This window comes from Rutidosis leptorrhynchoides, chromosome 4 (assembly GCF_046630445.1).
Source record: "Rutidosis leptorrhynchoides isolate AG116_Rl617_1_P2 chromosome 4, CSIRO_AGI_Rlap_v1, whole genome shotgun sequence".
Lineage (NCBI taxonomy): Eukaryota > Viridiplantae > Streptophyta > Magnoliopsida > Asterales > Asteraceae > Rutidosis > Rutidosis leptorrhynchoides.
The window spans coordinates 571,730,740-571,798,774 of NC_092336.1; the positions used below are offsets into that span (position 1 = coordinate 571,730,740).

General features: G+C 31.9%; 3 protein-coding genes across 3 annotated transcripts; 2 read left to right on the forward strand and 1 right to left on the reverse strand.

Annotated features, from left to right (window-relative positions):
* The first annotated feature begins 23,237 nt into the window (after nucleotides 1–23,237).
* Nucleotides 23,238–24,913, forward strand: LOC139845413 (allene oxide synthase 3-like). The gene has a single exon (XM_071835674.1). The coding sequence runs from the start codon at nucleotides 23,340–23,342 to the stop codon at nucleotides 24,786–24,788; it is 1,449 nt and encodes a 482-aa protein (XP_071691775.1). The 5' UTR covers nucleotides 23,238–23,339; the 3' UTR covers nucleotides 24,789–24,913.
* A 16,575-nt stretch (nucleotides 24,914–41,488) lies between these two features.
* Nucleotides 41,489–42,277, forward strand: LOC139845415 (uncharacterized). Its single transcript, XM_071835676.1, has one exon. It carries the CDS (start codon nucleotides 41,489–41,491, stop codon nucleotides 42,242–42,244), a length of 756 nt encoding a protein of 251 aa, XP_071691777.1. The 3' UTR covers nucleotides 42,245–42,277.
* LOC139845414 (plastid division protein PDV2-like) lies at nucleotides 42,265–43,736 on the reverse strand. Its single transcript, XM_071835675.1, has 2 exons — nucleotides 43,490–43,736; nucleotides 42,265–43,135 (listed from the first exon to the last, which is right to left on the reverse strand). Exons 1-2 carry the CDS (start codon nucleotides 43,721–43,723, stop codon nucleotides 42,503–42,505), a joined length of 867 nt encoding a protein of 288 aa, XP_071691776.1. The 5' UTR covers nucleotides 43,724–43,736; the 3' UTR covers nucleotides 42,265–42,502.
* Nucleotides 43,737–68,035: the final 24,299 nt, after the last annotated feature.

The following is a 68,035-nucleotide window of genomic DNA, read 5'->3' on the forward strand; positions in this document are numbered from 1 at the left end:
ATAGTAAATGATAGTTCAATCAGATTCGAAGAATGTACAGTGTAACTTATTAATGTGAATTCTAAATATTTCTCGGGTACTACCCACCCGTTAAAATATTTCCATCATTAACAGTTTGTACAAAAAAAAATTTTAATTACAATCTTTATGAAAATATACTTGCATATATATTTTCATCGGATGTAATTATGGATTTAATGAGTCAAAAACTCATTTGATTTATTATTAATACTAGATTACATAATCTCTAAAACTTTAGAAATTACATAATCACTATGTCGAACGAGGAAAAAAATGAGGTAGAATGATACGTAAAGCGAAGATAATCGATGTAGATTGATATATAGAACGAAGATCATACTCGAAGTTCCGATGAGGTTTTTGAGGTATGTGATGTTGATATTCGAGATACAGTTTGTGATGTTAAGATTTACGGTGTGGTTGTGGTTTGGGGATGATAAGAGTACTGTCGACGTTGATGATGGTGATACAGATTATGCTGCTGCTGCTGGTGTTTGTAACCTTCGCACCGTATTTTCTAAAGCCACTACCCGAGCGCGAAGCTCGTTGACTTCTTCTATTATACCGGGATGATTGACGGTTGGAACGAGCGAATGAACAAGATTTGAAATATGGGATAGTATGTAATCATGATGAGATACTCTAGAAATGAGCGAGAAAATGGTGTTTCGTATAGGTTCGCCGGTAAGTGCTTCAGGTTCATCGTTAAGAGGACAATTTGGTGGATGAAATGGATCACCTTCTTCTTGCCTCCAGAAATTTAGTATATTACGAACCCATCCCCAATTCATCCAGAATAGATGATGGGAAATTGGTTGATCCATTCCGGTGATGCTGTTCTCGAAGCTTGATTGGAAATCCATATCGGCGTAGCTATCGAAGTCGGAGGAATTCGAACTGGATGAAGAATCCATCTTGTATAGTAGGGGAAATGAATTTTTGGTTTGAAATAGATTATAGGAGTTGAGTTTGGTATTCTTAATACATAATTTACATATGTATTTATAATACTTAAAATCCCGTGAATTGCGGAGAATCTTTGAAATTCGTCAGGCAATGTCTATAGTAATAGATACGCTAGGATACCAATTTTGTCTATACACTATCGATGCACTAAATGCAGTAAGACGTGTCTAAACTTAAGAATGATAAGCAGGTAATTCCCTAAGGATGATAAGTAGATGATTTCCGACTAGAAATGATAAGCAAAACTTTTGACATGCAGACACGGTCAAAGTCCAGATTTACTAATGTATCCTAACAACTTACTAGTTAGACACACTAATGCAGACCTGGTTCGCTAAGACCAACGCTCTGATACCAACTGAAAGAACCCGAACTAATCCATCCGGACGAAGTCCGTATTGATTACAAACGAATTACAATAGTTGATAACATCGCGAGGTACTTGACCTCTATATGATACATTTTTCAAACGTTGCATTTATTCTTAAAAGGGCATTCTATCATTACATCAAAAATTGATATGTTCGTCTAACATTTCATAATATCCAAATGACCTAATCTGTCATTTACTTAATAATAGTCTTTAATGATCTTCAATGACTCGAATGCAACGTTCTTGTATCATGGCTTACATGGTCCCAACTAGTATCCTTAATATGAGCTAAAGCACAGCGGAAGACTTAATTCGTACCTGAGAATAACATGCTTTAAAACGTCAACATAAAGTTGGTGAGATATATAGGTTTGATGCTAGCAGCGTTATAACAATGGACCACAAGATTTAAAGTTTATACATAATACACTCCTCGTGTATGAAAAGACGTTGAGCACTTGGTAACCATACTTAACTAAAAGTCACAGCAGCATACTCTTAAATAAACCCTACACCGTACCAAGTGTAGTAACGAAACGAAGTACTGTGCAACCGTTAAATGCTGGTCGTCCAGCCCGGTTGGGGATGTCAGCCCGATAGATCTATCAACAGGATTCGCGTTTACGCTCCTCACGTAATTAGCAGTTACCAAGTATAAAGAGATATGCCATGGTACAACTCAACGTAGAATTTATTTTTGATCACTTGCGTCTATAACGTAAATCATTTATAAAAACAGCGCATGTATTCTCAGCCCAAAAATATTTAAAGTTTAAAAGGGACTATATACTCACCTAATGTATTTTGTAGTAAAAATACATATAACACCATTGGTAACTTATAAGATTGGCCTTCGATTCACGAACGTATTAATATTGAGATTCAATATTGCAGGATAGATATATAAACACCCCGAAGGCGATAAATACTAGTTTAGCTCACAAGCAAAACCCCCGATCCATACCCATAACTTCCATAGCTATGACCCATAATTTCCTCGTTACTATCTCACTCACAAAACCAGTTTTGGAAACACTTGGGCAGAACCCCGTCATACCATTTTGTGTATAAGTAGTATTAATAATACTCATAATCTAAAATTGATATTAATAATAATAATAATAATAATACTAAGATTATCAATCTTAATATTAATATTAATAATTTTTAGTAATAAAATTAATAATAAAAAAAATAAATATGATAAATAATACGTAGTAGATAGTTATAATTATTTAGGTGTGAGTGTGTGCAGGTGTTTGATGAAAGGATATAATTATTACGGAGTATTAAGATTGACACCAAAGAAAAATATGATCCCCACAATCTGCAAACACCCGAGTTTTTAAAGAGAGTATGGTGGGCTCCAGTGTGGCGCGTGTCGCGGAGTATTAGGGCACCAGAGGCCGCGAGTCGCGGGCCCACGATAACAGCTGTCTCCCATTCAGTTTTTGGTATGCCGACACATATAATTAATATTTTATATTAATTAAAACAATTTAATTCTTATTTATTTAATATATTTAATTTTTATAATTAACTAAATAATATATTATATTTATGTTAAGGGTAAAAATATACTTTTTACAAAAATTACTTTTACGTTGTCACGTGACTAATGTTCCGGTTCCGGTTTTTCAAATAAAGTTTCATACGCGAAGAAAATTAACCTTTTAAGTTTAGTGACTTGTACCTTTGACAAAATAATGGATTTTAAATTATAAAAACAATCCCATTAAAAATGTAACTTAATCTTTTGAGCATTGTGGTCATTTCCTTGTATAAATAAAAGTCTCATTACTTTTAAAAATGTATTTAAATTCAAGACGTTATATTTTTAGTTAAATCTGATATTTAATCATTTTATAAAATACCAAAAATATATCTAATGAACACGTTTTGTTTAAATATTCATTTTTATTCAAATCACGGACCGTTATCATTAGTAGTTTGTCAAAAGGTTTCTAGAAATATTTCGACTTTTAAGATAACGTTAAAACCTTTGTTTTAATTAAAACGATTCGTTAATAATTTGACAGATACAGTTTCAGATACTTATTAAGTTATCTTTTACTCTCGCTGATAAACATAATAATCTTATATCCAAACCTAAATATTACATATCTAATACTTTGTTAATGTTATCAATTAATAAGTATATATCGTATACGCACATAAATATTCGTGAATCGTCAGACTTGGTCAAAGGATAACTAATCATCCAAATATGGATTTCATACTTTCTAGACTTAACATTAGGGTTTTTGCTTATCATGTCGGAAACATATAGAGTTTAGGGTTTAAATTTGGTCGGAAATTTCCGGGTCGTTACAGTCAAAAGGGCAATGTGATGGATGGAAGGGATCACCTTCTTCTTGTCTACAATGATTGAGGAGGCTACGAATCCATCCCCAATTCATCCAGAATAGATGATGGCTGATTGGTTGATCCATTCCAGTCACACTGCTTTCGGAGCTCGAGTGAAACTCCATATCGGAATTCGAGGGACTTGAACTAGTGGCGAGTTCCATTTCGTACTATTGAATAAAGGATTTTTCGATATGAAATGATTTCCGGTTATCGGATGGTATTCTAATTACATAGAATATCTATATATATAGAACAAAAGATTTCGTAGATTACGGAGGAATTTACGGAATATGTCAGGCAAAGTTTACAGTAACATATACGCTAAGATATAAATTAGTAGATACACTAAGATATGAATTTTGTCTATACATTATTCATGCAATCAATGCAGTAAAATGTGTCTAGACTAAGAATGATAAGCATGTAATTTTTCGACAAGAAATGATAAGCAAAACTTTTTGACATGCAACTAAGGTCGAAGTCCAGACTCACTAATGCATCTTAATAACTATCCGTTAGATACACTAATGCAAGACCTGGTTCGCTAAGACCACCGCTCTGATACCACATGAGACGACCCGTCCTATTCCATAAGGATGAATACAATAACATATGATTACATTGCGAGGTATTTGACCTCTATATGATACATTTTACAAACATTGCATTCGTTTTAAAAGACAAACTTTCGTTACATCGAAAGTTGACAGGCATGCATACCATTTCATAAAATCCAACTATAAATGACCTAATCCGTCATTTGATTAATCATAATCTTTATTGAACTCAACGACTTGAATGCAATGTCTTTTGAAATATGTCATGAATGACTCCAATTATTATCTTTAAAATGAGCAATTGCACGGCGAAAGATTTCTTTCAATCCTGAGAATAAACATGCTTTCAAGTGTCAACCAAAAGGTTGGTGAGTTCATTAGTTTATCGTAATCAATCATTTCCATAATTTTAATAGACCACAAGATTTCATATTTCAATTTCTCATAAACATCATGCATGCATATAGCCATCTGCATAAAAATTATTCATATGGATTGAACACCTGGTAACCGACATTAACCATAATGCATAGAATATCCCCACAGACATCGATGTCTGTATAATAATAATCTCGAAGTACTAAATCCATCCATAAACATGAATGGGGGTTGTTAGGCCCAATAGATCTATCTTTAGGATTCGCGTCAATTAGGGGCCATTTCCCTAATTCTTAGGTTACCAGACTTGAAGGGCGATATTCGATTTCGATAATCCAGCCATAGAACATAATTTCGATTACTTGTGTCTATTTCATAAAACATTTCTAAAAGCGCATGTATTCTCAGTCCCAAAAATATATATTGCAAAAGCATTTAAAAAGGGAGCAAATGAAACTCACAATATTGTATTTCGTAGTAAAAATACATATGACGGCATTGAATAAGTGCAAGTTTGGCCTCGGATTCACGAACCTATATTAATTAAATATATTTATATGTTGGTCAAATCTGTCTAACAATTTAGGTCAGATCATAGTGTATCACAATCTTAATGCTCGAGACTGATATGCAAAAGTCAGCAAAAGTCAACTTGACCCAAAATGACTTCTAAAATCTATATATGATTATTATATAACTTATATATAGTCGTTTTATATATTTAAATATATTTAACAGATTTTATTAGAGTAAATAATATAAATCATTTATTAATAAATAAAAATTTATATTAAAATTTATATATAATAATAAAAATATACTTTTATATATCTTAAGTAATAAAATTTATAAAGATCACTTAATATAATAAAAATATAGTGGTATGTATTATTAAGGTAATTATATTACATGTGGTAAAATATCTTTGTATCACATATTCATTTGATAAAATAATATTGATAATAATAATAATAATAAGTAGAAGTTGTATTATTTTGTAATAAATATAATAATTATTATTATTCTACTAATAATAATAACAATATTTATATTTACTAATGATGATATTAGTTATGATAAAATGATAATTCTAATCATGATAATTTTAATAATAACTATATTTTTTAATATTAACAATAATAATAAAAAAATAACTCTATTCAAAATGATAATTTTTAATAATTATAATACAAAAATGATACTAAAAAATGATATCTTATAATAACAATGATAGTTCTATTAAAAATGCTAATTTTAATAGAATGATAGTTTTAATATTAATGATACTTTTAATAATAATAATAATAATGATAAAAATAATAAAAATGAAATTTTATTTAAATCAGTATCTTACAATATTTTAATTTCATCATTTATTATAATTTATTAATGATAAAAATTTATATTAATATATAGTAAAATAAATTTTTATATAGTAAGTATTATAATTTGTATAATGTTCACATAATATCTTTTTAATGATAAAAATGTAGTGATATGTATCATAAATATCTATTTATATCAAGTATTTATTTGATTAAAAAATGTAGGGATGACTTTCTCTTCATGTGGGTAGAGAATTTTTCTCGACTCGTGGATAGAGAAACGACTTCTCCTCTATTCTAGGATAGAGGAAGGATTGTCTACATCTCACCTCCCCCATACCTCGCATATGCGGGATTGGGTATTGTTGTTGTTGTTGTTGTATTGATAATAATAATAATGAACCAAAAGTTGTATTATTTTATAATAATAATAATATTAATTATTTTAATAATAATAATAATAATAATAATAACAATATTGATATTTATTCATGATAATAATAATTTTGATATCAAATAATAATCTTTTGTAGTAATACTAATGTCATAATAATATTACTAATAATGATAAAAAAAAATAATGAAAATGATATTTTTATCTAAATCATAATCTTAACAATATTTTAACTGAATCATGATACTTATACTCATTATTTCCTAATCGACTTGTTTAATAGCTTTTAGTCTTCTTTAATATCGTATTCATAATAATGATAATAATAGTAATCATAATAATTAGATGATACTAATATTAGTTTTAGCTAGATTTGAGACTACCGCACTTCGCTGCGGTGAAGCTACCTTTTAACGAAATTTTAAAAATTACACTAATATTAACTATTTAAATACTATAAATTTTAAAAAATAAATTGAATAATAAAATCCATGTTAGTGTGGACCCAATTTCTCATGATCACTCCTTTTATCATTTACTTTTATCATATCACTTTCACCACATTAAGTTTGAGTTTATTTCCATATTTTATTCCATAGACTCAACATAATACTGTGTAACTTTTTGCTATAGTAACTCATTTCAAAAACTCCACAAACTCTCCCTTTTTTTGTTTTGTGTGCAACTGTTTTTCTTTTTTAAATCCTCCGACGACTTTGTTTTTCTTCATCCATAATTCCTTTCCTGGTTCTACTGTGCCGGTTTGTGATCTCCATCGCCGATCTCCTTCCTCCGGCCATCGGTAGCTCTCCGATGGTCCGGATGACCTCCGTCTCGCTAGATTTTTCTTTTATCATTTTGTTTTCGTCTTGTTCCGGTGATTTTTTCTTCGTACTTTTCGTTACCTCTTTTTCTTCCTCCCTTTCGGCGTTTTTTTGAAGTATCCGGTCATCTTCTCAGGCGAAGCCCTCACCAGTGGCCACCTGTAACTTTCAGACGCCTTCTCTGTGACGGAATATGGCTGGAAGAAGCTGGATAATTGCCGAAAAAACAGAAGTCCGACGGTAGAATTTGGTGGCGCGTGTAGTTCCGGTAAAAAAATTTGGTGGGTTTTGAGGTTTGTGGAAACAGAACAGAAATGGATATGGTGGGTTTTGAGGTTAGTGTATCAGATTTTTGTTTGAAGATCTTGTGAAGTAGGTTAGATTGAAGATCTTCTCTTATGTTTATAAAACTTGTTATTTTTTGTTGGAATTGTTTCTTTGAAATGCATTTATATGTTGTACTAAGTGGTGTAAAGATAGTACCAACAGGTGGATGTAAAGGAGCAGGGGAAAAAAGATGATACAGTACCGGGTCGGGTCAATTTAGTAGGTCGATTAAAATAGTAGTTACTATTCACGAATGTTATTAACCAATCAAAGGCTGACGCCATATACGATGGTATTTTTTTTTTTTTTACAAAGTGGTGTTAAAAAAAAAAAATTGCTACAGTAGCTATAGGATTGCTACAGTAGCTACAGTGATTTAAGGGTAGGTGGCGAGATGTTATTGGCTACCGTTGTCCATATTTAGTATATAGTATAATGATAAAGATACTAATAAGTATTATAATATTAATAATAATAATAATAATAATAATAATAATAATAATAATAATAATAATAATAATAATAATAATAATAATAATAATATTAATAATAACCTTAATGATAATAACGATAGTAATAACAATAACAATAATAATATAATACTTATATTAATAACGATAATGATATTAATAATAATAATAATAATAATAATAATAATAATAATAATTAAATAATAATAATAACGACGATAATAACGATGATAGTAATAATAATAATAATCATTTTAATAATAATGATAGTAAAATTAATAATAATTCAGTTGACCATATCTTTTAATCCGTTCATCGAAACCATAAGCTTTTTAAATGAAAAGTTATTAATTTTTCGACAGCTTTCCAACGACATGCATATCATATACCTTATCTTAGTAGCATATGTATTAAATTCATGATTTATCATAAACTATTTAACGACGAAACTAAGCATACAAACATGCATAATCATATATACTCGAACACTAGTCAGAGATACACTATTAATATATAAAAGATAAGATATAAATTGAAACGACCCGTCCATATTACTATAAACGCAGTACGTTATTCATTGGTCCCATAGCGAGGTATTTGACCTCTATATGATACGTTTTAGAAAAATATTGCATTCATTTCATAAAAAGCACACCATTATTATTCATAATGCATGTTTTAAACAAGTGGGCGATTATTTAAGAAATAATCCCCATGATACATCGGTTTCTAAATACTACACACGTGACATAACAATCGAATATAATACATGACAAAGGTTTTATTGAATGCAACACTTCATTTAAACAAAAGCATGAGACTCCATGCACAGCTTGCTCAGATAATGCAACAGCGGAAGACTTTCTTAAGGACCTGAGAATAAACATGCTTAAACAGTCAACACAAAAGTTGGTGAGATATATAGGTTTAGCATCGATATAAATATAGACCACAAGATTTTCATAGTTATAAATATATGTACACTCGCAAGTGTATAAAAGTATTCTATAAGTTGTTGAGCGCTTCGGTAACCATACTTAACCATTAATGTGGCATATTCCCTTTATTATGAAATCTCCCTACACTGTACCAAGTGTAGTAAAAATGAAGTACTATGCAACCGTTTACAATACTAGAGCGACTAGCCCGGTTGGGGTTGTCAAACCTGATAGATCTATCAATAGGATTCGCGCTTACATGCTCTTACAACATGTAAATATTAGTTACCACGCTATTAGGGAAAAATATGCAAAGTGGTACAACTCAACGTAGAATATATTTTAAGTACTTGTGTCTATGGCGTAAAACATAAAATGCATGTATTCTCATCCCAAAATATTTGTAGAGTTTAAAAACAGGACTATATACTCACGGTAGTAAAAGTATATTAATAATAAGTTTTTAACTTATTAAAAATATGGCCGTCGTCCTTGGATTCACGAACCTATAATAATAATAACGATTCAGATAATAATACATGTGAACAAAATTAATATAGCAAGTTCATATCATATATTCAATCACATGTGATTGTTTAAGTTTATATTTTCAATCACATGTGATTATTTAAGTTTATATTTTCAATCACATGTGATTATTTAAGTTGTCAAGTTTAGTAGTCCAAAATAGTCTGAAAAGTCCAACAGTCCAACAGTCCAATAATCGGTATATATATATAATCTTAGAATTACCTCACGGCGTATTGTGTACGTATTGTATTGTATCAATCCAGAGACATATTGTATATGTATTGTCTTAGAATTAACTAAGACGTATTGCGTACGTATTGTCTTAGGATTTATCAAAACGTATTGTGCACGTATTGTCATGGAACGTACCAAGATTATTATATATATACAATCTCGAAATTAATCAAGATTATAATATTTTGTTATACTAATGATAACATGTCCAAATATATATAGAATATAGGAAAAGTTAACAAGGATATGGTTAATATAGTTTTTATAATATAAATTTCGTCCATACCACGTTAATTTTAGCAGATTTTGTTTTGCTCGCCAAATATTCATTACAATTCCGTTTAAAGTGAATCAAATTGATATGGATTCCTTAAGAAGTAAATTTTACAAAACCAATTTGAAAAGTTCATCCCAAGTAGTAATTTTTAGAGTTTTACCCTCTTTTTGTGTCAGTGGACAGATTTGGAAAAATCCCGGCATCCACCCAATATATGATTTTTTTATAAAATACTTCCAATTTGTCTAAAATCATGAAAAAAATACTGGAAGTCTTATTTACATATATTAATATATTTTAAAAGTCTTAGCCTCGAACTCAAAGTTTAAGATAGGTTTTTAATTCTCAACCCAAAACAGCCCGCTTTTTACTGAATGGAGATTAAAGGATATATGTTAAGTTTCAAGGTGTTCTTCATATGTACAAGTTATAAGTTCTTATATTAACTTAATATAACATCATAATACATATAAATAAGTGTTATTAGAGTTAAGTTAGAAAGATTAGATTAGTTTTTCAAACAAGTTTAGAATCAACTAAACTATGTTCTAGTTTATAAACTCTTATATAGATAGTTATAAACATATGAATTGAACAAGAGTTGAAGTAGAGTTTTTACCTCAAGTTTAGAATGTAAAGTTGCTAGAAAGAAGTAGTAGAACAAAACTTGAGAGAGTTCTTGCAAGTGTGTGTGAAAATTGGAAGTAAAATTTGGAAAATGAATGTGTAAAAATGAGTTAGAAATGGTGCTTATTTATAGGCTTGAAAATTTGGCTTTTAGTGAAAATATCTAAGATAAGTTAAAATGTATTAAGTCATGGATGACATATTAAATTGATTAGGTCATGGATGACATATTACACAAATAATTACAAATTTCTATTGGTATATACCAATAGGAAATACTTCTAGAAGCTGTGTATAATACGGGTAAAAATATCGTATGAATGCGAGTAGAATTCTTGAGAAAATTGAACAGAAATACAAGTATAGCTATCCTTTATATGTATTGGTATATTATAAAGTGTATTCAATACTTGTAAGGATGTATTTACACTCGTAATACATTATATGTAAATACATTTTAACATAAGTTAATTACGTCGTTTAAATAGTAACATATATATTGTTCAAAAACTCTTTAAATTAGTAGTATGAAAATATATATACAATACTTTGTTAATATACTTAATGAGATATTTAATTATCATATTTTCAAGTTATATATATATAAATCCATATATATACACAATAATTAAACAATTAAACAATTAAATCAAGTTATGACGTTCGTGAATCGTCGGAATAAAAGGGTGAACAAAAGCTTGTGTAAAACTCTTTTCGGAGGTTCAAGATTTATTAAAAATTCATTTCTTATCAAGTCGGAATTATATAAAGATTAAGTTTAAATTTGGTCGGAAATTTTCGGGTCATCACAGTACCTACCCGTTAAAGAAATTTCGTCCCGAAATTTGATCGAGGTCGTCATGGCTAACAATAAGAATGTTATTATGATGAATATAAGTTGATTCATAGGGTTTTATCATGATTGAGAAATATGGATAAAATAATTCGATTACTCGAAACGTATGAGTGAAGCTATCGTAAAAGAGTGAAATGAGAAAATACGGATTCGTCTTATCTTTTGACGTCATCACGGTTGATCTCCGGATTAAAGAAAATCTTTGTAATCTATATAGGATTTGATTCTTCGGTGATTAAGGAAATTATGATCCTCTTCGATTTAATGCGATGATTCATCTCGATTTTTCTGTCGGATATTTCACTATAAATCCATCTCCTTCGTTTCCTTTTAATTCACACCTTCTATTCTTTCTCCCTCAATTCTTACTTTAAAATTATTCGTCAATATGCTTCATCCAGTGCTGATTCTCGATATACTCCTCACTTTCATATCTGTCGTTCTTCTTTTTCATCTACCTCCGGAAGAATCTATTTACTTCTACTATACTCTTGGTTTTATAGTGTTTTTAGTTCTCCCGTGTCTTTATATTGCTATATGCATAGATATATACAGTTTATAGTTTCTGGGTTGTTGTTTGGTTTTATATCTTCCCTTATATTTCGATGTCCCTGCTTCTGTCTTCTATAATCATTGTCATCCCCAATTAATGCTCTCTTTTATTTGATGCGATTTATACCTCAATTTCTATTTCGGAGTTTTGTCCTTTCGTTTCTTCTTCTTGCGATTAAGCACCGCTTGTAATGGTCCAGAATTCGCATATATGAATTTCGGAATGAACATTGTTAATGTTCTAAGAAGAAAATTGTAATGGCACGGTCTTGACTTGTCAAATTACTAGAATACCTCGGAAAAGACCGAATCATCAAGAAATATTTTCTTGATATTTTAGAGGTTAAAGAGAATACAAGAGTCGTGTAACATAGCACATGATGACGTTATGATCTGTGAATCATCACGTTCCATTTAGAAACTCAGCATGACTTACTGTAATATAATCACGTTGATCAAGTGTCATTATATTATACTAGTTCATGCTTCAGTTCCCAACACTACTTCAAAAATATTCCCATTTTAAATTCGAAAGTTTCAGAATTTAGAAACTAAAATAGTTTCTTTTATGATGTAATACAGACAGCGCGAAGAGGTAAATGATTTCAGATAAGAATAATTATGGAAATATCTTCAGAAATATGGAGGATATTTATAATGAAAGATACGATGATATCTTAGAATTTCTAATATCAAAGGATGATGAAGAATATTGTCCGTAAGGGTTTAGAGTCAGGAGCATGGTATTCGATAATGACTTCAGCAGACACGGAATTATTTGGATTCTTTGAAGGTAGATTTCGTCCTTGTGATTTATCCACAGCCTTCTTCATGGTTTTCTCAATCCGTATTTTTCAGTACCAAATCTTCTCTTTTTCTGAGCATTGCCAACACACTACTCTTTATCATCAAACTTTTTACTGTTAAGGTAGTTTATAGTTTTTGCTGCTTCATCAGCATTTCAAGAACAAGTTTACAGTTTAGGGTATTTTTCAGAAACGTCACATTCAAAGTATATAAGTCCAGAAGATAGACACATATAATTGTTGGCGTAGACATGCTGCGAGATTTCAATATACTGATTGCTAATTCCCGATGATTCTTATGGCAATTCTCGTTACAAGATGCAGATGAGTAAATGATGGGGTTTTGATAAATATAAAGATTTTTCGGAAAGTCAAAGATCAATGATGTTGTTAATAAGTTTACTGCTAATGTGGCGAGATATGAAAGGTTCCCCGGTAATAATGATGAAGGGGTAATCATTATAATAAGGCTTATTCAAATGAACAATTGAAGTTGGTTTGCTGGAGTTGTGACAAAACCATCTATTTTTAGAAGGGGTTGAAAAGTTATTTTAGCTAGTAAATGCCAAAAGGTCTGACATGGATACGTGTTAAATTATGACTTCGGTTTCAAGAGTTTTTCAGGTACGTAACTGTGGATAACATGTGGTTGGATCATCATCTCGATTGTTCATTATTTGAAGTGTCTTCAGGTATTTCGAAGGGTTTGAACACAGATTATAATCGTTAATATACGTACAATGTTCTAACACAGTTTTGAAGTCAAAGTATAGCTTTGAAAGATGTAAGAATCTAAGAGTGATGATACAGGTTATATCTTGAATTGAATTCGGCGATTTCAAAATCAGAATATGTAATTAGATTTTTGAATGAGTATGGTTATTTTGATTTCTATAAAAGAATGTATATTGTTGTGAAAGTAGGGAGTATAATGGATGATTTGCTGAATCAGATTCGAAGAATGTAACATATTAATTGTGAATTTATATATCTCTCGGGTATTACCTACCCGTTAAAAAAATGTCACAATTTTGTACAAAAGAATTTTATTACAGTCTTTATGGAAATATATGTGTATATTTCTTCAGATGTAATATAGATTTAATGAGTTAATATTAAATTAAACTCATTTGATTTATGGTTAAGGCTAGGATAGATAATTTCTAAACTTTAGAAATTACATAATCATCGTAGAATATTTTCCCAATGAAGTTATGAATCAATACTTCATCGTTGTGGTATTCCTTAATATCTACAGGGCGTATGACGTCGATGCTCATGGGACAGATTGTGAAGTTGAGGTTTGCGATGCGGTTGTTGTTGGTGGTGGTAATGGTACTGTTAATGTTGTTGATGGTGGTACTGGTTATGTTGCTGGTGCTGCTGCTGGTGTTTGTAACCTTTGCACCATATTCTCCAAAGCCACTACCCGAGCGCGAAGCTCGTTGACTTCTTCTATTACACCGAGGTGATTGTCGGTTCGGACTAGCGGATAAATAAGATCTAGAATTTGGTGTAGTATATAATCGTGATGAGATACTCTGGAAATGAGAGAGAAAATGGTGTTTCGGACAGTTTCGCCGGTAAGTGCTTCAGGTTCTTCGCCAAGAGGGCAATGTGGTGGATGGTAAGGATCGCCTTCTTCTTGTCTCCAATGATTAAGGAGGCTACGAACCCATCCCCAATTCATTCAGAATAGATGATGGCTGATTGGTTGATCCATTCCAGTCACACTGCTTTCGGAGCTTGAGTGGGATTCCATTTCGGAATCCGAGGAACTTGAACTGATGACGAATTCCATTTCGTACGATTTGATAAAGGATTTTTCGATACGAAATGATTTTCCGGCTATCGGGTGGTATTCTAACTACATAGAATATCTATATATATAGATCAAAAGATTTCATAGATTACGGAGGAATTTACGGAATATGTCAGGCAAAGTTTACGGTAATAGATACGATAAGATATGATTTAGCAGATACGCTAAGATATGAATTTTGTCTATACACTATTCATGCAATCAATGCAGCAAGACGTGTCTAGACTAAGAATGATAAGCATGTAATTTCCTAAGGATGATAAGTAGGTAATTTTAGACACAAACGATAAGCAAAACTTTTGACATGCAGACACGGTCGAAGTCCAGACTCACTAATGTATCCTAATGACTTATCAGTTAGACACACTAATGCAGACTTGGTTGGCTAAGACCACCGCTCTGATTCCAACTGAAACAACCCGTCCATATTACTATAAATACAGTACGTTATTCATTGGTCCCATAGCGAGGTATTTGACCTCTATATGATACGTTTTAGAAAAATATTGCATTCATTTCATAAAAAGCACACCATTATTATACATAATGCATGTTTTAAACAAGTGGGCGATTATTTAAGAAATAATCCCCATGATACATCGGTTTCCAAATACTACACACGTGACATAACAATCGAATATAATACATGACAAAAGTCTTATTGAATGCAACACTTCATTTAAACAAAAGCATGAGACTTCATGCACAGCTTGCTCAGATAATGCAACAGCGGAAGACATTCTTAAGGACCTGAGAATAAACATGCTTAAACAGTCAACACAAAGGTTGGTGAGATATATAGGTTTAGCATCGATATAAATATAGACCACAAGATTTTTATAGTTATAAATATATGTACACTCGCAAGTGTATAAAAGTATTCTATAAGTTGTTGAGCGCTTCGGTAACCATACTTAACCATTAATGTGGCATATTCCCTTTATTATGAAATCTCCCTACACTGTACCAAGTGTAGTAAAAACGAAGTACTATGCAACCGTTTATGATACTAGAGCGACTAGCCCGGTTGGGGTTGTCAAACCCGATAGATCTATCAATAGGATTCGAGCTTACATGCTCTTACAACATGTAAATATTAGTTACCAAGCTATTAGGGAAAAATATGCAAAGTGGTACAACTCAACGTAGAATATATTTTAAGTGCTTGTGTCTATGGCGTAAAACATAAAATGCATGTATTCTCATCCCACAATATTTGTAGAGTTTAAAAATGGGACTATATACTCACGGTAGTAAAAGTATATTAATAATAAGTTTTTAACTTATTAAAAATATGGTCGTCGTCCTTGGATTCACGAACCTATAATAATAATAACGATTCAGATAATAATACATGTGAACAAAATTAATATAGCAAGTTCATATCATATATTCAATCACATGTGATTGTTTAAGTTTATATTTTCAATCACATGTGATTATTTAAGTTTATATTTTCAATCACATGTGATTATTTAAGTTGTCAAGTTTAGTAGTCCAAAATAGTCTGAAAAGTCCAACAGTCCAACAGTCCAATAATCGGTATATATATATATATAATCTTAGAATTACCCCACGGCGTATTGTGTACGTATTGTCTTGTATCAATCCAGAGACGTATTGTATACGTATTGTCTTAGAATTAACTAAGACGTATTATGTACGTATTGTCTTAGGATTTATCAAAGCGTATTGTGCACGTATTGTCATGGAACGTACCAAGATTATTATATATATACAATCTCGAAATTAATCAAGATTATAATATTTTGTTATACTAATGATAACATGTCCAAATATATATAGGATATAGGAAAAGTTAACAAGGATATGGTTAATATAGTTTTTATAATATAAATTTCGTCCATACCACGTTAATTTTAGCAGATTTTGTTTTGCTCGCCAAATATTCATTACAATTCCGTTTAAAGTGAATCAAATTGATATGGATTCCTTAAGAAGTCAATTTTACAAAACCAATTCGAAAATTTTATCCCAAGTAGTAATTTTTAGAGCTTTACCCTCTTTTTGTGTCGGTGGACAGATTTGGAAAAATCCCGGCATCCACCCAATATATGATTTTTGATAAAATACTTCCACTTTGTCTAAAATCATGAAAAAAATATTGGAAGTCTTATTTACATATATTAAAATATTTCCTAAGTCTTAGCCTTGAACTCAAAGTCTAAGATAGATTTTTAATTCTCAACCCAAAACTGCCCGCTTTTTACTGAATGGAGATTAAAGGATATATGTTAAGTTTCAAGGTGTTCTTCATATGTACAAGTTATAAGTTCTTATATTAACTTAATATAATATCATAATACATATAAATAAGTGTTATTAGAGTTAAGTTAGAAATATTAGATTAGTTTTTCAAACAAGTTTAGAATCAACTAAACTATGTTCTAGTTTATAAACTCTTATATAGATAGCTATAAACATATGAATTGAACAAGAGTTGAAGTAGAGTTTTTACCTCAAGTTTAGAATGTAAAGTTGCTGGAAAGAAGTAGTAGAACAAAACTTGAGAGAGTTCTTGCAAGTGTGTGTGAAAATTGGAAGTAAAATTTGGAAAATGAATGTGTAAAAATGAGTTAGAAATTGTGCTTATTTATAGGCTTGAAAATTTGGCTTTTAGTGAAAATATCTAAGATAAGTTAAAATGTATTAAGTCATGGATGACATATTAAATTGATTAGGTAATGGATGACATATTACACAAATAATTGCAGATTTCTATTGGTATATACCAATAGTAAATACTTCTAGAAGCTGTGTATAATACGGGTAAAAATACCGTATGAATGCGAGTAGAATTCTTGAGAAAATTGAACAGAAATACGAGTATAGCTATCCTTTATATGTATTGGTATATTATAAAGTGTATTCAATACTTGTAAGGATGTATTTACACTCGTAATACATTATATGTAAATACATTTTAACATAAGTTAATTACGTCGTTTAAATAGTAACATATATATTGTTCAAAAACTCTTTAAATTAGTAGTATGAAAATATATATACAATACTTTGTTAATATACTTAATGAGATATTTAATTATCATATTTTCAAGTTATATATATATAAATCCATATATATATACAATAATTAAACAATTAAACAATTAAACAATTAAATCAAGTTATGACGTTCGTGAATCGTCGGAATAAAAGGGTGAACAAAAGCTTGTGTAAAACTCTTTCTGGAGGTTCAAGATTTATTAAAAATTCATTTCTTATCAAGTCGGAATTATATAAAGATTAAGTTTAAATTTGGTCGGAAATTTCCAGGTCGTCACATAAATGCTCACGTATCAATATTGTGATTCAATATTGCAGGAGAGTACGTAGACGCATCGAAAATGATAAACGTTAGGTTGACCTCACGAGCAATACCCTCGAACAATACCCATAATCTCCATAGCTATAACCCGTAATTTCCTTAGATCTATCCCATTTAAAAACTTATTTTGAAATCGCCTGAACATAACTCCGTCGTAGTATTTTATGTATACTAATAATATCTTGAAATAATACTGAGTAAATATTTATATGTAAATCGATTGAGAGAGTTTAGAGAAATATATTTTCAAGTTTCTATGAAATAATGAAACCTATTGAATTCTATTTATAATAGATTTTTGAATTATTAAAGTGAATTATTAAAGTATTAATTATTAAACTGAATTATTAAAGTATGAATTATTAAAGTGAATTATTAAAGTATGAATTATTAAAGTGAATTATTAAAGTTAAAGTAAAGTAAAAGTAAAGTAAAGGTAAAGTTAGAGTATAGTAAAAATACAAAACTATGTACGTATAATATGCGTATAAATATATATAATATTAATTTAAATCGTTATATATATTTAATAAAATAAAATATAAATATCGTTATATTTATCATACTGATTAAGTAATGAGTTGTCAAAAGTAGTTCTAGATTTTTATAAAAGTTATATACATTTTTTATAATAAAGTTCTTTTTAAACTGAAAACGTTTTTGTACGTTTGAAACTAAATCAAATAAATATGATAATTTTGTTTTCCAAAACTAAATATATTTAAGAATTATTTGGTTAAAAGGTTAAAATAATGGAAATTGTTATATCATAAAACGTTTTAGAAAAGTAGAATTATATATATTCATAATAGGTTTCAATTTTTTTAAATTACAGTCTGTTGGTGAAGCATCAGATAAAGTTCAAAGGTTAAATAAACGTATGAAATCATCTTAATGAAAAATGTCGAGTTACTTAACTTGTCGATAACCAACATCTAAGTTATTTACACTCCACGTTCTTACTTTCATATTAAATAAAATGAAAATTAACATAGTTATCTTATCAAGGTCACGAGGAAAATATTATAAAACATGAATTGGAAATTAAACAGGAATTTCCACTAACCCTTGACTAGTTCCCGTTAATTGACACATTTGTTTCTTACTTATAAATCACTTTACCATTTTCTGAATGTTGTCAAAAAGAATAGATTTCTTAAATCACAGTGGACCTCATAACATGGACCCGTAATCATATCACAAAGTATCTGATAATTTAATCATTTGATATTATCTTTTAATTTCGTCGATAAATATATTAAACATATATTGAAACAAATACATTTATGTAAAGTATTATACATCTAATACTTTGTTAACGTTTTCAATTAATATAACTATATTATATATACGTATCTATATACACATAAATGTTCGTGAATCGTCGAGCACACAGTCAAAGGGTAATTAATTACATGAACACAGTTCAAAGTTTTTTAAGATTTCAACATTACAGATTTTGCTTATCGTGTCGAAAACATTAAATCATATAAAGATTAAGTTTAAATTTGGTCAAAAATTTCCAGGTCATCACAATTTTCATGGAGTCTTTTTTTTATTATTTATTTTAATATTTTTTTTTTTTGCCGGAGGTCATCACGGAAGCAATCTCTCTACCTTGGAGTAGAGAGGGGGATGACTTTCTCTTTTCGTGAAGAATTTTTCTCAACTCGTGGTAAGAGATGCGACTTCTCTTCTATTATAGGGTAGAGAAAGGATTTTCTACATCCCACATCCCCATACCTCGCATACGCGGGATTGGGTATTGTTGTTGTTGTACCTAGGATTACCGATGGGGGCTAACATGAAAAACAATCTCATTTTGTAACACTTTTAGAGAACGTTTTGTCAAGAAGTTGTCGGGTTGGAAAGTAAACCAACTTTCTATCGGAGGTCGTTTTACTCTTATGAAAGCGGCGTTGGGGAGCTTCGACATTTATTACTTGTCGTTATTCCGAGCATGTCATTAATGATTTTGAAAGCTTATCGCAGTTCTTTTGGGGTAGTTCATCTGAAAGTAAGAAAATGCATTGGGTCTGTTGGGATTTAGCATTAGACACATTTGAAAAAAGGTGGTCTTAATATTGGGACTTGGGAGTCTACATTCTTTCAACCTTGGCTTATTATTTAAATGGATTTATCGTTTCGCTTCATCACCAACTGATTTGTGGGTTCAAGTTCTCAAAAGTTTTCACGGTTCAACGTGCGGTTTAAACAATCAACTAGCAGGTAATGGTGTGTGGTTGGCAATTGTAGATGCTTCTAGAAGGCACAATCGAACATAATCATTCCTTCTGATGTTTTGTGATTAAAAGTTGGGAGTAGTACTAGTGTCCGTGTTTGGAAAGATAATTAGCTAGAAGATGGAACTTGAAAGATAAGTTTGGAAGATTGTTTCGATTAGAGATTGATGAAGATTGCTCGCTAGCAGGCAGATTAGTTAATAGATCTTGGGTTTGGAGGTGGAATACGCACCAACATAGGTGCTACTAATGAATCGAATGTGCAGTTGCTTTGTTCAAAAGTTGGTATTTTGAGTGGCGGTTCCTATACATGGATTTGGCCGCTTTCAGATGATGTGGGATACTTGGTTAGTAGAACGCAATCGTTCATTGATGAGCAAGTACTCCTCTCATCTGACATTTACACTATGTGGGTTAAACAGATTCCTCGAAAAGTTAACATCTTTATATGGATGCTAGCATTAGATAGGCTTCCAACACGCCTTAGTTTATTACGTCGTGGTATGAAAATTGAAGCAATTGAGTGTATTTAATGTAGCAATCGCATCGAATCAGTGCATCATATAATGTTCAAGTGCGAGGTAGCTACTGAACTTTGGAGAAAAATTAGGCTTTTGGTTGATGTTTCGTTACAGAGATTTACCGAATGGATGGATTGGATAGCATGGTTCGAAGATTGGTGAGAACGTGAAGACAAGAAGACAAGGTTATATGTCATTGTGGCTTCAACAGTTTGACACATCTGGAGGTTCAAAAATATTAGGTTCTTTTTTTGTCGATAAAGCGTCGTACCTTGTTTGATCCATTTGTTTTTTTTTTTTTTTTTTTCTTTTAGTTGGTTTAGAATTAGAGGTAAATCAAATGTAAATTTGAATTACTAGCGTATTAAGCCATTGTAACGTGTTGATTGAGTCTACTCTAGTTCCTTACTAGAGTGCTCTTTTTAGGATCTATTAATTATATTTCGATTGTTCCAAAAAAAAAAATATAATAATGTATATCAGTCATTAAGAAAATCCGAAAGTCAAACCACATTAACTTAATCCCCCACGTATTAAGGCAATTTAAAGAAAGTCTACATCAAAAAGATAACCACGCTTTTAAACAACTAAAGATCTTTCTTCTTTTACCAAATCCAACATCATTAATTAATTATTACGGATTAATTAATTAATATATGAAAAAAGATTTTAATTAGCTCGTGTCCATAAAAGACATTGATAATTTTTTTATATAATGCCACGTACATATAACTATTTTTATCCGCACAAAACTAAAACTGTTTTAAAAAGTTAATGTAGTAGAAAAGTATACTACGGAGTATTTGTTTAGTGATGTATGAATAATTTTAATGGTGTACAAGTCATATTTGTTTCAAAAAAAAAATTTAGAACTTACAATTAGAACATACTATATAAAAGTATAAGTAACAAATTAAAATAACACGTATGAAATAAAAAAGGTGATAATTAAGAACAACTTAATTAAATTAAATATAGCTTAACGTACAACGCGAAATGCATATTAGCGAAAATTAACCAAATTCTAGTACTTCAAAAATAATAACAATAAAAAATCTGAATATCCGCGCGCATATTTGGATTTTAGTTGGCTTCTATACGAAGAAGTCTAATCTATCTATCTATAGTTAATATTAAATTCCTATAATGATGTTGTCATTATTATGTTAATTTCTTTGTTAAGAAAAAATCAAAAGAAAAAGAAAAAAAATCTAAGCATGGTAGGTGATGTCATTAATCTAAATAATTTTAAATTAAAATTAAATCTTATTAATTAATTATCATTATTAAATCTTATTTATGCTAATTTCTTTGTTAAGAAAAAATCAAAAGAAAAAGAAAAAAATTAAGCATTGTAGGTGATGTTATTAATCTAAATAATTTTAAATTAAAATTAAATCTTATTAATTAATTATCATTATTAAATCTTATTAATAATTATTTAAATTAAATAATTTTGAATTCTTTTAATTAATTATTTTGAATTGAGTAAACCAATTCTAAATTTGTATTTTTATTTACAATTTTAAAATAAAATGACAACCAATATTATCTCTTATGATAGGATATGGATTGTTTAAATATGCATTTTATGTATTTGATGAAATGTTCAGCTGACGAGTTTTTTAGTCGAACTCTGTGGTTCCACGGGTCATTAAACTAAATGACTTTGGTATTTACGTTCACTTAATACCTAAAACATATTATTAAACTATTTCGTTTAAACAAACCCGTGGTTTCACGGGTCATTTCACTAGTAAAAAGTTATACGCCTAATAATCTAGTTAATTCTTATACTCAATCCTATTATATTAATTTGTTTATAATAAATTATTACCTAGTAGATTATATTATAGACATAAAATAATGCTCCATAATAGTACAGTAATAGATTAGGAATGTCATAAAAATCCGTATCAAATGGTAAAATTTAAAACCCAATATTTATGAGTCGGATTCAGGACGAGTAAATGGGTCTAGGACCTGATATGAGAATGATTTTAACTTTCGCGAATCGTAGTTCATATACCCGGCCCGTAAACCCAATAATCCGGCCCGTAAATTTGATTTACTCAGTCCATATACCCGATTACTCAGCCCGTATGCCATAAAAAAAACTCGAGTACCCGTGAAAAATTTGTTTATCCGATAGTTCATAAGTAAATGGAGACCTGATACCGTGAAAAACTCGTTTACGCGCTAGTTACTAATTAAATGAAGACTCAACTGATCAAAATTTAAAGCGAATTTTTTAATCAAGTTCGATCTTGTTTTGCCTAATCCCGACCCAAACGGAGCCGATGACATCTCTACAAAGATAATGGCAAAGAAAAATCGCTTCCATTTATAGATTATAGATTAGATAGATGATTAGACAACAGTTGGAAGGTAATTATTATGTATTTATGACACATGCCCACGGCACACCGTTAGCGAGCCAAAACATATTTGAATAAAAAATTCTTCCGAATATATTTACTTAAATTAAATCAAAACAAGTCAGCTACTCCATATCTTATAAACACCCAAAGCCACCTTCTTTAATCTTACATACATCCAATCCAAATTAAACTCAACCATGGTTTATTCTTCTTCCGATCACCCTACAGCTTCCTCATCTGAACTCTCATTACGCGAGATCCCCGGTACTTACGGTAAACCATTCTTCGGTCCCATTAAAGACCGTTACGATTACTTTTACAATCAAGGCAAAGATGAATTTTTCACATCCAGAATCAAAAAATACAACTCAACTGTTTTCCGTACAAACATGCCCCCGGGGCCTTTTATTTCCTCCAATTCAAAAGTAGTAGCGGTCCTCGACTCCAAAAGTTTCACAATTCTTTTCGATAATTCAAAAGTCGAAAAGAAGAACATTCTAGATGGAACTTACATGCCTTCTTTGTCGTTTTTCGGCGGTTATCGACCTTGTGCGTTTTTAGACACTAATGAGTCTAATCACCACGCGTTAAAATCGTTTTTCATCTCGTTTATCGCTTCGTCTCATAAGAAATTCATTCCGTACCTCAGGATGAGCTTATCCGAGCTTTTCGAAAACCTAGAAACCGATATTTCAGATAAGAAATCAGCTGATTTCAACACTTTATCTGATAACATGGCGTTTGATTTCATGTTCAAGTTAGTTACCGGCGTTAATCCGTCTGAAACGAAATTGAAAGCAAAAGGTCCAACGACTTCTAACATATGGTTAGCACTTCAGTTAGCTCCGTTAGGTACATCTGGACTAAAATTCATCCCTAATTTCATCGATGACATAATTCACACCGTTAAATTACCGTTCTTCATAATCAAATCTGGCTACAAAAAGCTATACAACTCTATTTACGATTCCGCCACCGCATTGCTAGACGAAGCCGAAAAATCCGGGATTAATCGAGAAGAAGCATGTCATAATCTCGTTTTTCTCGCCGTGTTTAACGCGTTTGGCGGAATGAAAATTTTATTTCCGTCGTTGATTAAGTGGATCTCATCTGGAGGTAAAAGTTTACATGATCGTTTAGCTGAAGAGATTCGAACGGTAGTGAAAGAGGAAGGTGACGTCACTTTCTCCGCATTGGAGAAAATGACGTTAACTAAATCAGCTGTTTACGAAGCCTTACGTATCGATCCGCCCGTGCCGTTTCAGTACGCAACGGCACGGGAGGATCTCGTGATCGAGAGTCACGACTCGAAATTTGAAATTAAGAAAGGGGAAACGATATTCGGATACCAGCCGTTAGCGACGAAGGATCCGAAAGTGTTTGATAATCCGGAAGAATATGTGGCGGATAGATTTGTTGGTGAAGGTGAGAAGTTGATTAAGTATGTGTACTGGTCGAATGCTCGAGAAACTGATACTCCGTCACCGGATAATAAGCAATGTCCGGCGAAGGATCTGGTGGTTTTGTGTAGTAGGATGATGCTGGTGGAGCTATTTCTCCGGTATGATACATTCACGGCGGAGGTTGGGCAGGTGGCGCTTGGTGCGTCGGTCAAGATCACTTCGTTTACGAAGGCTACTTGTTAATTAAAAATTCGTGTGTTACAGACATTTCGTATTATTATTATTTTATTCTTATTATTATGTGTGAAATGTTTGTATATTATTATTTTTCTTTCTTTCTATCAATAAAAAAGGGGATTATGTGTATTGATATTATTATTAACGATATTTGAATTTGCGTTTAAAAGGTAAATTATTTAGCTATGACGTTTTAATTCGGAAGTAATTTATTACAAAAATAAATCGGCCTACCTATCTTCTACGAATATATCTGTGTTTTAATTTCAATCCTTATCCTTGTATAATTATTTAGGATGATACTTTTTAATGATTTAAATGCGGAGGTTATATTTGTCTGTCATATTTTTCAACCGTTACTTTACATTTCAAACTTTAATTAGTGAGTTAATACTTGGCCGGTATGACAAAAAAGTGGTTATAACGTTTAGTCTAAGAGAAAATAGTGTTTTCAAAAGTAAGGGTGCGTTTTTTTGGCTCTAATGGAATGATTTAACGCTGAATGTTGAACTATTCAGCATTCAGCGTGTTTGTATCTGAACCATTAAGAGTTAAAACATTCTCTTAACCATTAAACACTTAATTTTTTCGTAATATCTTTTTCAAATTATATCTGGAATCTTTAACAAACAAATATATTGTATTTTTTATTCATATAACACGTTAATAAGGTGATTTTATTTAATTCATATCGTTCATTTAAAATGATTATCAAACGGCTTATTTTCATTCAGAACAAACTTTATTCAGAGGCTCTGAACCATTCAGCGCTAATCATCCAGTTTTATCTAACGCACCATAAGTTAATAAATGCTTTTTCAATAAATTGTTTTAAAACTCAAAAGATAATTTGAAAACACAATATCAATTATCAAACACCCTCTTGCTTGATCTTTAAATTTTAAAAGAAATGTTTTTGTTGAACCATCCGTTTAATTCAAACTACACAAAAAAATCTCAAATTCAAATTTCGTTAGCAACATACTTTGAAGTAGTTATAGAAAATGATCGAAAACGATCATTAGATATCTCTATTAAGACGAGAAATACTTTTGTTCTCCATATAGCCTGACAAAAAACCGTAATCCTTTTAATGCGGTCGAACTGTCAAATTAGAGAAGTTATAGAATTAGCCAATTTTACCTCATATGTAACTGATGTTCTAGAATTACCAAGTATACTATTAGTGGAAGACTTGACACTTGGTGCGGAACTACGTGTTGTAAAAGAAGTTTTGATAATGCTTTAAGTACCTATATATACACCTACTGTGGAGTAGTTGTTTATTAAAGCCGTTATAGACCGAGCGGTAAACTCATGTGCCCACCTGATTTTGGGCCTCACCAGTCACTACCATCTTCTTTTTCCAACTTCGCCAGATATTTTTTTTCTTCATTTCAACTTTGCCATAAACAAAGATAATACGGAGGAGTAGCATAGGGTTTAACCTCAATCCTATCATTCATTTTATCTTAGTTTCTTTTTTTTTTTAACATTTTTATCACCTTTTCCTTTTTTGTTGTTTTTGTCTTCAAAAATTGAACAATTAAGTATCATCTCCCTTTTTTGTCTGTGTGTCTGTGGGTTTAGTTTAGTATTGTCTGTGGGTTTAACCTCAATCCTATCATTCATTTTATCTTAGTTTCTTTTTTGTCGTTTTTATCTTAGTTTCTTTTTTTTTTTTTTTTAACATTTTTATCACCTTTTCCTTTTCCATCGGTTGTATTACTATTGGTCAATGGGTTTAGTATTGTATTTTCAATGGTTAATCATGCACGTAGTTGGTGTACTTCAGTACTTGGTCTATCAATGTGTGAAGCGACGTTTGAACACAGGCTCGTGTAAAATAGATCCAGGCCCGGCTCAAAGGGGAGTACCGTAATCACTTGCTCAGGGCCCATTGTTTTTTAGACAAGTCATTTCTCCACTCAGAGTGAAAACACTCTCAAAAATAGAGGAAGTCATCCCTCTCTCTATTTGACGGATAGAGAGATTGCTTCCGAGTGGACCTCCGGCCAATAAGTAGGAAAATGTTATAAAATATCTAGATTGGATGTTAATTTTATTATTATTATATTTCTTGCATAGTAATATTTTATATTATAAATAGACATGTATGGTAACCATTTAAGGTGTACCATTTCTCTTGAAATATAAATATCAATATTTCTTCTCTCTTATCTCTTTGTTCTTATAACCATTAAAGGTAGTTATAAGCCTACTGAATTATAACACGTTATCAGCACGAAGAGCTTAGTGCAATCAAAGGATATCTCAAACGATCACGAGTCACTGATCAAGGTATGAAATTATTAATAATTTTCAGACTCGAATATATCAAACTTTGGACTACTAACATTTTGAACTACTAATTTTTATTAAGTTCTTAGTGCATTTGTATTGTTCTTATTATATGGTTGGCTCTGCCACCTAAATTATATATGGTCGACACTGTCGCCTAACTATCATTTATGTTTACTAACTTTTATTAACTTCACTAACATTTATATTTATGTTATTTAAGTTATATATGGCCGGTTATACCGTCTAAATTATATTTTCTGTAATCTAACTCTTATTAACTTCACTAACATTTATATTTATGTTAATAAGACCTCATGATTGTACGCAACACGTCATTTGACAACACGGTACCATGGGTCGAGATTAATTCCGATCAATACGAATATGATGAGGTCTTTATATGTTATCTAACATTTATGATTACTTATGCAATTAATCATTATTTATTTCATGCATACTAATGTTTATTCTTAAATTTATAATCTTAAAAGTTAAAATAAAAAAAAGTAGTTTGTATTTTTATTAAAAGTAAATCTTAAAAGTTAAAATACAAAAGTAGTTTGTATTTTTATTAAAAGTAAATTTTAAAAGTTAAAATAAGAAAAAAAAGGAATGGTAAAATGGAGTAGCTTTTTGTCAAAAATGAAGTATTGAAAATGAAGTGGTCTCCTTCTATAATTAAAAAAAATATACTTTCATCAAATGAATTTTTTTTTGTGGCCGACAATTCCAAACACGAGTCAGTGTTTAGTTTATCAAGAATACCTCTTGCTTTGGTGAAAGGTCACGATCACGATATCGGGTGTTGTGAAAGAATTAAAAAAATTTAGTCAAGTGGCCTTTTAAAAACTAGAAAGTTTTTTTTTAAATAAAAAGTTTTTTATATATTTATAATTTACGGGTAACGAAAAAAAAAGGAAGATTTTTTTTTTAAAAAAAAACAAAGAAAGTGTTTAAATGAGTTTTACAGAAAGGAGGAAAGCAAAGTAAAAAAAAAACTTTTTTTTCCAAACTTGTCAAATGTTTTGTTAAAAACGTGACCGTTGAAAAAAGGAGGTTGAATAATAAAACTTAAAAAACAAATTATTTTTAAAAGAGTGTGCATCAAAATGACCCGTTTAATAATGGGGAGTTAAAAAGATAGTCAAATTGTTTCAACGAACAAGGGTTCAATTGGATGTTTCTTAAAAAAAAAAAAAAAATTTCCAAATTTCCAGTTATTTGATTTAAAAAAAAAAATCCGCGGGTACGGGTGATGGATCCAATGAATCCGCATCCACGACCCGCGGGTGCTATCCCTAATTGTGACAAGTACAAATCAACTAAAATGACGTTGGATCATGCTAAAATCACCAACATATTTTGTGCATCGTATTAGACGAAGTATAAGCTCAAAAGTTGGATATTTGTTTGCAAGTAACAAACTCAAAAGTATATTACCATTTCTAAAGACTCTTTTTATGATTAAAGAAACTCAGTGATCCCACATATTCCCACCTATATTAGTGTATTGAAAACAGTATCGTTTGCAAGTTTGCAACAATGCATTTTCTAATACTCCGTAGTTAATTGCTTCACATCTTGAGTTTGGCTGTAAGAAGGAAACCTATATACTCACATATTTCGTACGAAAGTATTAATGTTACAACTTTTTTTTGTGTGTTATCATTCGTACGTTATACTCACAGGTTTTTTAGGCTAATCATTCGCGTGAAAAACTATAGTTAAGTTGCAATCTTTGCTAACAAGACAATTCACACTACCGTTATAAATGTCTATTTCAACCAACTTGCTACATTAAGCAGTTTTTGACAGTCACGTCCTCAATCATGACATAATTTTTATGTACATATCTTCTACTGAAAATTAATATGCAAGGTACAACATATAACTATATGGTCAAATTCATTTGAGCCTTCGGAGTCACAAGTATATGATGTATATATATATTACTCAATTAACAAAATAGAAAATCGAAATTAATTCATATGAATAGTAAAACAAAATTAATTAATTTACTATTCACATAAAAAGCGCATATTATAAAAGCGCATATGATTAAAAGCGAATATGATGAAAAGCACAGCGCATATGATCAAAAGCGCATATGGTGAAAAAACACAGCGCATATGATTAAAAGCGTATATGGTGAAAAATATATATGATCAAAAGCGCATATGGTGATTAATGAAAAAGCACATATGATGATTAATGAAAAGTATATTGTGAAAAAGAATCACAAATGTTTCTTGAAAGAATTCAAGGTAAAGATATATGAACCAATTCATCCATCATGTGAACCATTTTGATATTTCATGGTTCTAATAGACGCATCTAGCGGATGGTCTCATATTTGTATGTTATCAAGCCATAATATGGCATTTGCAAAGTTTCTTGCACAAATTATTAAATTGAGAACACATTATTCTGATTACACCATTAAAAAGGATGAGACTTGATAATGCTGGTGAGTTAACATCTCAAGCATTTAATGATCATTATATATCTACAGGGATTGTTGTTGAACATCCAGTTGCTCATGTGCATACACAAAATTGGTTTAGCTAAATCAATAGATAAACGCTTGCAGCTAATAACTAGACAATTGATAATGAGTACAAAACTCTCAATATTTATATGTGGACATGTAAATTTACATGCTGCGACATTAATTCGCATTATACCATGTGGAAGTCATAAATATTTAACTTACTACTTGATTTTGGCCAAGAGCCAAATATTTTCCACCTTAGAACATTGGTTGTGCAGTGTATGTTCCAATTATATCACCACAACACGATAAAATGGTTTTTTCAAAGAAAGATGGTAATATATTTTGGATATAAAACATCTTCAATCATAAGATATACTAAACCCATGATGGGTGATATTTTTACAGCACGTTTTGCTGATTATCATTTTAATAAAACATTGTTCCCTAGATTAGGGGGAGAAATAAAAAAAAATAAAGAAAATGATGTTTCATGATGTGAACATCAATTAAGGTATATTGAACTCACACAAAAGAATGTGAAACGAAAGTTCAAAAATAATGCATATGCAAGAACTTGCAAATTAATTACTTTATGCATTTACAGATATAAAAAAAAGGTGACTAAATCATATATACCAGCGATAAATGCTCCAGCTCGAACTGAAATTCCAAAAGCTGGCAATAATGTCACTGTTGAGTCTTTGCCACGCATCAAACGTGGAAGATCAATTGGTTCCGAAGATAAAAATCCCCGAAAAAGAAAATCAGCTGATAATGAGGTAAAAGAAAGTGTTCAAGAAGAACCACAAATTAATATTCCTTCTGCAGAGGATATTGATAAATGTAAATACATAAATTGCGATAAATTATGCAATATTATGGAACCGAAATGAAATGAAAAATCTTGATGAGATATTTTCATATAATATTACAATGACATCATGAATAAAGATGATGATCTAGAACCAAAATCTGTCACTGAATATCAAAATAGACATGATTGAGCTCAATGGAAAGGAGAAATACGAGCTGAATTAGAATCGCTCAATAAAAAAAAGTTTTCGGATTAATCGTTATCACTTTTAAAGATGTGAAACGTATGGGATACAAATGAATTTTTATCCGAAAAAGAAATGTGCAAATGAAGTTACAAGGCAAAACTAGACTTGTAACTCAAAATTTCCCACAAAGACCGAAAATGAATTATGAGGAAAACTTATCCTCCTGTAATGGATACAATTACTTATTAGATACTTAATCAACCTGGTAGTTACTTAAATGAATCTCATGGATGTTGTAACTATTTATCTGTATGGATCACTTGATAGTGATATACATGAATATACCTGAAGGGTTTAAGGTATCATAAGCATCTAATGCAAAATCCAAGGGAATGTATTCTATTAAATCACAAAGATTTTTATATGGGTCTATACAATTGGGACGTATGTGGTATAACTGATTAAATGACTACTTGATAAAAAAAAGGGTATACATATAAACTTATTTTGCATGTATGTTTTATAAAAACAATGTTCGGATATGTGATCGTAGTTGTTTATGTCAATGTTCTTAACATCATATGAACAAATAAAGAGATCTATGAAATCATTCAACTTCTAAAGAATTATTTTGAAATGAAAGATCTTGAAAAAACCAAGTATTACCTTGGATTGCAAATTGAGCATATGCCTAATGGTTTACTTGTACATCAAACAACTTATACCGAAAAGATTTTAAAACATTTTTTTAAAAAGACAAACTCATTGTTGTTAGATCACTCAATATTGACACTGATCTATTTCATCCCTGCGAAGATCATGAAAATCTTAACAGATCGGAAGTTCCATATTTTAGTATAATTGAGGTTCTTATGTATCTTATAGATTGTACAAGACCTGACATTTCTCTTGCAGTTAATTTGTTGGCAAGATTCAGCTCAAATGACAATGGGGCGGGATCAAACGCATATTTTGATACCCTTGAGAAACTGCTTATTTAAAATTATTTTATTCTAACGCTTCAAAACAAGATTTAGTTGATTATGTATATGCAGGTCATTCATCAAATCATCATGGCGTTCTTAAAACAAACACTTGTTGCAACATCATCAAATCATGACGAAGTGATTGCATTATATGAAACTACTCGAAAATGTGTTTGGTTGAGATCAATGACACAAATCATTATTGATTCTTGTGGACTAGAACGCTATAAAAGACTAACAACTATCTTCACCAATAACTATATATGAAGATAATGCAGCTTGCATAATACAAATGAAAGAAGAGTATCAAAAGTGACAGAACAAAATATAAATGTTGATGAGGACGGTCATAAGTTTGATGGAAAAGAATGGTATGTTGGTAAGGCTCAGAAAAGACTACAAGGGAATAGGAATTGAAACAAGGGTTTGAGCAAACCATGAAGGAGAATGTAGACAAATCACAGGGGCTAAACTTGTACATAAAAGATTTAGATGATACAGTTTCAGATGAAAACCTCAGATTCTTCTCATATACTCAAGATCTCGTAAAAGACAACCAGATTAAAATGAGATACGTTCAATCAACAAACTCTGATGATCTTTATACCAAAGCACTACCAACTGCTATTTTCAGAACACACGTTCATAATATTGGCATGAGGCATGTTCAGAAGATGTAACAACTCAGGCGTTGCCTACTTGAGGGGGAGTCAACTCTATGCTGCACTCTTTTTCCCTTAGCTAAAGTTTTATCCCAATGGGTTTTCTTTAGCAAGGTTTTTAACGAGGCAGTACTAGTTATTCTCTAATAAAATTGTCATCCAAGGGGGAGTGTTATAAAATATCTAGATTGGATGTTAATTTTATTATTATTATATTTCTTGCATAGTAATATTTTATACTATAAATAGACATGTATGGTAACCATTTAAGGTGTACCATTTCTCTTGAAATATCAATATCAATATTTCTTCTCTCTTCTCTCTTTGTTCTTATAACCATTAAAGGTAGTTATAAGCCTACTGAATTATAACAATATAAGCCTACTGAGAAAGAGGTTGAAGAGAGGTGTGATGTATTTAATGTATTTAATATACATATTAAATTAGCATATATTTATGATATTAATAAATAAAACCCCATCGTATATGTTATAATAATAATAAAATATATCAATATCGTGCTGATAACGTGTTATAATTCAGTAGGCTTATAACTACCTTTAGTGGTTCTTGATTGTAGAAGGTATATAGAGATAGAGATACTGTAAAACTGAGAAAACAAAGGTTGAACAAAAGGTATGAGTAATTGGTTTTTTATTTATAGAAAAATGTACAATGAGAGTTTGGTGACATTTGGAATCTAGAGAGAGAGAGTGTTTTGTTAACCAAAAAAATACATACCATAAACTCTAACTCAACACACCTATTTATACTCAAAAAAATATACTATGCAATATCTATAATAATAATAAAATTATCATCCAATTATTACTTTTATAACACTCCCCCTTGGATGATAATTTTATTAGTGAATAACTAGTACTGCCTCGTTAAAAACCTTGCTAAAGAAAACCCTTTGGGATAAAACTTTAGCTAAGGGAAAAAGAGTGCAGCATAGAGTTGACTCCCCCTCAAGTAGGCAACGCCTGAGTTGTTACATCTTCTGAATCATGCCTCATGCCAATATTATGAACGTGTGTTCTGAAAATAGCAGTTGGAAGTGCTTTGGTGAAAAGGTCAGCAGAGTTTTTGCTGGACTGAACATATCTCATTTCAATCTGGTTGTCCTTAATGAGATTTTGAGTGTATGAGAAAAATCTAGGGGGTATGTGTTTTGTTCGGTCACTTTTGATATACCCTTCTTTCATCTGTGTTATGCAAGCTACATTATCTTCATAGATAGTTGTTGAACTTTTATTGCGTTCTAGTCCACAAGAATCAGTAATGAGTTGTGTCATTGATCTCAACCAAAAACATTCCCGACTGGCTTCATGTAATGCAATTACTTCGGCATGATTTGATGATGTTGCAACAAGTGTTTGTTTTTGAGAACGCCATGATATTGCGGTACCTCCATTTAGGAATACATATCCATTTTGAGATTTAGCTTTATGTGGATCAGATAAATAACCTGCATCTGCATAATCAACCAAATCTTGTTTTGATTCGTTAGAATAAAATAATTATAAATCAGTAGTTCCCCGAAGGTATCAAACTATTTGTTTGATCCCATTCCAATGTCTTTTGGTAGGGGCTGAGCTGAACCTTGTCAACAAATTAACTGCAAAAGAAATGTCAGATCTTGTATAATCTATAAGATACATAAGAACCTCAATTGCACTAAAATATAGAACTTCCAATCTGTTAAAATTTTCATGATCTTCGCAGGGATGAAATAGATCAGTGCCAATATTGAGTGATCTAACAACAATGAGTTTGTCTTTAAAAAAAATGTTTTAAAATCTTTTCGGTATAAGTTGTTTGATGTACAAGTAAACCATTAGGCATATGCTCAATTTGCAATCCAAGGTAATACTTGGTTTTTTCAAGATCTTTCATTTCAAAATAATTCTTTAGAAGTTGAATGATTTCATAGATCTCTTTATTTGTTCATATGATGTTAAGAACATTGACATAAACAACTACGATCTCATATCCGAACATTGTTTTTATAAAACATACGTGCAAAATAAGTTTATATTTATACCCTTTTTTTTATCAAGTAGTCATTTAATCGGTTATACCACATACGTCCCGTTTGTATAAACCCACTTAGAAATCTTTGTGATTTAATGGAATATATTCCCTTGGGTTTTACATTAGATGCTTATGATACCTTAACCCTTTAGGTATATTCATATATATCACTATTAAGTGATCCATACAGATAAGTAGTAACAACATTCATGAGATGCATTTAAATAACTACCAGGTTGATTAAGTATCTAATAAGTAATTGTATCCATTACAGGAGGATAATTTTTCCTCCTAATTCATTTCTGGTCTTTGTGGGAAATATTGAGTTACAAGTCTAGTTTTGCCTTGTAACTTCATTTGCACATTTCTTTTCGGATAAAAATTCATTTGTATCCCATACGTTTCACATCTTTAAAAGTGATAACGATTGATCCGAAAACTTTTCTTTTATCGAGCGATTCTAATTCAGCTCTTATTGCTCCTTTCCATTGAGTTCAATCATGTCCATTTTGTATATTCAATGACAGATTTTAGTTCCAGATCATCATCTTTATTCATGATGTCATTGTAACATTATATGAAAATATCTCATAGAGATTTTAGTTTCATTTCGGTTCCATAATATTGCATAATTTATCGCAATTTTAGTATTTACATTTATCAATATCCTCTGCAGAAGGAATATTGATTTGTGGTTCTTCTTGAACACTTTCTCTTACCTCATTATCAGCTGATTTTCTTTTTCGAGGATTTTTATCTTCGGAACCAATTGATCTTCCACGTTTGATGCGTGGCAAAGACTCAACAGTGACATTATTGCCAGCTTTTGGAATTTCAGTTCGAGCTGGAGCATTTATAGCTGGTATATATGATTTGGTCACTTTTTTTTTATCTGTAAATGCATAAAGTAATTAATTTGCAAGTTCTTGAATATGCATTATTTTTGAACTTTCGTTTCACATTCTTTTGTGCGAGTTCAATATACCTTAATTGATGTTCACATCATGAAGCATCATTTTATTTTTTATTTTTATTTCTCCCCCTAATCTAGGGAACAATGTTTTATTAAAATGACAATCAGCAAAACGTGCTGTAAAAACATCACCCATCATGGGTTCAATATATCTTATGATTGAAGATGTTTTATATCCAAAATATATTACCATCTTTCTTTGAAGAACCATTTTATTGTTTTGTGGTGATACAATTGGAACATACACTGCACAACCAATGTTCTAAGGTGGAAAATATTTGGCTCTTGGCCAAAATCAAGTATTAAGTGAAAATATTTATGACTTCCACATGGTATAATGCGAATTAATGTCGCAGCATGTAAATTTACATGTCCACATATAAATATTGAGAGATTTGTACTCATTATCAATTGTCTAGTTATTAGCTGCAAGCGTTTATCTATTGATTCAGCTAAACCAATTTTGTGTATGCACATGAGCAACTGGATGTTCAACAACAATCCTTGTAGACATATAATGATCATTAAAAGCTTGAGATGTTAACTCACCAGCATTATCAAGTCTCATCCTTTTAATGGTGTAATCAGAATAATGTGTTCTTAATTTAATAATTTGTGCAAGAAACTTTGCAAATGCCATATTATGGCTTGATAACACACAAACATGAGACCATGCGTTAGATGCGTCTATTAGAAAAATGGTCCACATGATGGATGAATTGGTCCATATATATACCCTTGAATTATTTCAAGAAACATTGGTGATTATTTCTCAATGTGCTTTTCATTAATCGCCATATGTGATTTTCATTAATCACCATATGTGTTTTTCGTTAATCACTATATGTGCTTTTCATTAATCACTATATGTGCTTTTCATTAATCACCATATGTGATTTTCATTAATCACCATATGTGCTTTTCATCATATATCATTTTCACCATATGCGCTTTTAATCATATGTGCTGCGTTTTTCGTCATATGCACTTTTCATTATATGCGCTTTTAATTATATGCGATGCGCTTTTCATCATATGCGCTTTTTATCATATGCGCTTTTAATCATATGCGCTGTGCTTTTTATCATATGCGCTTTTTATCCTATGCGCTTTTCGGTGCTACATAGATATTTCTCATTTTCGATTATCATTGACTGATAATCATATCCATTATGATATATATCAGAGAAACTTAACAAATTTCTCTTTGATTTGGGAGAAAACAAGACATTGTTTACCAAAAAATTCGTACCATTTGGTAATATGAAATTTTGCCTTTTTCATTTCTTATATCAAGTTTGCAAGAGCTGATATAGTATTTATAATTCCTTCTTTTGATTTAAATCAATGAAATATTTTTTAGATTTGATCATAGTGTAAATGTTACTACTATCTGCAATACATAGGTCTTTACCATTTAATTGATGTTGTATTTCTGCAGGATTCATACTAAAACTTCAAATAAGATAAGCAAATAATGAGTTATATTTCAGCAAGATAATCAAATTATATTACCTGCAAACAAGTTATAATCTGAAGTACATAAAAGATAACACTTAATAAAACATATGCGTTATGGTCTAAAACCATTTATTTATGAGTGATACATAAAAAAACTAGGCATCTTAGAAAATTCAAACCATTCAAGTCTCAAGGTAGTTCAGGGTTAATTTAATCAAGATTTGTCAACAGATTCACTCTCGTTTTCTTTTCTTTTGGGACTTATTTGTAGAGCTAAACAAGATGTTCATGTATTCAAGAAATACTAGACTGATGATCCACGTTACCAGATCATTAATAAGAATCTCCGGAATTCTTATAAGAGCGTCTACTAATATCTTTAATTTTATTCTTTCATGGATCACCGTTATTATTATTTTTTTTTATTTTTATTTTTTGATAATTAATATCGTATCTATCTTTGAGTATTTTCCATAATACACTTGGATTTTCGATCATATAATATGTAGATTCTAAGGACTCGTCAATATGTTTGCTAAGAAAAATACTTACTATTGCTTTCTCTTGTTCGGATTAATTGTTATTTTCATTCAGGGTTTCTAAAATACCGTTTGATTCGAGATGTTTTTCTACATTCATAATCCATGTTAAGTAGTTGTTCCCACTTGTTCTAAATGAGCAAATTTAAGCCTTTTCAAATTCGACATTTTCTATTATCAAAAAGATGAATAACATAAATCATAATCATAATCAACTTCTATTCATAGACAAATAATAAAATGAAATTAGAATCATTTTAAATTCATAAGTAGCAAACAACAGAATAATGGTATGATTACAAATAATAAAACCATAAGGGCAGGATAGAATATAGGTTCACCCGGTGGTATATTAGCAACAATGATGATAGTTAATATGACCAATACAATAGAAAAAATCATCCTTGTGTGAATCATTTTTACAAAAACTTTTTGAGAGTAGTAATCTGAAAAATGAAGATTGATTTGTGAAAATGTGAAAACGGAGATGTTTATTTTATATTTGAAAAATATAGTTGTTGTAACGTCGTCAGTTGACGTTAACAACCGTCATGTGTATATGACCGTTGTAACGTCGTTAGTTGACGTTAACGAATAAAGTCACTATATCAAAACGCGTATGAGTAATATAAAGGCCAAGATTTTTTTTCTTATTTTAACTTTTAAGATTTACTTTTAATAAAAATACAAATTACTTTTTCTTATTTTAACTTTTAAGATTTACTTTTAATAAAAATACAAACTACTTTTCTTATTTTAACTTTTAAGATTTACTTTTAATAAAAATACAAACTACTTTTTCTTATTTTAACTTTTAAGATTTACTTTTAATAAAAATACAAACTACTTTTTCTTATTTTAACTTTTAAGATTTACTTTTAATAAAAATACAAACTATTTTTTCTTATTTTAACTTTTAAGATTTACTTTTAAGAATAAACATTAGTATGCATGAAATAAATAATGATTAATTGCATAAGTAATCATAAATGTTAGATAACATATAAAGACCCCATCGTATTCGTATTGATCGGAATTAATCTCGACCCATGGTACCGTGTTGTCAAATGACGTGTTGCGTACATAAAGTACCGTGTTGTCAAATGACGTGTTGCGTACAATCATGAGGTCTTATTAACATAAATATAAATGTTAGTGAAGTTAATAAGAGTTAGATTACAGAAAATATAATTCAGGCGGTATAACCGACCATATATAACTTAAATAACATAAATATAAATGTTAGTGAAGTTAATGAAAGTTAGATTACAGAAATATAATTCAGGCGGTATAACCGACCATGTATAACTTAAATAACATAAATATAAATGTTAGTAAAGTTAATAAAAGTTAGATTACAGAAATATAATTCAGGCGGTATAACCGACCATATATAACTTAAATAACATAAATATAAATATTAGAGAAGTTAGTAAAAGTTAGATTACAGAAATATAATTCAGGTGGTATAACCGACCATATATAACTTAAATAACATAAATATAAATGTTAGTAGTCCAAAATTTGATATATTCGAGTCTGAAAATTATTAATAATTTCATACCTTGATTAGTGATTCGTGATCGTTTGAGATATCCTTTAATTAACTAAGCTTTTCGTGCTGATAACGTGTTATATTTCAGTAGGCTTATAACTACCTTTAGTGGCCTGGTTCAATATATTCAAATTGAAAGAACCAATAAAAGAGAGATGTGTTGTAGAAGATATATGAGAGAAAGAGGTTGAAGAGAGGTGTGATGTATTTAATGTATATGTGTTAAACTCGGAATAATAATAACTTATTTTAGAAAATTAACATAAGACATGTTGAAACATTTTTGTCACATTTAGCTCATCAAGTCTCATACTTATCATTGATAGATTTTATCACGTCTAGGAGATGTTTACTTTTTTCTTGTATTAAGTCCTACTTTCATTTACCTTTGTTTGGAAAAAGGTTTTTTTTTACTTTGCTTTCCCCCTTTCTGTAAAACTCAAAATTTAAAAACAAAATAAAATTGAGACGCCATGAAAAAGGTAAAATCAAATTTTCATGAGTTTTGAAATCCTGCCTGAAATTTAATTTAAGCTCTAAGAGTCGGTCAACTCGCCAATAAATCGCGCTTGATGTCGACTCAATAAGTAGAGCCGTTACATTTTGAACAGAAAGAGATATTCAAATTTTATTTTAAAAAGTTTATAAAGGAGGCTCAGATGTGTTTACTAACAGGACAAGTGTAGACGTTTATACTTAGGATCTTAGATCGCTTGCAATCTATCCTAGAGGCGGAATACACTAGAACAGGGTTAAACCGAGATATGGGTTGTTTCGGGATCGAATAGATCAAACCTAGAGCCAAAACTAGATTAGATCGACACCTAGACGATATATTTCGGTGGTATATGGTGTTAGGGTTCTCTGGAGACGAAAACCTACGACTTAGGGTGAATGGGACGAGTAACCTCATCAAAGAAGTCTAAACCCGTATATATAGTGAACACAGACACACTCGGTCGAGTGTCTGTGTACACTCGGTCGTCTGACTGACACAGTCGGTCGAGTGTCTATATACACTCGGTCGACTGTGTGCAGTTTAACATATTAATCATTTAATAAATTAAGTACACACAAACACAAATATAATCAATAGTCTTGAGTAAACATTATTACATAACCGAAATGTGTTAAACATAAAAGCAAATAACGGCTGGGAATTCATGCACCAACAACAAGAGGATTAATCCGCCATGGCTTCCAAGCTAACCCTAATTTCACCGGATCATCTGTCTTCATCACCGTTCTGTTTTTGGTTCTCCAACACCACAAAAAGACGAAGGAAGTGAAGACAAAAGGTAGACTAAAGATTGTTTATGAGGTTATAGAAGCCGAAATCAAAACTCAGGAGGTGTCTACATTCCAATTTTTATTGCTACTGTTTTGTGAGATTGCTTTTGAGATGTCTCTCTTGATTCCTTCACTTACCCATTTTCAATTAGACAAATCACAAACACAATCATACACACAAGATCTATAATCTGAGTTTTGACCTAATATAAAACACAAACTTGGGGGAAATGTTCGCAGGCTGCAAGTGGGTTTTAAAAAGAAAGGCTTTTGCTCAACAATTGAATGGCTTTTGCTCAACAATTTAATGGCATTGGGTTATTAAAGATTTTGATTTAGGATTTTGATTTGGGTAGATGAATTTGGGGTTTTTATTTGAGTAGATGAATTTAGTATTTTGATTGATTGAATTTTTTACATCAGTAGTCCCTTCTTTTTAGTGATGAAGAGTAAAAGGACGAATTTACCCTCACATGCAATGCACATGTCAAGAGTTAACGGATTTTTTTAACGGTAAGTTCACGGAGGGATGCTGATTGCAAATTTTTGGAAAATAAAGGATTCTAAAGGCAAAAAAAAACTCAAGGGACGCTGTTAGCAATATGAGGTATAATACAGGGACCAACGGAGCAAAAAAGTCTTCTATTTTGCTCTAACAATTACCTTTTAAAAAAAAAATCCCGTTAAAAAAATTAATTATACGATCTACAGAAAAAGGAATTAACGTCCATTGTTTCCTAATGAATCGAGTATGAAGGAATCAAGTGGTTCGAGTTTTCGGTCAGTTCCCATTCGCCTTTATAAAATTTGCTTTATTAACCTTAAGAATTAAAATTAAGATTATGAATTATTATGATTATGATAAAGTTATAAATTATAGATTAATTCATCTACGAAATGGCAATAGGCATACCCCATGCAATTAGTTAATTCTACAAGTCTCCAAATGTTAAAGGAAATGAAAAATGAGTTTTGCTTCACACTTTGCCTAACTCTTTTTCATACAATACAAAGGTAAGCTAACTCATCTTGCCAAGCATCATGTTTTCATCAAAGTTTTAACCCGTAATTCTTGGAATGTCATGACAATGACTAAGAAACTAAACCTTAATCAATAAATTCCACAAAATGTATCAACATATTTTACCTTTTTTGCTCACCCAAGGTGGCATATAACAAGGGTGACACTTAAATCTTCATCAACACATGCCTGATAATACACCAAAAAGTTACAGATATGACTTGCATTTCCTAGAGTTTTTTATAAGCAAGTTATTTGTACCAATTGTTGTCCCTTTAAAGAAAGATATACAAATCCTAATGCTTTATCTTTATATATGAATCACCACACCTTCTAACCCTTAAACGTCTTACAATCTACTTTCAAACTTACACATAACCATCATGAAATATAATGAGATTTCTCATTTCAGCCACCCTGAACACCAGCTCATATACGACTACACTCAAGTCCCGTTCAAGTGCGACGGCTGCAATGAACCTGGAATAGGGTCCAACTACAAGTGCAACACATGCAACCATGACTTACATGTTCATTGTGCTCTCCCATCCCCATCCATATCCCACCCTTTCTACACCAAGTGCACTTTCGAGTTCCTGACCACCCCACCGGGTTCAGCACCGCGTTACTGCAACGCTTGCCAAAAAGATATTTCTGGCTTCGTCTACCACTGCAAGGCGTGCGGGTTTGACCTACACCCATGTTGCGCAAAGCTTCCAACCATGTTGGATGATGGGGAGGTCAAGTTATACTTATGTCGCAAGGTGGGATCCGCCTGCCATAAATGTGGTAAAAAGGGACGAAGTTGGAGCTATAGGTCAATGTGCAAAAAGTATAATTTGCATGTGGCGTGCGCAAAGGAGATGTTGGTGGACAGTTGGCACGCTATATATTATGGTGGGGTAGAGAATAGTAATTACGGTGACGAAGTGTACGGGCAAAACTGGAAACTAGAGACGCGAATTCCAAGCTTAAAAGGGACCCTACAGAGTTATCATCACAAGGGTAAAAAGAGTAGAAAGAAAATGAAGAAATGTTGTCGAATAGCTGGTTTAGCGGTACAGTTTGTGATATCAGCAGTTCTCGGTGATCCAACTACTCTAATCGCCGGTGTTATTGGTGCTTTAATTTCAAAATAGAAAACACATTATTTTATTCTTTATACTCATAAACTAGATCATATATTCATATATTGCATCTTCTGTAAATTTAGTATTTATTGAAAATGTGACTTAGAAGTTCCAAAATAAACAAGTAGTTATCATCAAACCTCGAGTTTCCAATGGGCAAATTGATCCATAGAACTCAGATTGTAATTGATCACTGAAATCAACGTCCTTGTTGAAGACCTCTAAGAATGAAACTTGATATACAAACGACTGAATGAAAAGACTCATTTACCCCCACCCATAACTTACATCTGGTAATGTAACAGCAGACTTAAAAGGAATCTCAACTCTTTCTTTCACAAGGCAGCGCGTTACACCATTTTCAATTACCATAATCTTGCCAGGTGGACATGTGACCCTCGTTTCCGCCTTTTCTTCATTCCCCATCTCTTGAGCCGGACCCAAAACCTTGAATTCAGTCCCTCTTCTGTTTAGTCTCGGTTCAAAACCGGATAGATGCATAACAGCTATAAAACCAACAAAGGTAAAAACTGTTTTTGCAGCTGCACCAATTACTTTACCCAATCCTTTCAACGAGTTTCTGGACTTCGATTCAACAACACTACCATTTGGGTTACAGTTTGGATGATCATTTTGAGGGACTTTGGTTGTTACAATAAAATGGGATAAGTGACCATTGTCATGTGCTAAGGAGGACGTAGGACGTGTTGGATAAGGAGGAAGAAGAAGAAGATCGTTGCTATCCATCTCTACCGTTGAGCTAGCAAAAGCAGTAGCTTCGTGTATGACTTCCAAATCTTCGCCGTTGTACGCTTTTAGCGATTGGAGTAACTTCTTGCGACTATGATCAATCTCAGCAAGAGATGCTTGCTTTTCATACAATTGTTGTTGTTGTAATGCCTGAAATATGAAATGACAGGCATAGCATATAGTGAGATTCAATTCGCCTATCTGATACAAATCCAATATATCTACAACATTACTTACTAGTTACTACTTTTACTGGTTTAATTTATGGAAGAAAAAAAACAAACTTCTGGTTCGTTCGTCCCAGGTCGCAGTGACAATAACTCATGTTTATATGATGTTCGTGTCTTATGCTATATAACTCTCACCATAATTAACTGTAAAATTATGTAACGGAGTTAACATTAACAGTGTTTCACCTCATAGAATCACAAAATAAATCCCAACATCGGAGGATTTTAAAATTAGGGTTTGTAAAATAGCCCTAAAATTGAAGTGAAACTAGACCTGTAACGAAGACAATTGAGCCTCAAGAGCTTCGAGTGAATCGCGAATGTTTAAAAGGCTTTCAGTTTCTTCTTCATCATCATCTTCGTATTGCGTGTTTGATGTTGGTGCTAGGGTTTGAGTTGTGGAATCTAAAGAAGAAGAAGAAGATGAATTGTGAATGGAATTGGTGATTTTGGATCGGAGCTCCGAAGCTCGAGAAAGTACCAAGGTAATACGTTCTTCATCCATCATTTACAAACACACACACACACACACACAATTTGGTGGAGTTGTATGTGGTTGTTATGATAGGGTTTTGGTTTCCACTTTTTTTTTTTTTTTTTTTTTTTTTTTATCATAAACAGCGCCGAAATAGAAAATACTCCGTATGCTTTAACTTAAGGATTAATTTGATTTGAATCGATTTATGTAAACTTAATTATCTATTTAATTTTTAATTATATTTGTAATAATTATATAAGTTTAATTCTCTAGATTAATTTAGAAGCATAACTGTAAATTTATGAAACAAAAGTGTACATTAATCAAAAAGTAGTGTTTGAGTATCACCTCCCTAATTCTAAGGATATATATAAATATATAAAAATTTAAGGTGATACTTACACACTAGTTTTTGATCCATATATACTTTTTATCATAAAACTTACAATTATATCCCTAAGTTTATTTAGGAAATCTAACTTCTATTATTGTAATTAAGGGTATAATATTAACTTAGGTGTGTATAAATCAAAATTGGTATGTGTGACTATCACCTTCCTATACAAATACAGTTAAATTATCCTATCATTTCTTTTAACATGTGTTATCAATCAAGTTTTTTAAATGAAAAAATTGAGATGAGATGATGAAAATATAAGATAGGAAGAAAAAAAAAATTATGTTGGAAATTTAGTGTAATTGAGGGATTTAATCTACACTTGTAAATGGGTTAGGAGGTACGGAGTGTACACCCATTAAGTGATAGATTACCCGGACCCGAAAGTGGTTTTTCATTATCACAAATTTGAGTGATTACGGAAGTATTATTCCTGCACTAGGTGAAACATCTCCATCGTGGAAATAAAACAAACAACTTTATGAAAAGGATTTAATCGATTTCCTTGATTTGGTTGTTGGAAATTAAACAAACAACTTTATGAAAAGGATTTGTTTTAGATTTGAAAAGGAAATTGAATTTTATGAAAAGGATTTAATCGATTTCCTTGATTTGGTTGTTGGAAATAAAACAAACAACTTTATGAAAAGGATTTGTTTTAGATTTGAAAAGGAAATTAGTTAGTGAAACATCTCCATCGTGGAATAATACTTGTTTTTGGGTGCCTATAAATAAGGACTATCATTCATGAGAAAAAAATAGATACAAAAACACCTTAATACTCTTATGCAAAAGAGTTCTTGTTTACTGCCAATAACAAGAACTAATCTCTGTCTTATCCCAAAGTGATATTCATGTAACCCAGACAATAAGAGTCGAATAATTACTTTCGAAAAGTGATACCACGATTCAGTGATTTATCCGGCTATCGATTATTTTACCCTACACAAAATTTCAATAAAACCTCCAACAATCGAAAGTAATTATTTGTTATAATCGATGGCGGCTACGATGAAACACATGACGGCGAATTTCTCTAAACTTGATATGTTAGAGGGAATTGATTTTAGGAGATGGCAAAAGAAGATGCACTTCTTTCTGAGCAGCATGAGTGTGGTATACGTACTCAGCACACCAATTCCTGAAGATCATGGTGATGATGCCACTGTTGAACAAATTCGGAAAAGGTTCAAGTGGGAGAACGATGACTACATCGCTAGAGGTTTAATCCTCAATGGTATGGCTGATTCCCTTTTTGATATTTACCTAAATGTTGAATCTGCTAAAGAACTATGGGACTGTTTAGAAACCAAGTATATGTCTGAGGATGCTTCTAGTAAAAAGTTCCTTGTGAGTAATTTTAATAATTACAAGATGGTCGATTCTAGACCGGTCTTGGAACAATACAATGAGCTCATTCGTATACTTGGTCAATTCACACAACATAAGATGAACATGGATGAGTCTATTCAAGTCTCAAGCATAATTGATAAACTACCTCCATCTTGGAAAGAATTTAAACATTCTTTGAAACATAAGAAGGAGGAGTTAACTCTTGTTGAGTTGGGTAGTCATCTGCGTATTGAGGAATCCCCCAGGTTGCAGGATAATGACAAGCCAAAGAGCAACGAAGTTGCTGGTACGTCTGTTGTCAATATGGTGGAACATAAAAAGTTCACTAGTAATAATGACAAAAAGGGAAAACGTAAACATCAAGGTAATAACAAAGTTGATCCTAATAAGAAGTCTAAATTGACTTGTTGGAAGCGTGGTAAATCTGGACACTTGAAGAGGGATTGCAAGGTTATTTTTGGCACTAACAATGCTAAGGGATCTAGCACAAATGGTTCGGGCAATGGTTCGAACAACCAAGCCCCGAAAGGTCAGAATATATTTAATAATTCAATTGAGAATTATTATGTTTCGTATATATCTGAGATTTGTTTTGTGCAGGATGATGATGTTGCGTGGTGGGTTGACTCTGGAGCTACTATTCATGTATGTAAGGATAGATGTTGGTTCAAGACTTACGAGTCGGTGACTGATGGATCAATTCTTCATATGAGAAATGAGTCAACAGCCTCTATTCATGGACGTGGTCGTGTGGATTTAAGTTTTAGTTCTGGAAAGATTGTTTCTTTGTTTAATGATTTGCATGTACCACAAATTAGGAAAAATTTGGTTTCAAGTAGTATGTTGAATAATTGTGGTTACAAGCAAGTTATTGAATCTGACAAGTTTGTTCTATCTAAAAATGGTTTATTTGTTGGATTTGGTTATTTGAGTAATGGAATGTTTAGACTAAACATTGAATATGTAAGTGTTGATATTGCTTGTATGTCTACTACTAGCGTAAATAATTCTATTCTTTGGCATGCTAGACTAGGACATGTACACTTTAAAAGAATGCAAGATATGTCTAAAGATGGATTAATACCGGCCTTTGATATGAACAATGAAAAGTGTAAAACGTGTATGTTGACAAAGATCACTAAGAAACCTTTTCAAAATATACATCGTGATACTGAGATTTTGGAATTAATACATAGTGATTTATGTGATTTGCATGCAACTCCTACTTTAGGGAACAAGAAATATTTTGTGACTTTTATTGATGATGCTTCTAGGTTTTGCTATGTTTATTTGTTACATAATAAGAATGAAGCATTAGATAAATTTAAAATATTTAAAACTGAAGTAGAATTACAACAAAAGGCATTTATTAAAAGACTTAGAACGGATAGGGGAGGTGAATACATTGACCAATTGTATTTCCAATCCATTGGTATTATCCATGAGACCACAGCTCCTTATACTCCACAACAAAATGGTATATCTGAGAGGAAGAATAGGGTCCTCAAAGAGATGGTTAATTTCATGTTATCCTATTCGGGTTTAAGTAAGGGATTTTGGGGAGAAGCTATATTAACAGCTTGTTATTTGCTTAATAGAGTTCCTAACAAAAGGAACAAGATTACACCTTATGAACTTTGAAATAAAAGAAAACCTAACTTGAACTATCTTCGGGTATGGGGTTGTAGGGCTGTTGTAAGACTGCCTGATCCCAATAAGAAAAGTTTGGGTGAAAGAGGTATAGATTGCATATTTATTGGATATGTTGAACATTCCAAGGCGTATAGGTTCTATGTTATAGAGCCTAATGAGTTTGTCTCAATTAATTCTGTGATTGAATCAAGGGATGCAATCTTTGATGAAAATCGATTTTCATCTATACCTAGACTAAAGGATATGATTCCAAGTAACAATGGAATCAATAAGGATTGTAATGATGAAGTCTCTGAAAAGGCTGTTGATCAGTCACTTGAGATTCGAAAAAGCAAAAGAAAAGGGAAACCTAAATCATTTGGACCTGATTTTCAGTTATACTTAATTGAAGGTTCTAGGGATGATGTTTCTACCCAATATTCGTATTGTTTCAATGTTGATGATGATCCTAAAACATATGATGAAGCAATGAGGTCTCAGGATGTTGCATTCTGGAAAGAGGCAATTAATGATGAGATGGATTCTATCATGGGCAATAACACTTGGGTGTTAGCTGATCTACCTCCTGGTTGTAAACCTTTGGGTTGCAAATGGATCTTCAAAAAGAAGATGAAGGTAGATGGAACTATTGAAAATTTCAAGGCAAGGTTAGTCATTCAAGGCTTTAGACAAAAGTCTGGAATTGACTATTTTGATACTTATGCTCCCGTGGCACGTATCACTACCATTAGACTGTTGATTGCTTTGCCTACAATTCACAATCTGGTTATTCACCAGATGGATGTGAAGACAACATTCTTGAATGGTGAATTGGATGAGGAGGTTTATATGAACTAACCTCATGGCTTTGTCATGCCAGGTAATGAAGGCAAGGTGTGCAAACTTGTGAAGTCCTTATATGGTTTGAAACAATCACCTAAGCAATGGCATCAGAAATTTGATGAAGTGGTTTTATCTAGTGGTTTTAAATTAAACCAAGCAGATAAATGTGTGTATAGCAAATTTGATGATTCTGGTAAAGGAGTTATAATTTGTCTATATGTTGATGACATGTTAATCTTTGGGACTGACCAAAGTCAGGTTGATTTAACAAAAGAATTTTTGTCATCAAAATTCTCCATGAAAGATATGGGGGAGGCTGACGTTATCCTTGGCATTAGGATCAAACGTGAAAGCAAAGGAATTTCGATTTGTCAATCTCATTATGTTGAGAAGGTGTTGAAAAAGTTCAATTGCTTTGAATGTACTCATGTGAGTACCCCTGTTGATCCAAGTGAGAAGCTTATGCCTAATCTGTAGTGACCCGAACTTTTCCATGTTTATATATATTAATTGAGATTGATATTTACATGATTAAATGTTTCCAACATGTTAAGCAATCAAACTTGTTAAGACTTGATTAATTGAAATATGTTTCATATAGACAATTGACCACCCAAGTTGATCGGTGATTCACGAACGTTAAAACTTGTAAAAACTATATGATGACATATATATGGATATATATATATATAGTTAACATGATACTATGATAAGAAAACATATCATAAAGTATATTAACAATGAACTACATATGTAAAAACAAGACTACTAACTTAATGATTTTTAAACGAGACATATATGTAACGATTATCGTTGTAAAGACATTTAATGTATATATATGATATTAAGAGATATTCATACATGATAATATCATGATAATATAATAATTTAAAATCTCATTTGATATTATAAACATTGGGTTAACAACATTTAACAAGATCGTTAACCTAAAGGTTTCAAAACAACACTTACATGTAACGACTAACGATGACTTAACGACTCAGTTAAAATGTATATACATGTAGTGTTTTAATATGTATTTATACACTTTTGAAAGACTTCAATACACTTATCAAAATACTTCTACTTAACAAAAATGCTTACAATTACATCCTCGTTCAGTTTCATCAACAATTCTACTCGTATGCACCAGTATTCGTACTCGTACAATACACAGCTTTTAGATGTATGTACTATTGGTATATACACTCCAATGATCAGCTCTTAGCAGCCCATGTGAGTCACCTAACACATGTGGGAACCATCATTTGGCAACTAGCATGAAATATCTCATAAAATTACAAAAATATGAGTAATCATTCATGACTTATTTACATGAAAACAAAATTACATATCCTTTATATCTAATCCATACACTAACGACCAAAAACACCTACAAACACTTTCATTCTTCAATTTTCTTCATCAAATTGATCTCTCTCAAGTTCTATCTTCAAGTTCTAAGTGTTCTTCATAAATTCCAAAAGTTCTAGTTTCATAAAATCAAGAATACTTTCAAGTTTGCTAGCTCACTTCCAATCTTGTAAGGTGATCATCCAACCTCAAGAAATCTTTGTTTCTTACAGTAGGTTATCATTCTAATACAAGGTAATAATCATATTCAAACTTTGGTTCAATTTCTATAACTATAACAATCTTATTTCAAGTGATGATCTTACTTGAACTTGTTTTCGTGTCATGATTCTGCTTCAAGAACTTCGAGCCATCCAAGGATCCATTGAAGCTAGATCCATTTTTCTCTTTTCCAGTAGGTTTATCCAAGGAAATTAAGGTAGTAATGATGTTCATAACATCATTCGATTCATACATATAAAGCTATCTTATTCGAAGGTTTAAACTTGTAATCACTAGAACATAGTTTAGTTAATTCTAAACTTGTTCGCAAACAAAAGTTAATCCTTCTAACTTGACTTTTAAAATCAACTAAACACATGTTCTATATCTATATGATATGCTAACTTAATGATTTAAAACCTGGAAACACGAAAAACACCGTAAAACCGGATTTACGCCGTCGTAGTAACACCGCGGGCTGTTTTGGGTTAGTTAATTAAAAACTATGATAAACTTTGATTTAAAAGTTGTTATTCTGAGAAAATGATTTTTATTATGAACATGAAACTATATCCAAAAATTATGGTTAAACTCAAAGTGAAAGTATGTTTTCTAAAATGGTCATCTAGACGTCGTTCTTTCGACTGAAATGACTACCTTTACAAAAACGACTTGTAACTTATTTTTCCGACTATAAACCTATACTTTTTTTGTTTAGATTCATAAAATAGAGTTCAATATGAAACCATAGCAATTTGATTCACTCAAAACGGATTTAAAATGAAGAAGTTATGGGTAAAACAAGATTGGATAATTTTTCTCATTTTAGCTACGTGAAAATTGGTAACAAATCTATTCCAACCATAACTTAATCAACTTGTATTGTATATTATGTAATCTTGAGATACCATAGACACGTATACAATGTTTCGACCTATCATGTCGACACATCTATATATATTTCGGAACAACCATAGACACTCTATATGTGAATGTTGGAGTTAGCTATACAGGGTTGAGGTTGATTCCAAAATATATATAGTTTGAGTTGTGATCAATACTGAGATACGTATACACTGGGTCGTGGATTGATTCAAGATAATATTTATCGATTTATTTCTGTACATCTAACTGTGGACAACTAGTTGTAGGTTACTAACGAGGACAGCTGACTTAATAAACTTAAAACATCAAAATATATTAAAAGTGTTGTAAATATATTTTGAACATACTTTGATATATATGTATATATTGTTATAGGTTCGTGAATCAACCAGTGGCCAAGTCTTACTTCCCGACGAAGTAAAAATCTGTGAAAGTGAGTTATAGTCCCACTTTTAAAATCTAATATTTTTGGGATGAGAATACATGCAGGTTTTATAAATGATTTACAAAATAGACACAAGTACGTGAAACTACATTCTATGGTTGAATTATCGAAATCGAATATGCCCCTTTTTATTAAGTCTGGTAATCTATGAATTAGGGAACAGACACCCTAATTGACGCGAATCCTAAAGATAGATCTATTGGGCCTAACAAACCCCATCCAAAGTACCGGATGCTTTAGTACTTCGAAATTTATATCATATCCGAAGGGTGTCCCGGAATGATGGGGATATTCTTATATATGCATCTTGTTATTGTCGGTTACCAGGTGTTCACCATATGAATGATTTTTATCTCTATGTATGGGATGTGTATTGAAATATGAAATCTTGTGGTCTATTGTTACGATTTGATATATATAGGTTAAACCTATAACTCACCAATATTTTTGTTGACGTTTAAAGCATGTTTATTCTCAGGTGAATATTAAGAGCTTCCGCTGTTGCATACTAAAATAAGGACAAGATTTGGAGTCCATGTTTGTATGTTATTGTGTAAAAACTGCATTCAAGAAACTGATTTCGATGTAACATATTTGTATTGTAAACCATTATGTAATGGTCGTGTGTAAACAGGATATTTTAGATTATCATTATTTGATAATCTACGTAAAGCTTTTTAAACCTTTATTTATGAAATAAAGGTTATGGTTTGTTTTAAAAATGAATGCAGTCTTTGAAAAACGTCTCATATAGAGGTCAAAACCTCGCAACGAAATCAATTAATATGGAACGTTTTTAATCAATAAGAACGGGACATTTCAGTTGGTATCAGAGCGTTGGTCTTAGAGAACCAGAATTTTTCATTAGTGTGTCTTATTGAGTTTGTTAGGATGCATTAGTGAGTCTGGACTTCGACCGTGTTTACTTGAAAAATGATTGCTTAACAAATTTTGTTGGAAACTATATATTTTTAACATGTGAATATTATGTGATATATTAATCTCTTAACGCGTTTAATATTATGTGATAGATGTCTACCTCTAGAACAAGTCCCATTGACTCACCTAATAATAATGAAGAGTCAAATGTAAATTGGAATAATTCGTGGACTGATTCACAAGTTCCCGAAGAGGAACCGGAAGAAGAGTCGGAACCGGAAGAAGAATCGGAACCGGAAGAAGAATCGGAACCGGATGAAGAAATAGAACCGGTGGGGGAAATAATAAAACGGTTAAGTAAAAGAAAATCCTCAACCAACCGACCAAGGTTAATTATGGTCAATGGTGTTTCCGCCAAGGAAGCAAAATATTGGGAGGATTACCAATTCTCCGATGAATCGGATTCCGACGAGAATTCCGATGATGTTATAGAAATTACCCCAACTGAATTTAAAAAGACAAAAGAAAATAATAAGGGAAAGGGCATAAAAATAGAGAGATCTAATTCCAACCCCGATGAACTTTATATGTATCGTCAACGCCCGAAGTCCTTAAGTTGTAACAATGACCCGGGAACCTCTAAACCACCAGGTTTTTCTAAACCAATGTGGACAACGACGACTCGTATTAGGGGAACATCATATATCCCTAGAAACTTGGCAAAACGAACCAAAACCGAAGAAGAAGAAACGAGCGAGTCGGAATAAGATAGTTGTATTCGTGTGGTGTAATATATGTAATATAGTGTTCGTATGCTTTATGATATATGTAAAAATTGCTTGTATTAATAAGTATTTTTTATGAATCTAACTCTTGTCTATTTTACAGTTTAAAAACACAAAATGGATAGACAACCCAATATTTTAAGAGACCTACCCGGAGACATGATTGATGAAATCTTGTCTAGAGTCGGCCAGAATTCTTCGGCACAACTATTTAAGGCGAGATCAGTTTGTAAGACATTCGAAGAACGTTCCAAGAATGTCTTGGTTTATAAGAGACTTTCGTTTGAAAGATGGGGGATATCACATTGGGAAACCCATAAGTTACGATGTGTTTACTTTGACGCATATATTGCGGGGAACCCAAATGCTATTTTACGCAACGGGTTAAGAAATTATTTTGACTCAATATATCCGAATATTGGACTTCGTGATTTAGAAAAAGCGGCTAACATGCAACATAAAGAAGCATGTTATGCTTACGGATTAGTAATGTTCGCTTCTCACCAAAGTGAGAACAAGAACATCGGGTTACAACTATTAAACAAAACGTTTCCACAAGTGACGGAGTCGGTAATTGGGGTAAGAAATGAGGTTTTTAGATTATTACGGGACTGTTGGACATTACGTAACCCTCGTCCCTTTGATGACGTTACAACACGCTGTCTTATCAACGGCCATAACGGTTATGTTGCACAAGACCAAGGATGGGAAGTAGTCCTAGTAAAACCAGAATGCATGACTTGTTTCTGGACGTATGAATTACGTGTCTTTATTGCCTTTGCTGAACGACTTGTGTACTAGCTAGAATTGTCTTCACAACTATCTTGTATCAAAGTTATTGTGTGCTATATTTCATGCTTTATGTAAAATAAGCGGTATTGTAAGTTTGTAAAATATTGTATAAAAGTTTGAACGCGAAATATTATTACAATCAGTTTTTCATATAGAATTGTAGTAGTTGAATTGTATATTAGCTACTAAGTATGAACTTAACGGGTAGGTACTACCCGAATTTAAACTTATAAAACGCTAATATGAAGAAAAAGCTTTTATAAATGAGTTCATATTATGCTACGAAATACTATTAACTACTCTTAATATTCTGTATGATTAACTTGTTCCATTTAACTATTTTGAAGGAAATGGCACCGACTACTCGACACACCGTGAATATGAATGAAGAGGAATTCCGTACTTTTCTAGCTTCAAACATAGCCGCAGTACAGGCTGCGCTACATACCAACAATAACCTTGGATCTAGCAGTACAGGAAATCGTGTAGGATGCACCTACAAAGAATTCACTGCCTGCAAACCTTTGGAATTTGATGGAACCGAAGGACCGATCGGATTGAAACGGTGGACCGAGAAGGTTGAATCGGTGTTTGCCATAAGTAAGTGTACTGAAGAGGACAAAGTGAAGTACGCTACGCATACCTTCACAGGTTCTGCGTTAACATGGTGGAATACCTATCTAGAGCAAGTGGGACAAGATGATGCGTACGCACTACCGTGGTCAGCATTCAAGCACTTGATGAACGAGAAGTACCGTCCCAGAACCGAGGTCAATAAGCTCAAGACAGAACTTAGAGGGTTACGGACCCAAGGATTTGATATTACCACGTACGAAAGACGATTCACAGAATTGTGCCTATTGTGTCCGGGAGCATTCGAAGATGAGGAAGAGAAGATCGACGCGTTTGTGAAAGGATTACCGGAAAGAATCCAAGAAGATATAAGTTCACACGAGCCCGCCTCCATACAACAGGCATGTAGAATGGCTCACAAACTAGTGAACCAGATTGAAGAAAGAATTAAAGAACAGACTGCTGAAGAGGCCAATGTGAAGCAAGTCAAAAGAAAGTGGGAGGAAAACGGTGATAAGAATCACCAATACAACAACAACAGCAATTACAACAATAATCGCAACAATTATCCCAACAATCGCAACATCAATCGCAACTACAACAAACGGCCCAACAACAACAACAACAACAACAGCAACTACAACAATCATCCCAACAACAATAATAACCGCAACAACAACAACAATCAGAAGCAGCTATGCCAAAGGTGTGAAAAGAATCACTCGGGGTTCTGCACCAAATTTTGCAACAAGTGTAAAAGAAATGGTCATAGCGCGGCGAAGTGTGAGGTCTACGGACCAGGGGTTAATAGAACGAAAGGAACAAATGGTGTCGGAACGAGTAATGGCGGAGCAAGTAGTGTCGGAGCAAGTTATGCCAATGTAGTTTGTTATAAATGTGGAAAACCAGGCCACATTATTAGAAATTGCCCGAACCAGGAGAACACGAATGGACAAGGCCGTGGAAGAGTTTTCAATATTAATGCGGTAGAGGCACAGGAAGACCCGGAGCTTGTTACGGGTACGTTTCTTATTGACAATAAATCTGCTTACGTTTTATTTGATTCGGGTGCGGATAGAAGCTATATGAGTAGAGATTTTTGTGCTAAATTAAGTTGTCCATTGACGCCTTTGGATAGTAAATTTTTACTCGAATTAGCAAATGGTAAATTAATTTCAGCAGATAATATATGTCGGAATCGAGAAATTAAACTGGTTAGCGAAACATTTAAGATTGATTTGATACCAGTAGAGTTAGGGAGTTTTGATGTGATAATCGGTATGGACTGGTTGAAAGAAGTGAAAGCGGAGATCGTTTGTTACAAAAATGCAATTCGCATTATACGAGAAAAAGGAAAACCCTTAATGGTGTACGGAGAAAAGGGCAACACGAAGCTACATCTTATTAGTAATTTGAAGGCACAAAAACTAATAAGAAAAGGTTGCTATGCTGTTGTAGCACACGTCGAGAAAGTACAAACTGAAGAAAAGAGCATCAATGATGTTCCCATTGCAAAAGAATTTCCCGATGTATTTCCAAAAGAATTACCGGGATTACCCCCACATCGATCCGTTGAATTTCAAATAGATCTTGTACCAGGAGCTGCACCAATAGCTCGTGCTCCTTACAGACTCGCACCCAGCGAGATGAAAGAACTGCAAAGCCAATTACAAGAACTTTTAGAGCGTGGTTTCATTCGACCAAGCACATCACCGTGGGGAGCTCCTGTTTTGTTTGTCAAGAAGAAAGATGGTACATTCAGGTTGTGTATCGACTACCGAGAGTTGAACAAACTTACCATCAAGAACCGCTACCCCCTACCGAGAATCGACGACTTATTTGATCAACTACAAGGCTCGTCTGTTTATTCAAAGATTGACTTACGTTCCGGGTATCATCAAATGCGGGTGAAAGAAGATGATATTCCAAAGACTGCTTTCAGAACACGTTACGGTCATTATGAGTTTATGGTCATGCCGTTTGGTTTAACTAATGCACCAGCTGTGTTCATGGACCTTATGAACCGAGTGTGTGGACCATACCTTGACAAGTTTGTCATTGTTTTCATTGATGACATACTTATTTACTCAAAGAATGACCAAGAACACGGTGAACATTTGAGAAAGGTGTTAGAAGTATTGAGGAAGGAAGAATTGTACGCTAAGTTTTCAAAGTGTGCATTTTGGTTGGAAGAAGTTCAATTCCTCGGTCACATAGTGAACAAAGAAGGTATTAAGGTGGATCCGGCAAAGATAGAAACTGTTGAAAAGTGGGAAACCCCGAAAACTCCGAAACACATACGCCAGTTTTTAGGACTAGCTGGTTACTACAGAAGGTTCATCCAAGACTTTTCCAGAATAGCAAAACCCTTGACTGCATTAACGCATAAAGGGAAGAAATTTGAATGGAATGATGAACAAGAGAAAGCGTTTCAGTTATTGAAGAAAAAGCTAACTACGGCACCTATATTGTCATTGCCTGAAGGGAATGATGATTTTGTGATTTATTGTGATGCATCAAAGCAAGGTCTCGGTTGTGTATTAATGCAACGAACGAAGGTGATTGCTTATGCGTCTAGACAATTGAAGATTCACGAACAAAATTATACGACGCATGATTTGGAATTAGGCGCGGTTGTTTTTGCATTAAAGACTTGGAGGCACTACTTATATGGGGTCAAAAGTATTATATATACCGACCACAAAAGTCTTCAACACATATTTAATCAGAAACAACTGAATATGAGGCAGCGTAGGTGGATTGAATTATTGAATGATTATGACTTTGAGATTCGTTACCACCCGGGGAAGGCAAATGTGGTAGCCGATGCCTTGAGCAGGAAGGACAGAGAACCCATTCGAGTAAAATCTATGAATATAATGATTCATAATAACATTACTACTCAAATAAAGGAGGCGCAACAAGGAGTTTTAAAAGAGGGAAATTTAAAGGATGAAATACCCAAAGGATCGGAGAAGCATCTTAATATTTGGGAAGACGGAACCCGGTATAGGGCTGAAAGGATTTGGGTACCAAAATTTGGAGATATGAGAGAAATGGTACTTAGAGAAGCTCATAAAACCAGATACTCAATACATCCTGGAACGGGGAAGATGTACAAGGATCTCAAGAAACATTTTTGGTGGCCGGGTATGAAAGCCGATGTTGCTAAATACGTAGGAGAATGTTTGACGTGTTCTAAGGTCAAAGCTGAGCATCAGAAACCATCAGGTCTACTTCAACAACCCGAAATCCCGGAATGGAAATGGGAAAACATTACCATGGATTTCATCACTAAATTGCCAAGGACTGCAAGTGGTTTTGATACTATTTGGGTAATAGTTGATCGTCTCACCAAATCAGCACACTTCCTACCAATAAGAGAAGATGACAAGATGGAGAAGTTAGCACGACTGTATTTGAAGGAAGTCATCTCCAGACATGGAATACCAATCTCTATTATCTCTGATAGGGATGGCAGATTTATTTCAAGATTCTGGCAGACATTACAGCAAGCATTAGGAACTCGTCTAGACATGAGTACTGCCTATCATCCACAAACTGATGGGCAGAGCGAAAGGACGATACAAACGCTTGAAGACATGCTACGAGCATGTGTTATTGATTTCGGAAACAGTTGGGATCGACATCTACCGTTAGCAGAATTTTCCTACAACAACAGCTACCATTCAAGCATTGAGATGGCGCCGTTTGAAGCACTTTATGGTAGAAAGTGCAGGTCTCCAATTTGTTGGAGTGAAGTGGGGGATAGACAGATTACGGGTCCGGAGATTATACAAGAAACTACCGAGAAGATCATCCAAATTCAACAACGGTTGAAAACCGCCCAAAGTCGACAAAAGAGCTACGCTGACATTAAAAGAAAAGATATAGAATTTGAAATTGGAGAGATGGTCATGCTTAAAGTTGCACCTTGGAAAGGCGTTGTTCGATTTGGTAAACGAGGGAAATTAAATCCAAGGTATATTGGACCATTCAAGATTATTGATCGTGTCGGACCAGTAGCTTACCGACTAGAGTTACCTCAACAACTCGCGGCTGTACATAACACTTTCCACGTCTCGAATTTAAAGAAATGTTTTGCTAAAGAAGATCTCACTATTCCGTTAGATGAAATCCAAATCAACGAAAAACTTCAATTCATCGAAGAACCCGTCGAAATAATGGATCGTGAGGTTAAAAGACTTAAGCAAAACAAGATACCAATTGTTAAGGTTCGATGGAATGCTCATAGAGGACCCGAGTTCACCTGGGAGCGTGAAGATCAGATGAAGAAGAAATACCCGCATCTATTTCCAGAAGATTCGTCAACACCTTCAACAGCTTAAAATTTCGGGACGAAATTTATTTAACGGGTAGGTACTGTAGTGACCCGAACTTTTCCATGTTTATATATATTAATTGAGATTGATATTTACATGATTAAATGTTTCCAACATGTTAAGCAATCAAACTTGTTAAGACTTGATTAATTGAAATATGTTTCATATAGACAATTGACCACCCAAGTTGATCGGTGATTCACGAACGTTAAAACTTGTAAAAACTATATGATGACATATATATGGATATATATATATATAGTTAACATGATACTATGATAAGAAAACATATCATAAAGTATATTAACAATGAACTACATATGTAAAAACAAGACTACTAACTTAATGATTTTTAAACGAGACATATATGTAACGATTATCGTTGTAAAGACATTTAATGTATATATATGATATTAAGAGATATTCATACATGATAATATCATGATAATATAATAATTTAAAATCTCATTTGATATTATAAACATTGGGTTAACAACATTTAACAAGATCGTTAACCTAAAGGTTTCAAAACAACACTTACATGTAACGACTAACGATGACTTAACGACTCAGTTAAAATGTATATACATGTAGTGTTTTAATATGTATTTATACACTTTTGAAAGACTTCAATACACTTATCAAAATACTTCTACTTAACAAAAATGCTTACAATTACATCCTCGTTCAGTTTCATCAACAATTCTACTCGTATGCACCAGTATTCGTACTCGTACAATACACAGCTTTTAGATGTATGTACTATTGGTATATACACTCCAATGATCAGCTCTTAGCAGCCCATGTGAGTCACCTAACACATGTGGGAACCATCATTTGGCAACTAGCATGAAATATCTCATAAAATTACAAAAATATGAGTAATCATTCATGACTTATTTACATGAAAACAAAATTACATATCCTTTATATCTAATCCATACACTAACGACCAAAAACACCTACAAACACTTTCATTCTTCAATTTTCTTCATCAAATTGATCTCTCTCAAGTTCTATCTTCAAGTTCTAAGTGTTCTTCATAAATTCCAAAAGTTCTAGTTTCATAAAATCAAGAATACTTTCAAGTTTGCTAGCTCACTTCCAATCTTGTAAGGTGATCATCCAACCTCAAGAAATCTTTGTTTCTTACAGTAGGTTATCATTCTAATACAAGGTAATAATCATATTCAAACTTTGGTTCAATTTCTATAACTATAACAATCTTATTTCAAGTGATGATCTTACTTGAACTTGTTTTCGTGTCATGATTCTGCTTCAAGAACTTCGAGCCATCCAAGGATCCATTGAAGCTAGATCCATTTTTCTCTTTTCCAGTAGGTTTATCCAAGGAAATTAAGGTAGTAATGATGTTCATAACATCATTCGATTCATACATATAAAGCTATCTTATTCGAAGGTTTAAACTTGTAATCACTAGAACATAGTTTAGTTAATTCTAAACTTGTTCGCAAACAAAAGTTAATCCTTCTAACTTGACTTTTAAAATCAACTAAACACATGTTCTATATCTATATGATATGCTAACTTAATGATTTAAAACCTGGAAACACGAAAAACACCGTAAAACCGGATTTACGCCGTCGTAGTAACACCGCGGGCTGTTTTGGGTTAGTTAATTAAAAACTATGATAAACTTTGATTTAAAAGTTGTTATTCTGAGAAAATGATTTTTATTATGAACATGAAACTATATCCAAAAATTATGGTTAAACTCAAAGTGAAAGTATGTTTTCTAAAATGGTCATCTAGACGTCGTTCTTTCGACTGAAATGACTACCTTTACAAAAACGACTTGTAACTTATTTTTCCGACTATAAACCTATACTTTTTTTGTTTAGATTCATAAAATAGAGTTCAATATGAAACCATAGCAATTTGATTCACTCAAAACGGATTTAAAATGAAGAAGTTATGGGTAAAACAAGATTGGATAATTTTTCTCATTTTAGCTACGTGAAAATTGGTAACAAATCTATTCCAACCATAACTTAATCAACTTGTATTGTATATTATGTAATCTTGAGATACCATAGACACGTATACAATGTTTCGACCTATCATGTCGACACATCTATATATATTTCGGAACAACCATAGACACTCTATATGTGAATGTTGGAGTTAGCTATACAGGGTTGAGGTTGATTCCAAAATATATATAGTTTGAGTTGTGATCAATACTGAGATACGTATACACTGGGTCGTGGATTGATTCAAGATAATATTTATCGATTTATTTCTGTACATCTAACTGTGGACAACTAGTTGTAGGTTACTAACGAGGACAGCTGACTTAATAAACTTAAAACATCAAAATATATTAAAAGTGTTGTAAATATATTTTGAACATACTTTGATATATATGTATATATTGTTATAGGTTCGTGAATCAACCAGTGGCCAAGTCTTACTTCCCGACGAAGTAAAAATCTGTGAAAGTGAGTTATAGTCCCACTTTTAAAATCTAATATTTTTGGGATGAGAATACATGCAGGTTTTATAAATGATTTACAAAATAGACACAAGTACGTGAAACTACATTCTATGGTTGAATTATCGAAATCGAATATGCCCCTTTTTATTAAGTCTGGTAATCTATGAATTAGGGAACAGACACCCTAATTGACGCGAATCCTAAAGATAGATCTATTGGGCCTAACAAACCCCATCCAAAGTACCGGATGCTTTAGTACTTCGAAATTTATATCATATCCGAAGGGTGTCCCGGAATGATGGGGATATTCTTATATATGCATCTTGTTATTGTCGGTTACCAGGTGTTCACCATATGAATGATTTTTATCTCTATGTATGGGATGTGTATTGAAATATGAAATCTTGTGGTCTATTGTTACGATTTGATATATATAGGTTAAACCTATAACTCACCAACATTTTTGTTGACGTTTAAAGCATGTTTATTCTCAGGTGAATATTAAGAGCTTCCGCTGTTGCATACTAAAATAAGGACAAGATTTGGAGTCCATGTTTGTATGTTATTGTGTAAAAACTGCATTCAAGAAACTGATTTCGATGTAACATATTTGTATTGTAAACCATTATGTAATGGTCGTGTGTAAACAGGATATTTTAGATTATCATTATTTGATAATCTACGTAAAGCTTTTTAAACCTTTATTTATGAAATAAAGGTTATGGTTTGTTTTAAAAATGAATGCAGTCTTTGAAAAACGTCTCATATAGAGGTCAAAACCTCGCAACGAAATCAATTAATATGGAACGTTTTTAATCAATAAGAACGGGACATTTCATAATCAAGGTGAAGCTGTATCACAACTTGAGTATTCTCAGGTGATTGGCTGTTTGATATACGCCATGACTTGTACAAGGCCGGATATTGCTTTTGCTGTGGGAAAACTGAGTAGATATACTAGTAATCCTAGTACACATCACTGGCAAGCAATTAGGCGGGTACTGAAGTACTTGAAGAAAACTATGGACTATAGTTTATCTTATAATGGGTTTCCTTCGGTAATTGAAGGATATTCTGATGCGAGTTGGATAACCAATATTGAAGATCATTCTTCAACGAGTGGTTGGGTGTTCTTGCTTGGGGGAGGTGCTATTTCATGGGCTTCTAAGAAGCAGACATGTATTACCAACTCAACGATGGAATCTGAGTTTGTTGCTTTAGCTGCTGCTGGTAAAGAAGCAGAATGGCTTAGAAACTTGATCCATGAGATACCATTATGGCCTAAACCTATAGCACCCATGTCTATCCATTGTGATAGTGCTGCGACATTGGCAAAGGCTTATAGCCAGATGTAAAATGGAAAGTCTAGACACTTAGGTGTCAGATATAGCATGATTCGTGAACTCATCATGAATGGGGTGATTTCTATAGTGTTCGTGAGGTCACAACAGAATTTAGCTGATCACTTGACGAAGGGATTGGCAAGAGACTTGGTTGACAAGTCTGCTGTGGGGATGGGTTTAAAGTCCATATAAATGTCTAATTATAAGATACCCAATTCCCTTCCAATGAAAATTAGAAGTTGAATTCAATGCGGAAGGCTTATACTTAGAAATTTGGAGTACATAAATTTTATATCATCCCAAGGTAAGGTATGTACTCAGACCTGCTGAAGGTGAGGTTGAAGTCTAGCTTCTTAACAGTTCATTTGAAAAAGTGCAAGAGCAGGTGCATGACTGAAGTAAACTACCTATGTGAATGTGAAGTTTTGCCGCTTCAACAAAGCTTGGACTTTTAGCTTTGGATACATTCATGAAAGGATATGGACACATGGCTTGTAAAGTGTCAGGATAGCTTTAGAGTATTTGAAAACTTATGTGTATATTATTTTCAGTTATTCAAATGGGTTGAAGGGTTCAATTCTTAGAACACCCTGATTCTCGAATATTTGGAATGTGTAATGTACTAAGGTGAAAATTCAATCTTCTTATGCATGAGTTTTTGTTTTAATTTGTTTAATTCTCATGAAACGAATTGCACTAAATTGGGGAGGATTGTTGGAAATTTAGTGTAATTGAGGGATTTAATCTACACTTGTAAATGGGTTAGGAGGTACGGAGTGTACACCCATTAAGTGATAGATTACCCGGACCCGAAAGTGGTTTTCCATTATCACAAATTTGAGTGATTACGGAAGTATTATTCCTGCACTAGGTGAAACATCTCCATCGTGGAAATAAAACAAACAACTTTATGAAAAGAATTTAATCGATTTCCTTGATTTGGTTGTTGGAAATAAAACAAACAACTTTATGAAAAGGATTTAATCGATTTTCTTGATTTGGTTGTTGGAAATAAAATAAACAACTTTATGAAAAGGATTTATTTTAGATTTGAAAAGGAAATTGAATTTTATGAAAAGGATTTAATAGATTTCCTTGATTTGGTTGTTGGAAATAAAACAAACAACTTTATGAAAAGGATTTGTTTTAGATTTGAAAAGGAAATTAGTTAGTGAAACATCTCCATCGTGGAATAATACTTGTTTTTGGGTGCCTATAAATAAGGACTATCATTCATGAGAAAAAAATAGATACAAAAACACCTTAATACTCTTATGCAAAAGAGTTCTTGTTTACTGCCAATAACAAGAACTAATCTCTGTCTTATCCCAAAGTGATATTCGTGTAACCCAGGCAATAAGAGTCGAATAATTACTTTCGAAAAGTGATACCACGATTCAGTGATTTATCTGGCTATCGATTATTTTACCATACACGAAATTTCAATAAAACCTCCAGCAAATTAATGTAACAAAAAATTGTGAAACGCGAATGATAACATACCGATGACTCTCAACTCTCAAGAGCTCTTATCAACAAAGCTTTTTGGCGCCTTGATGTTGAGCCAAGTCGATGTTGAGCCAGTGAAGAAATGAGTTACAAGGGTCTTGTCTTATTCAAGTTATCCCTTCGTCAAATTTGAAATAGTATTAACGTGGGATCTAGCCCCTACATCGAAGTAGTGAGGTCCGTTGATGTTTGTAGATAAAAAGAGAATGTCAAAAGGAAAAAATAAAAAGGTAGACTTACTTGGGACTTTGTTAGGTTTATTTGTCATTATAGACACATAGTTTATTTTTCTTCAAAATCCGCTCAACTTTGAACGGAAATAACTCGTCAAAAAAAAGTTCTAATCTTGTAACTCAAATTCAAAACGAATTTTTTTTTTTTTTTTTTTTGTTGTTGAAATAAAAACTCGAGAATTCTGTGTAAAACAAATATATTGGAATTTACATTTGTAATTCAAAGTGATGGAGAGATGAAGTATAGATGTAGGGAAGATTGATAGATATTACTAATACCTGGCAACTGAGACCCAAACTGTGATAACCCAAAAAATTCCGACCAAATTTAAACTTAATCTTTATATGATTTAATGTTTCCGACACAATAAGCAAAGTCTGTAATGTTGAAATCTCAAAAACTTTGAACTGTGTTCATATAATCAATTACCCTTTGACTATTTTCGACGATTCACGAATAATTAATTGTAAGTAGTTATGTGTGTATATATTTATATATAAATAATAAGTGGAAATATAATTTGAAATATTATATGTTGTTATTAAAAGTAATTATGTGAAATAAAAATAAAAATATGATATTATGATAACTATTATTTAAAATATATCTATATATATAAATAAAGTTTATTAAATATATATTTTGTGATTTTGAATCTATTTAGTAAACGACTGTAACGCTAAATTTCCATTCGATGAATATTAAGCAAGTTAAATTCAAACTTATATGATTTCAAAATAAACGGTGATCCGAAAATAAGTTAAAATATAAAGGTGCTAGTGACACAGTGTTAAATCATTGAATCCCACTTTTATTTAATTCACCCATCCCTTTTGTCAAAGAGATTGCAATATATTATTATTATAGTATTTTAATTTACATATTCTATGTATCCATATCTATATATAAACATATATATGGCACTTAAATATATAGACAAACCCATCATCACAGCCACTTAAACTTTGCATCTGTTTCTTTTACTTTCTCGTTGATGCTCAACAAACCCCACAACTCAAATTCTTTTAGGTTAATTATACATATAGATATCATATAGTTACACATCCCTATCACTTCCTCCCTCTTGTCCACACAATAAACAAATCAACAAATCCTTCACTGTGCTTAATTGATCTAATTGTTTGAGTTTACTGTTTCCAAGATTCACTTTCTGTTGCATATCGCTATCATCTATATCTGTCTCTAATATCTATAGGATGCATATACATAACATAATATACTAAGATATGTTTAGGAACACCAACTAAAACCAACACACTTCCGGTCTAGATCACCGCTTCTATTATTTTGTTCTTGACGACACCTTGCACCACTTTGAACCACCACAGCCGGTTCATCATCATCACCTCACCGGCCATCTCCACCACGAAACCACCTTCTACCATCTTCATCACTAAACAACCACCACCATTATACCTCTGCTTTCTGTTTATTTTCTGTTCGAACAACATCACCGAACACCACATCGATAACCACTAATGAATGACCACGATCAAATCATCTTTCACCATTGAAAACCGTCACCCACCACATGGTCACCACCTGAATCATTTAAATGAAAACAAATCAATCACCATAGAAAATTTGCTAGCATCTATTTTCTTTTTAATCGATGGAGAGGATTCCCCTAAAGACTCTGCCAATCCCTAATCCACTTGCACTAATCTACCTTATATGAATCTAGTTCAAGGAACCATTGTAGAATATCTCAAATTGGTGTCCCATTGTATGAAGCCTCCATCAAACATGATTGGAGTGCTGCTAATGCTATTCTAGTTGGGAGATCAGAATTAGTGAGGTTTAATATCACTGAAATGGGAGAAACAGCACTTCAAGTTGCTGCATCCACGAAAGGTGATCTCAAATAGATGGTACAATTTATAAATAATCTAGTAGGCATGATGACTAACAAAGACTTGGAACTGCAAAATAAGAATCTTTCACCCGCCACCCTCATCACCTCCACAACCATCACTTTTGTTTCTAAATTTTCTTCCTTATGTTTCTTGATTCCATTAATCACCAAACCCACTTAGAGCAACAGCACTCCTTTACTTGTTTTGTCCCTATTTAAACTAATCACCATCACCAATATTACTACACTGTTCGATTTTTGTTGCTGCTATATTTCGTTCAAACTACTCTACTCGATCCTGCTGTCTACTACTCAAAATAGAACTACCCAATAAAACCCAACCAAATACCTATCACAATTTACTGCTATGTAAACAATTACAGCTACAGCTTCTTGTTTGGTTTGAAAAGAAAAAGAAACAGGACCCATTGATCTACACAACCATCATCATCGGACCTGTTTGCAATTTAGCAAAATAAAACAAAATATTCCAATCTTTCATATACAAATCAAACAGATAGTTACATCGCGGTAAATTTGAATGAATTGAATAATAACTTACGATGATGACGATGAATCGATGAACTGTTATACCTCGATGATTGTTGTTTGATTGTTTGATCGATTAAAGAACCGAAGGTCCCATGAACCGTTATTTATCATGCGTTTTGTTTCTGCCTTTCTCGATCCGTTTGTAGCCGCCAACAAAACCACATATCCCCTTTTTATTAGGTAATATAATAATAATAATAATAATAATAATAATAATAATAATAATAATAATAATAATAATAATAATAATAATAATAATAATAATAATAATAATAATTATTATTATTATTATTATTATTATAATAATAATAATAATAATAATAATAATTATTATTATTATTATTATTATTATTTTATTATTATTATTATTATTATTATTATTATTATTATTATTATTATTATTATTATTATTATTATTATTATTGAACATGTTAATACTACAAACACATTTATATTAAGAAGTTAATAAAAAGATGATATAGCAAAGATTATGTAAAAAGATTTCAAATATATTAATACATGTATGATTATGATTGTGCTTATGAATTAGAATTTTGAGAAGTTATAATTAAAAGTTTAGGAATTAAAAATGAAGATTTTTATGACCATTATTATTATTATTATTATTATTATTATTATTATTATTATTATTATTATTATTATTATTATTATCATTATTATCATTATCATTATCATTATTAGAATTAATATTAATATTATTAGTATTATCATTATTATTAGTATTAACATTATTATTATCACTTTTATCATTATAATTATATAGTATCATTATTATTATTATAATTATTAAATTTCACAATCACATTATTCATATAAAAATATATTTAAAATACATAACTTAACTATGTTAATATTTTTTAAAATCAATATACTTAATAATGAAATATATAAATATTATTTACATCACTAATAATAATATATATATTGTTTGATTACAAGCATATATTTTAATATATATATAACTGATTTAGGTTCGTGAATCCGAGGCCAACCCTGCATTGTTCAGTTCCGTCGTAGGCATATTTTTACTACAAAATATCGTATCGTGAGTTTCATTTGCTCCCTTTTTAAATGCTTTTGCAATATATATTTTTAGGACTGAGAATACATGCGCTGCTTTTATAAATGTTTTACAAAATAGACACAAGTACTCGAAATTACATTCTATGTTGGATTATGAATACCGAATATCACCCTTTTAGCTTGGTAACCTAAGAATTAGGGAACAGACACCCTAATTGACGCGAATTCTAAAGGTAGATCTACGGGCACTAACTCCCCCCATACTGAAAAATGGTATGCTTTAGTACTTCGAGTTATTAATACAGATGGATTTCTATTTTGGGGATATTCTATATACATTTTGTTAATATCGGTTACCAAGTGTTCAACATATGAATGATTTTTATGCAGATTGCTATATGTATGCATGATGTTTATGAAAAATGAAAATGAAATCTTATGGTCTATTAATATTATGGAAATGATTGATTATAATAAACTAATGAACTCACCAACCTTTTAGTTGACACTTTAAAGCATGTTTATTCTCAGATATGAAAAAAATCTTCTGCTGTGCATTAGCTCATTTTAAAGATATTACTTAAAGTCATTCATGGCATATTTCAAAATATATTGCATTCAAGTTATTGAGTTCAATAGAGATTATTATTATTAAGTAAATGACACATTAGATCATTTATAGGTTGGATATTATGAAATGGTATGCATGTCTATCAACTTTCGATATAATGAAAGTTTGTCTTTAAAAACGAATGCAATGTTTGTAAAATGTATCATATAGAGGTCAAATTCCTCGCGATGTAATTATATGTTATTGTATTCGT

Excerpts from the sequence above, each read along its gene's own strand:
- LOC139845413 (XM_071835674.1), top strand. The coding sequence starts at position 23,340 with ATGGTTTATTCTTCTTCCGATCACCCTACAGCTTCCTCATCTGAACTC.
- LOC139845415 (XM_071835676.1), top strand. The coding sequence starts at position 41,489 with ATGAAATATAATGAGATTTCTCATTTCAGCCACCCTGAACACCAGCTC.
- LOC139845414 (XM_071835675.1), bottom strand. The coding sequence starts at position 43,723 with ATGATGGATGAAGAACGTATTACCTTGGTACTTTCTCGAGCTTCGGAG. Across the intron at positions 43,136-43,489 it reads CTCAATTGTCTTCGTTACAG|GCATTACAACAACAACAATT; the intron begins GTCTAGTTTCAC and ends TTCATATTTCAG.